Source organism: Ipomoea nil, unplaced genomic scaffold, assembly GCF_001879475.1.
Source record: "Ipomoea nil cultivar Tokyo-kokei standard unplaced genomic scaffold, Asagao_1.1 scaffold0143, whole genome shotgun sequence".
NCBI lineage: Eukaryota > Viridiplantae > Streptophyta > Magnoliopsida > Solanales > Convolvulaceae > Ipomoea > Ipomoea nil.
The window spans coordinates 1,259,373-1,328,548 of record NW_017616571.1 but is presented as its reverse complement, the minus strand read 5'-3'; the positions used below and the strand labels follow the sequence as shown (position 1 = coordinate 1,328,548).

Sequence of the window (69,176 nt, the reverse complement as noted above, 5' to 3'; positions counted from 1 at the left end):
CTTCCCCACCATTCAGGCCAGATTCACAGAACGGTCAACAATGCATTATGGGTGCTGATAAAGTGGGTGTATAGATCGTCGTAAAATCCAAGAAACTTACAAGCTCGCAGAGGTCATGAACGTGGAGTTTATTTTTTTATTTTTTATTTTTTGATAAAGAACGGAAGAACAATGTATTTGTGCAGTTTGCGCATTTTAAGTTTTAATGTCACGTATGTTAGATGTTATTTAAAGCATGTAACTTCTATTCGCTTTAATCATTGACTAAAGTTTTATTATTCTAGCCAACGCGCATACTATTGATCGATTTGGTACGCATATTAAGGCTTAATGTACGGCCACTTAAATATATATATATATATATATATATATATATATATGTATGTATGTATGTATGTATGTATGTATGTATGTATGTATGTATGTATGTATGTATTGTTTTTAAATTTTTGTTTTACAAGCACATTATAATATACGCATATTATATTAAAGGCACATATTATACAATCTGACGCAAATAAAGTTTTTACTATAGGCATATTGCGTTCCCTTTTTAACGCACATAAGGTTTAATGCTGCGCAATTTAAATGGTTTATCAACGCATTTTTTAAGAATCGTGATAATGACCAATTTCACCATAATAAACTTCATATTATATAAACATTAAAAAGTGGACACTTATTAAACATCGTGACAAAATCCATCTTGATTTGAGATGAGAAGGTGTGATGGATTATCCATTCTTTGAATAGACTCTTCAACATATTCCTGGCTTATGAACGGGTGCATGTTACCTGTTCTAAAATTACGTATGGTGCTATATTCAAAAAAATAAAAATAAAAATAACATTACATATGATTCTGAAAACGAGATAGACATATGACTTACCTTTTAAAATAAGTGACAAGTATATTTCGTTGTCAGCAATTTTTTCATTTCCCATAAAGGAAATCTGTTAAAGTTGAATGGTCATTCAACTTATAAAAAAACGTACCCATTAATTTTTTTTATTGGGTCTAAGTCAGTGAGTATACAATCTCATGCACACTAAGAATGAAAGACAGGCAAATTAACGCACATTGTGATATCAATAGACGCATTTTAAATTATTTTGCTCCATATAATAAGTCATACATACACTCACACGCATGTTAAGTATAGATGTAACGCATATTAGAGCAATAAGGTCCGTTAGATATGTACTTGGTATTGGAAATAAGTGACAAGTCAATTTTGATGTCAGTAATTTTTAAATTTCCCATTCGATAAGAATACGAAGTTGCATATGTAAATTATTAAACGTTAAAATATTACTGTTCGCGTATTAAAAACTAACTTCACGCATATTCGTTAAAACAGTACAATTGCACAATGAAGCATTCACACACACACTAGACAGATGTTAAAGTGGTTTGAGACGCACATTATGTTTTTCTCTTACGCACAGGCCATAATGTGCGTTACACTCACACTTTTTAATTTGTGATCAGTTGAAAGGTTATATATATTTTTGGAATACAATAAATAAATGGATGAGTCCATTGGTTAAATGGTAGAAGTCTTTGTACATATCAACTTTGCCTAGGATTGAACCTTCCCCCATTCAAGATTTAAATTTTTTTCTTCGAATAAACAACTTCAGACTATTAACCATAAAGGCAAATTGTCTTTGATCGTTTGTTCGCACACTAAGATCTGACTATACGCATGCTAAATTATTTCTGTGCGCACGTTAGAGACGAAAATCACGCACATTTGTTAAAGTATTAGCGTATGGTCATTGGTGTGTTCATTTACGCATGTCAATGCATCTGGATACGCACATTAAGTTTGTTCGCACACTAACATTTAAATACACTCATTCTAAAGTATTCTTTAGCGTATATTAGAGATTAAATTCACGCAAATTCGTTACGCATGTTAATACATTCGGTGACGCATATTAAGTTTTACATAGACGGACATTATAATATAGTGTTAAAAATCCCTCACGCACATTGAAATATTAACATATGCATTTTAAATCATTTTTTGGTGCACGTTATGGTATTTGGAAGGATAATATTTGATTATATCAATAATTGTATACAACACCAAGTATACGTAAATTAAAAATGGAAAAAAGATATTTTTTATTTTATGAAACGGTTAACACTGAATTTCTCAAATTACTTAATTTAACCTAGTTATTCGCCTATAAAAGGGGAGGAACGCTCATCAATACAGCACACATTGTAATGGCGTTGATTGAGTCTTTCACACCATTAGCACAACCACCGTCAGTTCTTTATCGTCGTATTCTTTACATTCTTCACAATGTATACCCTCCTCATCATACCCGCCCTCCTTCTCCTGTTGTTGTTATTGTAATTGATTTCATTAACAACACATTCTAAACCTGAAAACAAAACACCCCTTTATGCAAATTTCCAACTTGAGATTGTTGGTAAATTTGGGATGTTCTCTGCCACGGCTTCCAGTTTGATAGACGTGGTCTTCTCGCCCATTCAAAGCAGATCCATAGAATGGTCAATAGTGCATTATGGGTGCTGCTAAAGTGGGTATATAGATCGTTGTAAAGCCCAAGAAATTTACAAGCTCGCAGAGGACACGACCGTGGTGTTTTTTTTTTTTTTTGGTTTTTATTTTTTTAAATTTTTTGATAAAGGACAGGGAGAATATTGTATTTGGGCAGTTTCCGCATTTTAAGGTTTAATGTCTCGTATGTTAGATGTTATCTAATGCATGTAACTTCTTTGGATAAATTTAATAATGCAGTAAAGTTTTAATACACAAGCAAACTCGCATACTGTTGATTTATTACGCATATTAAGGCTTAATGTACCGCCATTTAAATATATACATATATATATATATATATATATATATATATATATATATATATATATATATATATATATATATATTATATGTGTATTATATATTTTTTTAATTTTTAGAATACAAGTGTTTATTAACGCACATTATAATATGCGGATAAAGATTTTACTATAGGCATATTGTCTACCCTTTTTAACGCACATAAGGTTTAATGCTGCGCAAGCTAAATGGTGGTTTAATGTTGCCGCAAGTTAAATGGTTTATCAACGCATTTTTAAGCATCGTGAAAATAACAAACTTCACCATAATAAAATTGATATTATAAAAACATTAAACAGTGGACACTTATTACATCAAAACGTAATATTAAGAATGTGCGTCCACCATAACATGCATAATCAAGCTTAACCTTTCCTTTCTTTCTTCACGAAGATTGGCCCATTTTTTGAGTCTACTTCTTCCTCTTCATCAGCCTCTTCATCACCTAGGTGGGCAAGAGCCTCCATTTTCCAAGTGCTGAAAGAGACCTTTGAGCCTGTGTCGCTGCCTGAGACAGCAGGAATACTCTCAACAGGGTAGTTGTCAATAAATGCTTGAAAATGTTCTTCGAAAGTTGGATCATTCAGATCCTTCTTCAGTGATCCTAAATATTCCTTTGGTATTTTGGAAAGGGGTTTTCTGGACTGCTTAGACTGTTTGCCTTACTCAACATTTTTTGTTTTTTTTTTTAGAATCCATCTTGCTTTGAGATGAAAAGGTGTGAGTGATGGACTATCCATTCTTTAAATAGACTCTTCAATATACTCCTAGCTTATGAACAGTTGCATGTTACGTGTACTAAAATTAAATATGGATCTGACAACGAGATAGACATATGACTTACCCTTAAAATAAGTGACAAGTTTATTTCATTGTCAGCAATTTTTTCATTTTCCATAAAGGAAATCTGTACAAGTTGAATGGTCATTCAACTTATAAAAAAACGCATCCATTAAAGTTTTTTATTTTTTATTATTTTTTATTGGGTCTAAGTCAGTTAGTATACAATCTAATGCATATTTAGACTGAAATACATGAATAATAAAGTATAAATGTGCGCATATTAATGAATAAATTGACGCATATCCTTTGAAGAATAGCCCAACGCACATTGTAGTAGTAATAGACACATTTTAAATTATTTTGTTCCATATATTTTAAGTTATACATTCACGCACACACATGTTAAGTGTAGATGTAACGCATATTAGAGCAATAAGCTCTGTTTGATATGTACTTGGCATTGGAAATAAGTGACAAGTCAATTTCGATGTCAGCATTTTTTTCTATTTCCCATAATGGGAATCTGTTAAAGTTGAATGGTCATTCAATCCTTAAGAAAATGCACCCATTAAATTTTTTTTTATTGGGTATAAGTCAGCGAGTGTACAATCTCATGCACACTAAGAATGATAGATACGCATAATAAAGTGTTAACATGCGTATATTAATGAATAAATTGACGCATTTTCATTTAAAAATCCCTCCACGCACATTCAAATATTTATATACGCATTTTAAGTTATATTTGCTGCACATGTTAAGTTATACATACAATCACACGCATGTTAAGTGTAAATGTAACATATATTAGAGCAATAAGATCCGTTAGATATGTACTTGGCATTGGAAATAAGTGACAAGTCAATTTCGATGTCAGCAATTTTTATATTTCCCATAATGGGAATCTTTTAAAGAATTTGCTATTTAAACCTACCATTCTGCTAGACTCAAATTAAAGCTGTCACCCACAAACATAGTTTTGCTTTTATACTGTCCTTTTTACACAGATTTTCAATGTCAGCTGAACTTCACTCTGAGATTGTTGGTAATCAACTTCGTGTAGCACTGCGGTGGAATACCATTAGGGTTCGAGTGCTTCGTGTTGTTCGTCTTCCAGAAACAAAATGTTCTCAAACCATTCAATCTATAGAGTGTGTAGTACATGATGTAAGGTATTTTTTTTAATGTAATATAAATCTTAATATTTTATATTTCTAAAATTTACTGTTGATGCATATGTTTTTTTTTTTTAATAATTTCAGGGAACTTTTTATACATATGCATATTCCACAATTGTATGTACAAAAGTGGTTCAACAAACTTGAAGAAGGCAAAGTTTATCTAATCAATAGATTTGACGTGGTTTATAATGCCTATAAAAATAAAACTTCTACTCTCAGGTATATGTTGATGGTTTGTGATAGAACTGGTGTAATAGTATTGAAAGATGCAGATTTCCCAACACATGTTTATGACCGAGAAGATTATAATTTCGATGAAGAGGTGATCTATTGCTTACTTACATTGTTTTCCTTTTTTTATTTTTTATATATATAACTTTATTGATGTATTTACAGTTTCCTAACTTTCACGATTTGTTGGATCAACAGGTGCCTGACGCTCCGGTTGGAAAATTTTGGCTAATGAGGTTGAAATAATGAAGAGGCTGCTTAAGGATGAATAACAAAGAATATGTCAACATTTTATGTTTATTATGTTATTTGATATTATTTTAGTCCTACAATTTACTTTGAATGAAATTTCTATGTCATCATTTTATGTTTATTATGTTAGTTCTTATTATTTTTAGTCCTACAATTTAGTTATTATTATTATTATTATTATTATTATTATTATTATTATTATTATTATTGTTGTTGTTGTTGTTGTTGTTGTTGTTGTTGTTATTATTATTATTATTATATTATTATTTAGAATAATTTAAATATCTACAATCTAACGCATATAAAGATTTTCATATAGGCATATTGTCTACCCTTTTTAACGCACACAAGGTTTAATGCTGCGCAAGTTAAATGGTTGTTTAATGCTGCGCAAGTTAAATGGTTTATCAACGCATTTTTAAGCATCGTGAAAATTACCAACTTCACCATAATTAACTAGATATTATAAAAACATTAAAGAGTGGACACTTATTACATCAAAACATAATATTAATAACTTGCGTCCATCACAACATGCATAATCACGGTTAACATTTTTTTTTTCTTTCTTCACGAAGATTGGCCCATTTTTTGAGTCGACTTCTTCCTCTTCATCAGCCTCTTCATCAGCTAGGTAGGCAAGAGCCTCCATTTTCCAAGTGTTGAAAGAGACTTTTGAGCCTGTTTCGCTGCCTGAATCATCAGGTGTACTCTCCTCAGGGTAGTTGTCATTAAATGCTTGAAACCGTTCTTCGAAAGTTGGATCATTCAGATCCTTCTTTAGTGATGGTAGATCTTCTTCTGCTATTTTGGAAAGGGGTTTTCGGGCTTTCTTCGACTGTTTGACTTTCTCATCATTTTTTGTTTTGTTTAGAATCCATCTTTCTTTTGAGATGAGAAGGTGTGAGTGATGGATTATCCATTCTTTAAATAGAATCTTCAACATATTACCGGCTTATGAATGGGTGCATGTTAAAGGAAATCTGTTAAAATAAGTGAGAGGTGTATTTCATTGTCAGCAATATTTTCATTTCCCATAAAGGAAATCTATTCAAGTTGAATGGTCATTCAACATATAAAAAACGCATCCATTAAAGTTTTTTATTTTTTATTATTTTTTTTATTGGGTCTAAGTTATTTAGTATACAATGTAATGCATATTTAGACTGAAATACACGAATAATAAAGTATAAATGTGCGCATATTAATGAATAAATTGACGCATATCCTTTTAAGAATACCACAACGCACATTGTAGTAGTAATAGACGCATTTTAAATTATTTTGTTCCATATATTTTAAGTTATACATAAGCACACGCATGTTAAGTGTAGATGTAACGCATGTTAGACCAACAAGGTCCGTTAGATATGTACTTGGGCATTGGAAATAAGTGACAAGTCAATTTCGATGTCAGCATTTTTTTCTATTTCCCATAATGCGAATCTGTTAAAGTTGAATGGTCATTCAATCCTTAAAAAAACGCACCCATTAATTTTTTTTTATTGGGTATAATTCAGCGAGTGTACAATCTCATGCACACTAAGAATGATAGATACGCATAATAAAGTGTTAACATGCGTATATTAATGAATAAATTGACTCATTTTCGTTTAAAAATCCCCTCACGCACATTCAAATAATAATATAAGCATTTTAAATTATATTTGCTGCACATGTTAAGTTATACATACACTCACACGCATGTTAAGTGTAAACGTAACGCATATTAGAGCAATAAGGTCCGTTAGATATGTACTTGGTATTGGTAATAAGTCTATGTTTCCCATAATGGGTATCTTTTAAAGTTGACTGGTCATTCAATACTTAAAATTAAAAAACGCACCCATTGAATTTTTTTTTATTGGGTCTAAGTCAGTGAGTGTACAATCTCATGCACACTAAGAATGATAGATACGCATAATAAAGTGTTAACATGCGCATATTAATCAATAAATTGACACATATTCGTTTAAAATCCCCTCACGCACATTATCATATTAATAGACGCATTTTAAATTATTGTGTTCCATATATTAATTGATACATACATACGCATTCTAACAATGGAAAGGGATTTTAAAATGGAAGAAAAATATTTCAATATATCAAAGATAAATTAAAAATGGAAAAAAATAAAAATTATTTGAATAATAATAGAAAACGGATTCTTCAATGGTTGCGTTTTATTAGGCGTTGAATAACCAATTCATATTTATCTCAACCGCTAAAAAAACGCACTCATTCACATACATTAAAATCTTAACTAACGCACACTAAAGTAAAAACGCACGCACCCTGTACGTTAATTGTGAACGTCAATTTATTTTTAAGTTCACTAAACGGTTAACATTGAATTTCTCCAATCGGTGAATTTTACCAAGTTATTCGCCTATAAAAGTGGAGTATCACCTTACCATACAGCATATATATTGAAACAGTGTCATTTCAGTTTTACAGACCATCATTTATTCCTCGGCATTTTCTTCACATTCATTACGATGTTTACCCATCCTCATCATACTCGCCCTCCTTCTACTTGTTTGTAAATGTAGTTGATTACAATAACAACACATTGTAAATATCCCATGGATCAAATACAATACCTAAACCCTAGAAGTTTATACGAGGATGTAAAGGAACTATTAGCGGAGCCGACCTCATTTGATTAGAGCACATGTTATCATTGTTTTCATCTAAATCAGCACATTTTAAGCCTGAAAAGATCTTCTTCTGTGGATCTAAATGCTAAGTGATTTGGATATTCAATTTAGAGATCAACTTTGTCTGTAAGTTGAATATTACATGTGGGGCAGTCCAATACATCTGGATCAGTTAGATTTTAGATTCATAGAAGTCGATCTTTTCAGGTTTATAATGTGTTGTTTTAGCCCAGACATGCGGCAGGATCCTCTACTCCATTTGGAGATATATCTTTTGGTACCTTAATGTAGGCTTAACCAAAAGGAATATCTCCAAAAGGTATAGACGGATCCTGTCGTTTGCCTAGGGTTTTTTTATTTTTATTTTTATTATTATTTTTAATTTTGTTATTAAAAATAAGCTCTCATGTCCGCTTCATTATTATTACTGTTGTTGTTATTATTATTAGTATTATTATTAATATTATAGTTGTTTTTTATAATGGTTAAATAATCTAGCAAATCCGAGTACTATTAGACTAAAATCAATGGACGTTATGTAATTTGAGATCTTAATAGTTTCGTGTTTACCTGATAATTTAATAGAAAAATTCAAGCACATTAAGACCTTTTTTCAAGGAAATATAAGATATAAAAAAAATAAAAAAAAAACAAAAAAAAAACCCCACATTAAGACCAAATTTTACGCATATTACTATGTCCGGAAAAGAACATCCAAACTCACGTATTTTCTAATGCACATTATGTTACTGTATTGCGCATGTTAATCTTTTTTGCATTTGCCACGGACTATACTTTTAATACATAAAGCAACACACATTTTATTGTCGTATTACGCATCTTAAGCGTACGTATTGCATTTTAAATATATTCTTTTTTTTTTCTTTTTGTTTGTTTTTAATTTTCAGGAATTGTTGTTTAATATTTTTCATATAATCTAAGTAATGGATGAGTACATTGGTGAAATGGTAGAAGTCTTTGATAATACTGATTTTTCTTAGGATCAACCCCCCATAAAGACTTGATTTTTTTATTATATTTTATTTGTTTTTTTAATAAAATATAATAAACGCATCTTAAAGTGATATTTCGCGCACTTTAATTGGTTTCCCTACGCACTTTAAACTTTTGGTTTTTAAAAATCTCTTATTTTGATGCAATTTAATTAAATGTATATTTACACGCATATTGTTCTTGTAGTTCGCGCATGTAACAGAGAAAAGCAAAGCACATTAAGGCTTTTATACCAATCCGTCTTTATGTAATGTTCAAAGATATTTGATGTCAGAACTTTAAGGCATTTGTAGTTGGGGAAACAGATAACATTGTGTTAGGAATAAAGTGTAATGGTTTTGATATGCCAAATTTGTATTTGTAGATCCCCCAATTTTATTTTATAGGTCTAGTAGAGTCTTAGACCAAGATCAGAAAATTATTTAATTATGAAAAGAGAAAAACAGAGGAAGATGGATGAAAATAGAAGAACAAGATATAAAGCCTAAAATCAAGAATTTGTCTGGAGAAAATGACAAATTAAAGAAGAAGATGAATGATATGAAATCACGTCAATGCTACTCAAAGAAGATATCCCAGAAGAATTTTCGTGAAGAAAATTAAGAATGCATGAAATTGACTTGGAGATCAAGCATCAATGGAAAGAAAGGAGTACATCAAATATGATTGGAGATTTAATCAAAAGCTGTACGGACGAAGTGGATGATGCTTGATATATTATGCGAAATGGCTCAAGTTCGAAACTCACCATCAACAATTAATCTGATGGAGTTGGGCGCTAGTTTAAGCTTCGGGCGCGCCGATTACTTGGAGTTGGGCGCTAGTTTAAGCTTCGGGCGCGCCGATTACAAGCAATTGAAACTGGGAGCTAGTTTAAGGCCAATTTCAATACCAGGAGAAGTCTGAGAGCCAATTTCAAAGTTGGGGATCGATTCAAGGTGTCAATTACAAAGGAGAAATTCAAATTGGGTTGGGTGGAAGTTCAAAGCCAGTTTGAAGTCTGAGAACACCCAAGAAGATGAAGATGAACTTACAGTGAAAATATTCTCACAAGGAAACTAGTATGGGATTAAATTGATGAATATTTTTAAATCCCAAAGATACAAAGACCACTTCAGAGCTAATCAGAGAAGCCGTTCTACACCCAGATATTCCCACTCAACGTAAAACCAGAGGAAATATCAGATGAAGTTTGAGAACCCATTTACATGGAGATGAAGCTCTAACAACGGCTAGCTTATCCTTTCTGACATCTTTGCAGAAGATAAGATAAGATCTCTGACAAAAAGATACAAGATTTCAAAAATGAGAGCGTCTCTTTCCAACAGACAGATTCTCATTACCAGCTATAAAATGATGAAGATATGAAGACTTGAAGAACGGCGAAGTGTGAAGAGCAATAGAGCAAGAGCAGAAAATTCGAAACTCATCAAGAGATCGAATAGAGCAATTAAGCTTGAAAAGAGCATAGAGCAAAAATCTCATTTGGTACAGAGCATACCAAAAATCTTCAAGTGAGAAGTGAGAAAAGAAAAAGAACTCAGAGAGCTTTAAAAGAGAAATATTCTGAGAGTTCTTAAACAGAGCAAAGCAGAGCAAAAATATCAAGTGCTTTACTTGATATATTCACAGAGAGAAAACACTCAGAGCTATCAAGAGAAATCATTCCAGAGTGTTTATCTTCATCAAAGAGACCTGCGCATCATTGAAGATCATCTATAGAGTCTCAGAAGTTGGAAGCAAGACAACACTTGTTTTGGAGCAAAACAAGAGAAGGGAGGAAAGTAGCACGGAGCTGTGAAATCCTGGATTGTCACACGGAGCTGTGAGATCCGAAGCAGCAGTGTCGGAGGCACTGGGCGTGATTGGTGTGGGCTTGGTGATCAAAGCACCAGATCACGGGATACGTTTCTACCGGAGTGTGGAAGACGGGGGGAAAGTAACGCGGAGTCGTGAAATCCTGGGATAGTAGCGCGACGACGTGAAACCCGAAGCAGCAGTGTGGTGTCACTGGGCATGATTAGTGCGGGCTTTGTGATCAAAGCACTAGATCACGGAAATTCATTGTATCTTGGAACCAAGGAGTGGTAGATATAGTGAATTGCTCTTGGAGATAAGAGCAAGTGGAGTAGGAGGATTACACCACCTCGCGAACCACTATAATTGTCTTGTGTTCTTTACTGCTTTCTTTACTTACCGCTCTTTACATATTCGCTCTACACGAGATATATTGCTCACACAATCTCACACACACTTTATGTTTATTTATTTCCGCTGTGCACCATACTCTAACAATCTAGTTAAGAGTTTTGGTTTATCTCTGGCTTAGCAATTATTGTGCTGTGCGAAAAAGTTTGAAAGTCTATTCACCCCCCCCCCCTCCCTCTAGACTTTCACCTTACCTCTTTTGGGACCAACACATTGAATGGTCATTCAATGCCTTAAAAAACGCACCCATTAAAGGAAATCTTGAAAAATCTAATGTGTCTGTAAATCACGCGACATTCAAATCTCAAATTAGTGCACGGGACCAAGTTATTCACCTATAAATTAGAAAGAAGAACACACAACTGAGCATCAGGTTATTGAAATGGCTATCTCTCACGTTTCTGCACGTACAGAAGAACTATGTCCTTTTCATTTTCCTCGCCCTCCAGCTTGTAGTGATTGTATCTAACTACAAAAACAACACATTCTAAACCTGAAACATCATTCGCCATTCTCAGCTGCAAGCTCATCATGCTGCAACCAAACATCATCCAAGGCTGAGAGTTTAGCATTGTGGCAGGCTGGCAGCGTGTCGGATGCTGCCGGAACCAGAAGAGATGTCTTCAAAGTACTAGAAGAAATAAATATGTGAAATCGATTATATATGTGCCATTTTATCTGCAAATTATTTCATAATCAAACAAACGCACTTTAAGTTTTGCAATCGCGCATATTTGACTAATTTTTAAAGCATCCTATATTAACTAATAAATAAACGCATATTAGAAAAAGAAAGTGTTAAATGTTGTCTTTGTGCAGATTACGCATATTAAGCATTAATGTCACGCAAGTTAAATGTTAATCGACGCATGTAAAGACTTTGGCATTTACCACGGACCAAAGTTTTTATACATAAACCAACACACATTCTGTTTCCATATTACGCATATTAAGCCTTAGTGTAGCGCACGTTAAAAGTGTAATCAACGCATATTAACTACATGCAGGTAAAGTATTAATGACAAGCAGCTTAAGCTAGTAGCAGTGATTGTTAAACACAAATCAGTGATAAAAACAAAAACTAGTAATTGCTTAACGTTAAATTCAAGTATCTCAACTATAAAAGCGTTCTAAAATGAGTTAACTAAGTATTTGTGTTTCATATTTGCTATTTATTTTCGTTCTCAACTATAAAGGCGTTGTAAAAATAGACTCCTATGCCTTTTTCTTACCCTTTTGCTTGTCCTTATTTTTTGGGTTAAGTGGGCAAGTCCTGGTGTCATGTTGTTCTCCTCTAACACCACAAAAATTGCACCTCCTGCCCTTTTCTTTTTCCATTGCCAACTCCTTGCTGCTTTTGATACGTTTGCCGCTGCCCTTGTTCTTTGCATGTTTCGGTGGAAGTATATTGATCTTTAATTTGAAATCTATGTTGATCCACAAAATGATTCTTTAACAGTCTTCTTGTTGTGCTGAGGGGATAACTTTTCCTTTCCTGACATTAGCAGCTGTTTCTGTTCATTAATCACTTGCGAAAATGCAGCCAATTGCTCCATGTTTGAACCTGCTAGATCAATACAACAGTGTACATTAGACCACAGTTTGTTCAGCAACATCTTCTTTTCATCCTTTGGTCCATTCTGATCATAAATGACACCATCTATTTCAAATGTAGCCTTTAAAGATGCATCCTTAGTCCATCGATTAACCACATACTTCAGAGGTATCTTTTCAAGGTCTCTAAAGACCACAAATATGTGTCTACACAACAGTCCAACCATCTCAAACATCTTGCAACTGCATTTGGCCTTATGGCCATTTACATTGTGCACCACAGTAAATATTTTGTTCTTTCCATCCATAATATCATAGTGTAACATTCCACCGTCTTCTCTAACACTCAACACCATACATTTGAAACAGGAGGCACATATTTCTTCCTGAACTTGATAGAAAACAGTAATGGTGTAGACGATTGAAGCGTGTTTTTCGATCCCCAGAGGCGTCTTCATATCTGGATTGTAGCCTTCATTGTCACCGTTGAGCTTTGCGTTTGTGTTACGTTGTGATTTAAGAGCACTGTCAAAGTTCATCATGAATTCAACTAGGCTAGACTGTGGGCAGTAAAACGGCTGTACGTGTAGTTCTCACTTTCGGAACAAGACGTTGTCCTGAGTAGACCCCCCATAAAGTCATCTCTAAAATAGGCTAGGATCCAATGGTTTCTAGCCTTAAACATAGTTGTAAACCAATTGTGTTCGACTAAGTTGTACTTTTCCATGAGCTCTCTCCACTATTTCTCAAAATCAGGAGGTTCCAAAGATGACGTCCAAACGATTGAGTTCAATTTGTTCTTAAAATCCTCATTCTTGTTCAACGTGGGACCCACCGTTTCCCCATCTTTACACATAATGTGCCATATGCAATAACGATGTCTGGCTTGCTTGAAAACTCTTGGAATCGCAACTTTCATAGCTGGATCTTGATCAGTGACAATTATTCTTGTTTCCATACCCATTGCCTTTTTAAAGTTTTCAAAGAGCCAAACATAAGACTCAATGTCTTCTTTCAACAATAGTCCAGCGCCAAATGTTATACATTTTTTATGGTTATCAACTCCAGTGAAGGGTGTAAAAACCAGATCGTACCTACAAGACAAAAAGCGTCATCACAGTATACAGGTGTCAAACTGGCGCACTTAGAGCATTAGAGTGACGCACATTAACTCTTAAAATCGCAGACATATGTACTTGAAGTCTAATTCTGGATGTTCCACATTAATATGCGCGACATTAGTGTTTAAGATGCGTGGTATAAAGCGACAATGTGCGCTTATTTATATTACAATTCTTTTCAAGTAAACAGTGAACATGTATAAATCTTAACGTGGCTCAACATATTAGGCAATGCTTCATGTGAATTAATTAATGAAACGTACGCAAGAATGTGAATAGAATAATACCTGTTGGTTGAATATGTGGCATTAAAAGAGACAACATCTCCAAATGCAGCAAAATTCTTTTTTGACATTGGATCTGCCCAAAACAGTCTACTCATCTGCTCATCTTCATCAACATCGTAGTTAAAAGCAAATGCAAGGCACATCTCGTGTTTTTTAATAAGATTATGCACGGGTATTTGTGCATCAGCACCCAATATGTATGCTCTAAGATCCCTTCTGACATTTTTAAAGTCAACTACGGTTACCCCAACTTCAGAGTAATCCCCCACAATCTGACTGTATAAACCGTGTGATTTTGATGCTCCAATATTTGCTTTAGCACAATCTAGTATAAACTTGTGATGAACACTGGAGATGTTTCTAATTCCCTTTAGGAACTGCATTGCAAGAACCGAAGACATGCTGTGATTATGTTTTTCAATAAATGTCGCAACCTGGTACCCAGCTACTCCAATGTACTTAAAAATAATCCTAGCTCTGCAACCAGTTCTGTTTGAAACCCTCCGCCGCTTTGGACGCGATGGACCTTCCCCCGCATCTGCATTTGATTTTGAGTGACAATGTTGAGCATCCGTATTCTTAAATCCCTCTCTATTGCAAATGATTTGCTTTAGAGTTTTCGTCCTGTCGCGTGCTCTATCGAGGGAACTAGACCTCGTGTCAAACCCGACTTTGGCAGCATAATTGTTGTAGAATTCAATACCAGCATCCAATGTTTTAAAAATCATGTCAACCGCTGGTTTGATTTCATCTTCACAGTGCGGAGTCCAATACTATGTCATTCCAGGAGATATGGTCAATGTATAACCATTGTTGTTGCTGCTGGGACTCAAACTGGGGTTGTTCAGAGATTGCAAGTCACTGGGAACTGTAACATATAAGCATGAAGTTATTATTGCATTGTTGTAAGCCTCTATGTGCGTAGTGTGAATACTTAATATGCGTTAATTTAATCAGATCATTGTCAATATGTCAGGTTTATAAAATACAAGAGCACGTGCGGCAAGTGAGCACTTAACATGCGTCAGGGTAATAGTTAACGTGCGTATGTTGAGCAGTTAACATGCCTAAGTGTTTTTTAAAACTTATGGTCATTAGTTAACGTGCGTCAGTGAGTCCATTAACATTAACATGCGTCTAGAAAGCACTGAACGTGCGTGTGTTTAACAGATAACATGTGTAAGGGTTGTTTAAAATTTTACGTCGGTAATTAACCGGCATCGGTGAAAACTGTAATATGCGCATTTGTAAAAATTAACATGCGGCTACCTAATCATCTACGTGCGTAAAGAGCTACGTAAGGCTTAGATTCAACCTCATTTTTTACAGGAAGGCCTAAATGCACGCGAGCCCTTCCCTATATATATATATATATATATACATATATATATATATATATATATATATATATATATATATATATACATATATATATATATATATATATATATATATATATATATATATATATATAGCTAGGGTTCTCCATTTCTCTCCATTGCGCAGTCTCGACTCCCTCAGCTCTCATTTCGTCTCACTCTCCACAACTCCAAGTCTCTAGTTCTCTGACTTCTCTCCTTCTTTTAGTTCTTTGTACTCTACTCTATACTAAGCTACTTCGTCTTCTACTCTTCTCTAGTTCTCCAAAGTTCAAATCTCCAAGTCGTCCCTATCTTCGTTTGCTCTCCAAGTCTCAACTAGACGCCGATCACTAGTATAAAAATGACCATAAAAATAAGACAATTTGCATATGGTGTTTAAACACCGTACGGTAAAGTGATGCAATGGTAATTTTGTAATTAAGGGTGTGTTTGATTCGCACATGGGAATCGAAATCGGAATGAGAATCAAATATTTGATAATGATAATGGGTTTTGGTGATAGTATTTTGTATGCTTGGTAGTAGGGCGGAATTGGAATGATTACCAATATTGTTGTTTGGTTATGTATGATCCTATAATGGGAATAAAGATTTTAAAAATACAAGAACAAAAAATCAAGACAATTTAGTCTAATATAAAGACATCCAAAGCACCAATATGAACAAAAAAAATAATTAAAAACAAAAATCTAAAAGCACTAATCCAAACTTAAAAATCAAATTACTAATTAGGAGGGAGAATAATGGAATGAAACCCTTATTTTATTAGGGAATGACTTTATCCCATAGTAGTGCATGTTCTAGAAACTGTCAACGAAACAATAACAATCACTTTGATTCTCATTCCTGATAGCTAAATCCATGAACCAAACACACTCTAAAAGCTCACTGTTAAGTGATTTTTTATTTATTTTTTTTAATATAAATGGACTATCTGCGTCTGTTGCTGAATCATAACTGACGCAGATAGTCATCAACTTTGTTTTTTAATTAATTAAATAAAATCACCGAACGCAGAAAACTAAGGTTTTCAACCCAATACTTAGCAACTCGCTTCGTTCCTTCGTCTCCAATATGCAGATATGCAATAGCCTCCAATACCAAATTTCATTGCCTTCATCGTCTCCATCATCAGTGCCATCATCGTCGGTCGTTACCATCACTGACGTTGCCAGTTGCCATCTTTCGCCATCGAATATGCCCCTTTCGTCATAGTCGCCTCGTTCTCCATTGCAGCAGGGCAAGGTCACCAGTCTTCGCACTGCCAGATGATTGGAACTCCGACTTGCACCGCCAGATGATTCTGAAAGAGAAGATGAAGGGGACGATATCTCATAAAGGCCATCGATGCGAACGCGTGTGGCACCGATCTGTGGAACTAATTGTTGGAAATACATTCAATGTATTAGAACTTCACCACACGTTCATTCTAAAGCTAGAATTGTGGCCCATGTTTTGTTTATTAATTGTGGTCATGTAATTACATAACCACACGTTCCCCCTTATTTAGCTATGAGTTGTGGCTAGAAAGAGGGAGGTTGTTATACTAATAAGTATATAAGCAGCCTTCCTTCCTCTTTTATAGAACACGGTTTCCAAAAAAACCTTTCACTTCTATATGAGGTTTATTTTCTTGGGTTTGAGCAAAGTCAGGTTCGCCTACGCTATAGTTGGTGCGAACTAAGCGTAGTTAGTTTGTGTAGCCTGTCGAAAGCGTGCCAGGGTTCTAACTGCACCGTTACCGGGCAAATAACGCTTTTAAGGTAGTGTTATTATAACACGGCACAGACTTTCTTTCTACCATACATCCGTAGTGTCCGTGCGTCTTAAAAGGCTTCCAGATCGCGCGTTGGCGTTGCAATTTTCCCCAACAGTTAAAAGCGTTATTTTGCAACAGTCAACCTTTAGCATTATGACACCTTCTGTCATACCGGATCTATCAAAGATCACCGCGCTTGATGGGAGAAATTACAACAGATGATGTCAAAGAATGTTTATTCTTTTTGAACAATTAAAGTTGGTTTACGTGCTATTTTCAGTTGCACCTGAACCTACTCCAACAGTGTTATCTCTGTTTGGTGCTACAAAATGTAATCATGAACCTGATTACACTCCGGGTAAAGAATCGAGAGAAAGCAGTCCTGAAATAGATTACATTCCGGGTCAAGAACCGGGTGTAACTCTGACTCAATTCAGAAATGACAATGCGGCAGCCAGAGGATACCTACTGTCACAAATGAATGACGAATTGTTCGACATCTATGTCAAACAAGATTCGGCAAAAGTCATTTGGGAATCACTGTCAGAAAAGTACGGTGCCAATGGAAATGAAAATCAAAGTGTCAGAACCGTCTACAACGAAAGGAGTAGAAAAATCAAGAAGTATAAAGGAAGGTGTTTTGCGTGCAGAAAGCAAGGACACCGAGCACACCAGTGCTACCATCACAAGGGCAAAACCAGCAAAAGTCAATCTGACAGAACAAGATGAGTATTGAGTCTCTTTAAATAAATAGTTATTTTGAGTAACTATTTTTGCTCTGGTTCTAAGGGTTCGCATGAAGTATGGTTATCTTAGTACTGAATTCTAGTTGAGCAGTCTAGATTTTGATTACTTAGTAGTACTTATTTCTTTAGTGTTTTGAATACTAATGACATTGATTGAAATAATTCGTGCATAGATATTGCTCAAATCTTTTACCAAAATTATTTGTATAAAAATAAGAGCATATATCATAGGCTTCAATTGTAATTTAGTGAGAACATAGAAAAGTCATCATTCCTGAACACTCTGTCTAGGAAGATGGTTTTTAAGTAAACTTCGGTTTCACCACTCGACCTGGGAGTTTTTAAGAAGTAGGGTGTTGATCATGCAGGCTAGTTAGAGCGCCACTTGATCTTTACCTGAAATGAGGTTGACTTTCATATGTTGCTAATACAATCAAAGCCTTGCAATAGATGTTGTTGAAGTACTGCAATAGTAATATTGATTTGCATCCTATGAATGCTTTATATGAGTTTTAAATTCCTTAAGTTAAGGAAAAATTGTGCTAGTGGCAACTCTGAAGTCTCATTGTTGAGAGATATTCCGAATAAATATGAACTTAAACATATTCCTTTTGTATGAGATTAATTTCTTATAAGAATATGATGTGAAATTTGTGATTATGTTGTTCAACTTGACGTAGCATGTGGACAACATTATTTCTATGGCTTACTAACAATGAGCATTTGTATATATATTATTTAAACTCTTGGTTGAGTCATATTGAAATACCTATAATTCCTAGTTAAAGGGTAATTGTGATCAATTGAGATAACCAAGTTTGTTGAAATATATTCAACTGTTGAGCATGTATCAGGCAGAGTGCAAAGCTGTTATAATGGTCCACAAAGTAAGTCGGTAAAACTCAGTCTACAAAGGAGCTAAAGTTGGGCACCAAATATCAGTCTGGGTAAGAGATCAAATACGTTTGACAAAATTATTTGTAAGTGTTGCATTGTGGGGGTAATAAACTCCTTATATTTTCATCAAAAGTTTCTCTGTGGTATTGAGAATAATGATGAAAGAGAATGTTTCATGTTAAACATGAAAATCTCAAGGGATTATTTACGAGTAAACGAAGTACTCGTCAAAGTGCATGTAAGTTTGGTCAAGAGAATCAACTTACTTGAGGGCTAATTATGAGGATTAGTCGTTGGCTCATTGGAAGGACTTGAAGTCCAAGTGGTAATGAATTCGTGGTAGATCCCACTTCTGTGGTCAAACGAAGCCATGAAAAGAGTTACAAAATAGTACACTAGTTGGTCATTCCGACAGTGTGTGTACTTGTGAGGTTGAGCTACAGCTCTTAATGAATTCATAACTCTTTGAGAAAGGGTGGTTTTGTTGAGACAAACCTAATGAATTCACCGCATGTGAGGTTGAGCTACAGCTCTTAATGAATTCATAACTCTTTGAGAAAGGGTGATTTTGTTGAGACAAACCTAATGAATTCACCGCATAATGACATGAGTACAAAGTGCTCTTGGTGCCTTATACTCAATTGGGATGGTCTATGTTGAGATAGACCTAAAGAGATCCCTAACTTGAGTGGAAAAGGGCTACCATGGTCTATGTTGAGATAGACCTAAAGAGATCCCTAACTTGAGTAGAAAAGGGCTAACCGCCTCTTATGAAAGATAATGGGGTTATCCCAAGAAGCTGAGTGGCTAAGAAACATGGTGATAACCGTGTAATTGTGGGAGTGTCCAACACCTTCACCACATTGTGATTCACAAACTGTCATTTGTGTTGCGCAAAACGATGTCTACAATGGGAAACGTAGACACATAAGAGTCAGACATGAGTCTGTACGGCAGCTAATAATAAATGGGGTAATCACAATGGTTTTTGTGAGATCTGAAAGGAAAATTGCAGATCATTTCACAAAGGGCCTAAACAGAAAGGCCGTCCTTGACACATCAAGGGAAATGGGTTTGGGACCCATAAATACTCTGTAGCCGATCATGGTGGTCTGCGATGAGGTAGACTTGACAGAGTTGAAGGTCTATCCTAGAATAGACCTAACAGGGGATATCTCAGGGTCGTGAGTATGACCTCATGAGATTCAAGGCGACCAAAGCAAATTAAGTGCGTTGAGTTCAAACTTTGTCTATTCGATGAGTTCAAGATCAAATTCACTCCCGTCTAGAGAAGTACTTAATGTCACTATATGATAGTTCAAGTTTTATACACTGGCGTGAAAATTTGTTTTGATCGTTATCAGGCAATGATAGCATCAGCCTAAATCCCTTTAATGGTGGGGGATAGTTGGGAGCATTTAAAAGTCTGTTTTGTGATAGACTTTGACAGGGTAGAAGTCCATATTTGAGACAGACGTAACACTCTTTAATACTAAGGGTGTTCATAAGAAGTCAAAGAGTTTGACTTTTGTAGAACCTGCTTTTTGAGTTGGTGTGTGCATTCGAGTTCAAAATTTATCTAACCGGTGAGCTCAAGATTAACATCACTCCCGGGAAGAAAATTACTCAGTGTCACTACATGTCAGTTCAAGTTCTCAAACACTGACATTAAGATCAACTCGTTTGTATTGCTCAAACTTTACTTTCTTTCTAGTCTTCTACTTTGAATGTGTGGGGGATTGTTGGAAATACATTCAATGTATTAGAACTTCACCACACGTTCATTCTAAAGCTAGAATTGTGGCCCATGTTTTGTTTATTAATTGTGGTCATGTAATTACATAACCACACGTTCCCCCTTATTTAGCTATGAGTTGTGGCTAGAAAGAGGGAGGTTGTTATACTAATAAGTATATAAGCAGCCTTCCTTCCTCTTTTATAGAACACGGTTTCCAAAAAAACCTTTCACTTCTATATGAGGTTTATTTTCTTGGGTTTGAGCAAAGTCAGGTTCGCCTACGCTATAGTTGGTGCGAACTAAGCATAGTTAGTTTGTGTAGCCTGTCGAAAGCGTGCCAGGGTTCTAACTGCACCGTTACCGGGCAAATAACGCTTTTAAGGTAGTGTTATTATAACACGGCACAGACTTTCTTTCTACCATACATCCGTAGTGTCCGTGCGTCTTAAAAGGCTTCCAGATCGCGCGTTGGCGTTGCAATTTTCCCCAACACTAATTGACTCTGGAAGAATGTATTGGTTATCATTTATCATCGTTCTCAATCAAATACTTACAATTATTCATGTTCAGTGAATGCTTTACCTAAGTATAGTGCGAGATTGCAGGGAGAGTCCTTGGCTACTCCAGCTCCGGGTTACAAGTCTCTTGAAAATTCTAAGTTACCCCTACCACCCTTGGAGCAGTCCATGGAAGTTGTGATTCCACAGACCAGCAACATGAGGGGAACAGGGGGCAAACTTGCAACCCCTCGTAGAGCAGCTGCAGAGGATACTCACATTGCGGTCAGGGGCTCAACTAGAGGAAGAACAATTACCACTTCCACATTGAACCATCGACCTAAGGATCCGGGATTAATGTCTCCACCTTTGTTGAATTCTCATGCTTGTAACACTCCGAGGGAAGATGGGGCGGATTTCTTTGATTGTGTCACTCCAAAGGATGAGGATGGCAGAAGTGGTAGCCAATTCGGCTTGGTTGCGGATTCCCGCTTGCTCAATTGAGCACTTTCTCCCCCTTCTTTTTGTTATGATGAATCTCTTTGTTTGAATTGCCAAGGTGCGGCGTCACAAACGTTTTGCCGCACACTTAAACAATACCTCCGGGACGATAAACCAGTCATTGCATGTCTTTTGGAACATAAGGTTTCAGGCATCCCTGCTAACGACATTTGCTTTAAATTAGAATTTGACGAATGGCATAGAGTTGAATCTGTTGGGTTTTCTAGGGGAATATGGGTGTTTTGGAAGGACACCGTCTCGGTCCATATCCTCCACACCCACCCTCAAATTGTTGTATTGGAAATTTCTGATTTGGATTCTCAGGTTTGGAAGCTGTCTGTGGTCTACGGTAGCCCAGACTGTTCTCTTAGAAAAGAGTTGTTTTCTAGCCTCTGACAGGATGTGTTAAATTTGCAAGGCGCTTGGCTTTCAATGGGCGATTACAATGCGATCACGTGCAGGGATGAGATCTCAAGTGGTTCCAACGTTTTTAGTTCTCGGTGTGCAAGCTTCAATGACTGGCTGTCCAAGGAGGGGTTGATTTGTAACAACCCAAAATTTAATTTCATGAATCCAATTTTAAGAAATTTCGAAATAGCCATTTTTCACTCCGTAAAAATTTTTGCGATGAAATCAGTGTTGAATAAATTATTTTGAGCCACTTTTAGGTAAATTCAACATCGGAAATTATTTTAAATCTAAAATCCTAAATTTTCGGGTACTTCGTGTACCAAGTTTTAAATTGAGAAATCAATCTGAGTGAGACCGGGAGAAATCTGAACCAAGTCTATGTTTGGAAATCTTTTTGGAAAAATACATTTTGACCCCAAGTTATTCAAAAATCATCTTTCTAGACTATGGTTCATGATGCAAGGTGAACCCTACAAGTTTATTTTACATTTCTACCCCCAAAACCCTAACTATAAGAGATAGCATTTCCCCCTTGTTGCACTATTCACTCAAAGAATCAGCAGCTCACCTCTCTCATTTCTCTCATGTCTCTCTCCCTCCCCATCATCTTCTTCATTTTAGAGCTTCCTCTAGCAAAGCCTATGTTCAAGACTTGGTAAGATTTCATCTCTTCTCCTCCATATTCCTTGTTTGCTTGTTTTTAAGATGAGGTTATCTAAGCTAGATGTGTTATTTGGGTGTTGTGGTTGCTTGAGAGTTGGAGATGGTGGCAGAAGATGAAGCTAAGAAGAATAGCTTAGAAATGGTGTTGGCTAGAACAAAGATGCTCAAGGTATAACCCATGGATTCCCAAATCTAATATTTTGCCCTAAGATATGTGTTTTAGTTGTTCAAATGTGTATATATTTATGTGTTTGGAGTGCTTAAAATGATGAAATGTAAGTTGTTTGCTGTTGAAATGATCCGTGTTGTTAAGAGAAGGGAAACAGAGAGTTGCAGAACCCATTCTGGGAGTTCACGGACCATGGGACGGATCTAGGCAAGATCCGCCACAATGGCCCGCTTGTGTCATCGACCATAAGGACCGATCTTGACAAGATTTATCACTATGGTTCGTGGTAGGCTACTGGTTGGAGTGTTGGCATGGGAGGGTTAAGCCTGGGATTGATTTCTAGGGTTGACATTTTTTATGTTAGCTTCGAGAAAACTATTTAAGGTTAGATTTGAACCATTGATCTTTTGTATAATAATCTAAACCTCTTCCACCTGAGCTATTTCAATCTTTGAGTAATTATCATGGAGTATTTATTATATTATTTGGACTTAAAGGAGTATTTATATACAAAAGTATTTTCCTAAGAAAATCATAAGTATGTCGAGAAGGATTTTGATCTACCAAAAGCTATGATTTTTCAAGAAAGCTCTATTTCAAGAATTATATATATGAGTATATATGTTTTGAGGAATGTTATACTTGATTTTGAGAATATATGCATATACAACTATGTATGAAATATATATTTGACCACAAAGATATTTGGAAGTTATTCTATTATTTTCCTAAAAATACTTAGTTAGTAGCATCGTATATTTTGGGAAATCCTATGTATCCCTAGAAAGATTTTACTAAAAAATTTTAATCTATAAAGTGTATAACCCCATGGATTTCTCTTTGAAATTTGGCTCTGTGAAGCCTTGTTTTTGAGTAGAAATGAGTAGAAACTATGAGATTTTGTTGTGTTTATGCTTATAAGTGATCTAGTATTTATTTGTGAGTTGTTGAGAATGTTTTGGACTTGTTTGGATTGAGATTGCAGGTGAGAAAGCATCTGGTGCACACACAGAGTGCACCAGATCAGACCAGCGGCCCTAGCCGCGGCCCATCGGAGGGCCGCCGGCTAGAGCCGTGGTTACACGGGACTAGGGCACGGCCCTAGAGGAGGGCCGCCGCCTAGTCCCGATGGTTTAACGGGGCTCATGGGGCGGACCATGAGGAGTCCCACCCCAAGTCCCTGAGTTTGTTCTGAGAAGGTTTTTGTGTAGTGGCCGGGCCCTTGTGGCTCAGCTACATGTCGTTTCGAGCCGAGTGTTATGGGCTCTTGTGGCTCGGCTCTTCCGGATTGTCTCGACGCACGTTTTGGCTTTGATTTCGTTGAATTTGGATTAGAAACGAGTATGCTATGAAGGTTTTATTGAAGAATTGTTACACAGAGTATATATTTGCTAGTTTACTGTGTATGAAGAATTATTTAACTATGTGATCTGATGATGTTGTTATTGAGTATAGAAGCATGATTCTTTGAGAATATGATTTATTATGAAAGCATGATTAAATTGTGTTATTTGATCAATGAGAATAGAAGCATATTTGTTGAGTGAAATGTATAGAATTTGCTATGTTGCAAACCAAGCATGATACTATATTCTTGAGTACTTCATGTTATTTTATACATGGTTTTAAAAGCATGTTATAGAGCATTTTGATATTTCACATGTGTCATATTTCAAAAATGAATAAGGGGCCAACGTGGGCCCAAGAATACTTTCAAAAACCATAAGCATGTGGTATATCATTCTTTGATGCATTGAGAAGTAGTAGAGTTGTTGCATGCATGATATTGATGCATGAGAGATATATTTATGTATTATCTATATCGGTGAGGTTTTGGAGGATACCGTTTGGACTATGTCCTCTCGGGAAATATTTATGGACATTGCGGTCCCAGTATATGTAACGCGGCATATTCCCACGTTACGTGGTTGGAAACTTCCCGCCAGGCTTGGAATCCTGGTTAGGGGGGTGTGCACATTAATAGTTCGATACCCGATTCCACAGAGTTTGAACCACGAGATTGGTTCCGTAGATGGTAAGAGATATTGGGTCGGATTTATGCTGTTCCCGTTGGGGTAATTCACGCTTCGATGAAACCCTAAGCCGTCTACGAGTATCGAGAAAGAAAGAGAGTCAACAGAGACTCAAGAAAGAGAGTTAATAAAGACTCAAGAGAAAGAAAGAGAGTCGAGAGAGACTCAAGAAAGTAACAAAGAGACCTCTATAGAAAGTACTCTATTTATAAAGATGAGAATTCAAATCTGATTAAGATAATCAACGATAAGGTTACAGGAGAGTATATCTCAGTCTACCTCTAACTACTCCTATCTAATAGGATACAGATAGTAGACTTATTCTAACCATAGAAAACTAACCATAGGTTATACAAATATAAACATATACAAATAATATTAATACTCACACACCCCCTCAAGCACACGATGTTAGAGACACAACGTTGAGCTTGTCTCGGAGAGCTATAAACTTGGGTCCTGGAAGAGGCTTGGTGAAGACATCGGCTAGCTGATCTTTGGTCGAAACCAAATTGACCACAAATTCCCCGCTGGCAACCTTATCACGAACGAAGTGGTAGTTGATTTCAACATGCTTCGTCCTGGCGTGAAAAACTGGATTAGCACATAGATATGTTGCCCCTAAATTATCACACCATAGAGTAGAAGGCTGCCCAGTGTGTAGACCAAGCTCACGGAGGAGAGATACAACCCAAGTAACCTCAGCAGCAACATCAGCTAAGGCTTTATACTCTGCTTTAGTCGAAGAGCGAGCCACTGTCCGTTGTTTCCGCGACAGCCAGAAGATGAGATTGGTCCGAAAAAACACCGCATACCCGCTAGTGCTCTTCCAATCAATCAGACAACCAGCCCAGTCGGAGTTGGAGTAGGCGTGAATAGAAGCAGTAGGAGAGCAGCTGAGACGGAGCCCATAATCCAAGGTGCCTTTGATATACCGTAATACCCGCTTGACCATGGCCCAGTGTTCAACCGTCAGAGTATGCATAAACTGACACGAGCGATTCACTGCGTAGCACAGATCCAGACGAGTAATAGTAAGGTACTGTAAAGCCCCAACAATCCGACGATACTGTGTGGGATTATCGAATGGTTCATCAGACGGAGTAACTGCTTGTGTGGTCGATGCAGGTGTGGCTAGTGGTTTGCAGTCAACCATACCAGCTCGATTCAACAAATCAGACATATATCGGCGCTAGGACAAGACCACGCCATCTGTAGTATCTACTGTCTCAATGCCTAAGAAAAACCCTGGCTTGCCGAGATCCCGGATCTTGAAAGCAGTAGCAAGATGGCTTAACAAAGCGTTGACCAACGTAGCATTGCTCCCCATCATAATTATGTCATCGACGTAAACAAGAAGAAACACCTGATACCCATCTGCATTGTAGTAGAAGAGAAAAACGTTCGTCTTTTATGCATTAAACCCCATGGTAAGAAAGAAGTCATGTAGCCTCTTGAACCATGCCCTCGGAGCCTGTTTCAGACCATAAAGAGATCTTTGCAAGTGACAGACATGATTAGGGTGAGTCGGGTCCTCGTATCCTGGTGGCTGCTTCATATAGACTGTCTCGGCCAGATGCCCATTAAGAAAGGCATTATGCACATCTAGCTGTCGAAGAGTCCACTTGTTGGTGATGGCCAACGAAAACAGGAGCCGAACCGTGGTCGGCTTGACCACCGGACTGAAGGTGTCGAAGAAGTCTTCTCTAGCTACCTGGTTATAACCTTTCGCTACAAGGCGAGCTTTATGCCATTCTACCGAGCCGTCTGCAGTACGTTTGGTGCGAAACACCCACTTACACCCGATGATATTCATGGTGGGATCAGGTGGGACCAGCCGCTAGGTGTTGTTATGCAGTAGAGCATTGAACTCCTGGTCCATAGCATCCCGCCACTATGGGTGGCCAACAGCTTGAGAATAACATGTTGGATCAGCGGTGACTGCAGTTAGAGCTTGTAATTCTTCATTAGTGCCCTCTGTCATACAGCGGAGACGCATAACATGACCTCGCTCCTGAGGTTGTGCCCGACCCCGACACTGGCCCCGTGGCCGACCCTGCCCCCGAGAGGCCGGGACAGCGGGCTCAATGGCCAGTTGTGGCACATCTTAAGTTATTGGCTGGGGATCAGAGTCGTGTGATACAGTAGAGATAGGGTGAACTGCAGGTTCACTATAAACTGGTACGACGGGGCCAGCTGCCCAAGGCACAGGCTGAGGCTCAACAGCGCGTGGTGATGTACCTGTGGCAAAGGGAAAAATAGACTCGTCAAACCGCACATGGCGACAGATATAAGTCTTCCCAGTAGTTAAGTCCATGCATCTGTACCCTCGAAAAGACGGAGGGTACCCCAAGACACGTAGATAAGGCCTTAGATAAGGGTAACAAAAGCACCCGAAGACACGTAGAAACTGGTATGGTGGTAACTTTTTATGAAGACGGTGATATGGACTTTCAAAGTTTAGTGCTGAGGAGGGTAGATAGTTGATTAGACACGTAGCTGTTTCGAAAGCATGATCCCAATATTGTTGTGGGACAGCACTTTGAGCGAGAAGAGCCAAGCCCGTTTCGACAATATGTCTGTTACGACGCTCAACTTTTCCATTTTGCTCATGCGTGTAAGCACATGATTGACGGTGATTAATTCCAAGGGATTGAAAGGTGGTATGAAGTTTGCGGTACTCACCCCTAGATCTGACTGTATAGACTTGATAGAGCGCGAAAATTGTCGCCCTACCAACACACGAAACACATCAAATATTTTATAGATGCCTGATTTTACACTTTATGGATAAAACCAGTAATAACGGGAATGATCATCAACAAATAGAAGAAAGTAACGAAACTCACTAGACGAGATAACTGGTGCAGGCCCCCAGATATCCGTATACAATAGATCTAGTACATTGTTGCTAGAATCTTTTATTCTATCTAATTGAAAACGAGAGGACATGCCGAGGTGGCAAGCCGTACATGACCCAAAACTAGTTTTATTCTGAGTGACTGAACAATGCTGCAGAATTTTATTTTGAACAAAACTATGTGGATGACCGAGCCTGCGATGCCAAATTGCGGGCGTTGCACGAGAACTGACGAACGCAAAATGACTCCTGGACACAGGTAGCTTGTATAGACCTCCAGAAGTCGGGCCTTTAAGAAACACCGCCTTGGTTTTGGAATCCTTCACAATGAAACAACTGTCATGAAATTCAAAAAACACACCATTTTCTTTAGTGAATTTTTGTACAGACAATAAGGGAACAGTTAATTTCGGGACATGTAGCACATTAGATAGAAACAATTGTTTTGACAAGGAGGGGATCGATGCATGGACAACCCGTGAGATTACTAAACCTGTACCATTTCCCACCCGGAGCGTATCCGGGCCATTATACTCATCCGCGGATGTTATCATGCTGGCATCGGGAGTGGCATGAGCCGTGGCGCCCGTGTCAGCCGGTGGTACGGGTGTGCCCGGGGATTCACTGGACACGGCAACATGGGCTTGGGTGGGTGGTTGGGTTGTGTAGTGTTTATAACAGTAGACCGCAGTATGTCCCTGCGACCTGCAAATCTGACAACGCGGTGTACCCTGCTGATTCCGGCCACCGCGGTGATTTCTACCACCACGTCCGCCACGCCCCTGCGACTGCCGACCTACGTCACCACCATTGTGATGACCACTGAAATGCCGTCCACCACTGCCTCGGCTGAGGGCGAACTAGTACTGCCGCCGTCCGGGAAATCATCCGCTAGAATAAAATCAGCAGCTTGCAGGTGATCGGCGAGATGCGGCAGTGACACCGGTGCATGGGTAGTGAGGGAAGCGGCATATGCCCGGTACTCCGGTTGCAGTCCTCGCAGAACGTAGAGGTTCTGTTCCGCCATGGATAACGGCTGCCCGGCCTGCGCAAGTGCCTCAACCAAGAGTTCTGCCCTTCCAAGGTAGTCACCCGGCGTTGCGTTTCCTTGCCGGAGTGCCTGGAATTGGCCTAGTAGACTCAAGCAGTGTGCCTGCGTGTTGGAGTCGAGCGCGGTGCACATGGAGTTCCAGACGTCGGCGGCGGTATTCCGGCCAACCGCGAGATGCAGGACCTCGTCGGACATCGAGGAAATTAGTAGAGATAGGATCGACTGATCCTGGAGTATTCATGTTTTGTAGGCTGGGTTGGGGGTCGTCGTCGAGGTGGTTGCGCCAGTACCGGAGTCGCCTGAGACTGTGGTGAGAGTCGCTACTGGAAACGGGGTGGTTCCGTCCACAAAGCCAATCAAATCTTGGCCTCTAAGAAAGGGTATAAGTTGTGTTCTCCATAATAAAAAATTTCTGGAGGTGAGTTTTATATATATATATATATATATATATATATATATATATATATATATATATATATATATATATATATATAGATATATATAATGTTGCATGAGTTTGCATACGAGCATGAGTATATTATTGCACTAGATTGCATAAGAGTATGATTATAATGTTGCACGAGATTGCATACGAGCATGAGTATATTATTGCACTAGATTGCATAAGAGTATGATTATAATGTTGCACGAGATTGCATACGAGCATGAGTATATTATTGCACTAGATTGCATAAGAGTATGATTATAATGTTGCACGAAATTGCATACGAGCATGAGTATATTTGCATGATCCTATCTGTAAGCATGAATTGCTTGATAAGTTATTTGAGAAGCTTATATGTTGATGAATCTATGTCAACAGTCTCACACATATATGAGCATTCCAGCTGATATTATAGGGTGCAAGCATCTAGAAAGAGTGTGATAAATCTAAAGATGATTTGAGATGAGCTTATTGTTGATAAAGAAATCAAATGTTTTCAAAGTATATGCTAGAATGCTTTACAGGGTTGAGTGTGGTTATACTTAGCTTCGTGCTAACAGGTGTTTTCCTATTTGTCTATGTGTTGCTTGCAAAACCCCTTTTAGGTGGGCCCAGCAGTGTGAAGAAGTCGAGTTAGATTAGTCTCGTAGATAGAGATATCTAAACTCTAGTTTCACTAATGTTTATGTATGGATTTTAGACTTATTGACATTATGTTTTGAGGATGTTGTAGACTATATGGGGTGAAGTATTTCCCCCTTATGTTTTTAGTTTTATGATGGATGCCAAACTTTTACTTTATTTCTAGTTTTACCCCTTTAGCATGTGCGATCACCACGGAGTGGTGGTTGTGGCGGTGACACTCCCACTAATTATCTTTTAGTTTTTCCGCTGCTTAGTGATGTTAATGACTGTTTAGAGTTGTAATTAAGAGTTAGAAAAGTGGGGTGTTACATGATCGATCTTGGTTACTCAGGACCCAAATTCACTTGGTGTAGAGGACTTAATTCGTCATCATTCAAAGCCGCCCGCTTGGATCATGCAGTAACGTTGATTGGAGAATACAATTCCCGGATGCAGAGGTTATTTATTTACCCATAGCAAGTTCGGATCATGCTCTTTTGCTCATACGTACTAGGCCTTCAAAACCACATGTTAAACTGAAGAAGTTTAGATACAACACAGTGTGGGCTTCTCATCCTAATTTCTTACAGTTTGTTGGCGAAAATTGGATTAAGGAAGATGATCTGGGACAAAATAAGGACATGCTGGCTTCTAAACTTCAGGACTGGAATAGGAGCACCTTCGGGAACATTTTCCATCGTAAAAAACGTGTTTTGGCAACATTAGAAGGAGTGCAGCGTAGCTTAGCCATCAAGTTTAGATCAAACCTCATTAAGCTTGACAGAAAATTGCAAAATGAACTAGAAGAGATTCGGTTTCAAGAAGAAATGTTGTGGTTCCAAAAGTCCCGCGAGGATTGGATTAGATTACGTCGGGCAATCGCAATACGAGGTTTTATCACGCTGCTACAGCTGCAAAAAAGGCGGGTTCCAAAATCAATAGACTTAAAAATGATCAAGGGATTTGGTTACTGGATGATGATTTGATTAGGAGCCACATATTCAATCACTTTGTCTTATTATTTACAAATGACAAAACTGATTTGGCACCCCCAGCAGGTTTAGTTCTTTTCCTTCTCTCCTTAACTCAGATTGGGATCTAGTAAACAGGTTTTTCTCACCATTAGAGATCAAACAAGCTCTGTTCGATATGGCTGCATTTAAGGCTCCGGGGCCAAATGGATACCACGCAAATTTTTATCAACAGGCTTGGGCGGTTGTTGGAGACAGTCTGACCAAGTTTGCTCTCAATTTTTTTGAAAACTAGATTGCTCCCGGAAGGATGCAATGATACATTAATTTCCCTCATCCCAAAGTCCCAAGTCCGGAGACAGTCATGCAACTATGGGCCATTAGTCTTTGCAACACTGCTTATAAGCTCATTACGAAAGCAATGGTATCTCGGCTAAAGGGCATTATGCAGAAGCTGGTTGGACCTTTCTAATCTAGTTTCATTCCTGGAAGGCTAATATCAGATAATGTACTAGCATACAAGGAGATTCTCCACTCAATGAGAAGTAAAAAAGGGGCTGGCGGTTGGATGGTTATCAAGGTGGATTTGGAGAAGGCTTACGATCGGCTTCGTTGGAGCTATATCCGTAGCACCTTAAAACCAGCAGGTTTCAATGATTGCTGGGTAAGGAACATGATGGAGTGTGTAACCACATCCTGGTTAGCCATCACTTTAAATGGAGATCAATCTGATTGGTTTTGGCCTACCAGAGGTATTCGCCAAGGAGACCCAATGAATCTGCTTCTTTTCGTTCTTTGCATTGAACAATTCAGCCACTTGGTAAGCAGAAGGTGTCAACTGGGGAATGGAAAAGTATATGTATCTCCAGAAATAGACCTCTTGCTTCACACATGATGTTTGCAGATGATTTGGTTTTGTTTGGAGAAGCGTCGGAGCAACAAGCTAGGATCATTAAATCATGCTTAGATCAGTTCTGTAGTGACTCCGGCCAGAAGTCCTCCATCTTAGTTTCAAGAAATACCAACCAGCACAACCAACAAGCAATCATTAACATACTGGGGATCCCTTCTTCTGAAGATCTTGATAAATATCTGGGCATTCTTTCACTAAATGGTACACTGAAAAAGGAAACATTTGGAAAAAGGGCTCTTAGAGAGTGTTCAAATTAAAACAAATTATTGGGCTGGCGAAGAAACACATTATCTCTTTTAGGGATGTGAACATTGGCTCAATCCGTGCTATCAGCGATGCCCATGTACACAATGCAGACTACCCTGCTCCCTTTAGGCGTAATCAAAGCCTTAGAGAAATCCATTTGCAACTTCTTTTTGGGAGGAACTGGGATGAAAGGAAATGTAGTTTAGTGGCCTGGGATACAGTCGCCAAGAGTAAGGACCAAGGGGGTTTGGCATCCGAAATCTTGAAGCCATGAACCTGGCATTACTCACCAAGCTAGGTTGGAGGCTGCGAACTGGCGATGAATGCCTTTGGATTAATTTGATGAAAGCTAAATATTCGGTTCTTAGTTCTGATCCTACTACCTGGGCCCCTAAGTCTTCTTCTTCAAACTCTTGGAAAGGTATCTTAAAATCAACCTCTACTCTTATAAAGGGCACACGGAAGTTAATTAGAAGTGGCAGGTCCTCCTTTTTCTGGTTGGACTTATGGCTGGGCCACTGCCCGCTTAGGGACTTATTGCCAGGTACTCTGCCACTACCAGAGCTTTACAAGAGCATTGTAGACTATTGGGATGGAATTGGTCATCTCCTATTGCACTGTTACCTCAAGACATAAAAGACCAATTAGCTGCAGTAAAGTTATTTGATGGGCCCGCAGGAGGATTCGCTTAGCTAGGGTGATGGTAAGGCTAACAAGTTTACTGCGGCATCAACTTACTCTCTAATCACGAACAACGCAGGAAACAATGCTCCGAGAACATGGAGTAATATCTGGAAACTTAAAGTTCCTAGCCGGATACATACATTTCTCTGGTTAGTAAGGCATAACAGGATTATGTCCAATGATAATAGAGCAATGAGAGGCGTTACTGATTGCAATTTGTGTGTGTGTATATATATATATATATATATATATATATATATATATATATATATATATATATATATATATATATATATATATATATATGTGTGGAAGGGATCAGGTGTGGGTGGGGTTTCCCGTGCAGTTGTGCGAGTGGACGCACGTTAAGCATTAATCTGACGCACTTAAAGTACAAAATACACGCACATTAAGCACACAAACAAAACACCTTTAAAACACAATCCCACGCACGTTAAGCACAAGTCTCACGCATGTTAAGCACAAGCGTCACGCATGTTAAGCACAAAGCTCACGCACCTTAAGCACAAAAACACGCGGACCTTAAGTTTTAACAATAACTCACATTAAGTACACAGTCATGCACATTATTTACAAAACTCACGCACCTTAAGCACAAGACTCACTGCACGCACCTTAAGCACAAAACTCACGCACCTTAAAGTTTCAACAACAACTCACATTAAATACACACTCACGCACATTAAGCACAAAACTCACTCACCTTAAGCACAAGACTCACACACCTTAAGTACAAAAATCACGCACATTAAGCATAAAACTCAGTACACATTCACGCACATTAAGCACAAACCTCACGCACCTTAAGCACAAGACTCACGCACCTTAACTACAAAACAAACGCACGTTAATCACCCGCACAATCGCACGGGAGACACTTACCCGCACTGGAACTTAATTCTATATAAATTTAAATAGAATAATTATTTATTGAAAAAAATAATTACTTAAAATAAAAAATTTAAAAACAATTAAAAATAATAATAATAATAATAATAATAATAATAATAATAATAATAATAATAATAATAATAATAATAAACGCTGCTTGCGTGCTGCGAAATTGCCCGTAGCCAGCTGTGCAGTGAATTTATTATTTGCTGCACAGATTTGTACAGCAAAACAGTTCCCATGATTTTTTTTTTTTTGTAAGTAATGATTCTGAGGAAAGCATGCAGCACGCACGTTGTCTGATCTCCCGTAATCATAATGGAATTTATTATTACCTTAGAATTCTGGAAATACAAAAAGTTGTATTTTGCATGTGTATGTATGTATATATTATAATTAGTATTCCGTTGACTCAGTATATAGTTCCAATAAGATATGCAGATACCAATCATTGGAGAACACTATAAAAGGACCTCCTCCATTGGGGCTTAAACACCCAAAAAAACCAATCTTTATACTTAGCTAAAATTCACAACCTTAAACACAGTATTATCATCTAATTGGTTTAGCCAAAACCCTAGAAAATGAGCAGTGATAAGGTTCCCAAAGTAGCAGTGGCGGTTTTCATACTGAAAGGGGAGAAGGTGTTGGTCGGAAAGCGCCTCGCCGGTGCTGGCACTTCTTGTTTTTCCGTTCCCAGCGGCCACCTCGAATTTGGTACGTTCCTTAACATATTCATGGTTTTGAGTGACGAATTGAATGAAACCCGCAGGTAATTCATAACTTTTGGTCCTAGTTGTCAAAACGACCACAAGGATATAAATCAACCTATACTAGTACAAAAAGTCCCATTTGCATCATTAGTAGACAACAAAATGTGTCTAAACTATTACACGTGTGCGGAGAGTGTTAACTTTACGCGTCTATACTATTAATTTATTAATTTAATTACATAAGTGTAAAGTTGTTTAAAAATTACAAAATTATCACTGCACCATTTTTTATGAATTTAGTATTTTTACTTTTAACTAAAGATGTCTGTTGTTACATGTCTATTAGTACTAAGTTGTTTATAACTTATGCCTCAAATTAATCAAGAATATTTATAAGTCAGTTACGTTGAGACTCGAACATGTAACCAGTCCATGCTATCCATGCATGTATTTATTTGCAGGGGAGGTTTTTGAAGAATGTGCAGCGAGAGAGGTGAAGGAAGAAGCAGGGTTAGAGCTGAAGAACATAAAGACTTTGAAGGTGATAAACCATGTGTTTCACAACGAAGCTAAACCATCCCACTACGTAGTACTCTTGATCCGAGCAGAACTGAGCGATCCTGATCAGATCCCAGAGAACGTTGAACCAGACAGGTGCGAGGGTTGGGATTGGTATGAATGGAACCATATGCCAAAGCCTCTTACTCCTCCACTTGAAGTCATTCTCAAATCTGGGTTCAATCCCTTCTCCGCCGACGTCCAGAATTAATGTTGAAGATAGCTTGCAGCCAACAATGGCGGTTGCCGGCCGGCAACGTGACGTCATTTAAAATTTAATTTAATTTCCGAAATTTAAATATTATTAGCTAGATTGAATGGTTTAAATAAATCGTAGCATTATTATTGCTGTTGTAAAATAAAATGATGGTATGATTTATATAATGTGATGGACTTAATTTCCAAAATGGTCCTCCGACTGTAGTCTTTTTTTAAATTGGTTCCTTGACTTTTAATTGTACTTAAAGTGGTCCTCCGATTATTGAATTTTAAGTCAAAATAGTCCTCCGTTAACTTTGGTGTTAAGTGGGTGTTAAAATGAAGAGCAAAATGGACAATTTATATTGTTTGTTATTTAGACCTTTGACCAGCCCATTAAAAAAATAAAAACAAAAAAAAATTAAAAGATTAAAAAATTAAAAAAACTTGACCAACCAATTTCTTCCCCGCGAAACAATTATCCCAAATCTCTAAATTAAACAATAAACCTATTTTCCCCTTCTTCCCAGCGAAATGATTCTACCAAATTGCGACCAGCACGAAAAAAAATTAATAAACAGGGAAGTTTTAAAAAGGGGAAAATAGGTTTATTGTTTCATGTTGATTGCAGTTTGGTAGAATCGTTTCGCTGGGAAGAATGGGAAAATAGGTTTATTGTTTAATTTGGGGATTTGGGGTAATTGTTTCGCTGGGAAGAAATCGGGTGGTCAAGTTTTTTTATTTTTGTTTTTGTTTTTGTTTTTTTTATGCTACTGACTCTATTACATTGGCCAAGTTTTTTTTTTTTTTTTTTAATGAGCTGGTCAAAGGTCTAAACAACAAACAATATAAATTGTCCCTTTTGCCCTTAACATCCACTTAACACCAAAACTAATAGAGGACCATTTTGGCTTAAAATTCAATAGTCAGAGGACCACTTTGGGTATAATTAAAAATTAAAGAACTAATTTAAGAAAAGGTCATAGTCGGAGGACAATTTTGAAAATTAACTCTAATTTGTTGTGTTAGAAATCATGTATTATTAGTGAACACATTGCGATGTCAAAGGGGATATGAGTAGTAAGCTCATTTGTTTAGTATTATCATGATCTATATATGACGAATTCTTAATCCCACTTATATTAATATATACACAGGCAGCTGAATATCTCAAATAATATCATATGATTCCACACAAAATATACAAAGGGTGTGTTTGGTGAATGGTTGTTAGCGGATTGGGTTAGTGAATTTGACTAGTTGGATAGCATTAATTGATTGTAAAAAAGTGTTTGGTAAATTAACTGTTAGCTGTTAGCTAATTACATAAAAAATTACTTTCTCAAAAAGCTGAGCAAAAAAGCTACTTTGAGTAACTTTTTGAATTTTAGTATTTTGGAGCAATAAGTTATTACAAAAAGCTTATTAATCAAACACTCATATTGATTGTTTAACCAAGTCAAACAACAAATAGTGGTCAAATAAGCTAAAATTGGCAGGCTAACTATTTTATCAAACAGGACCAAAATATTAATGTTCAAAATCCCGATACAGTATGTATATTCTCATAGTTCCTATGTCAATTATCCGATCAACTTGGATATGATTTAGCATCTAACTTAGAAAATGCTAAATTATGCTTTCTAGTAAGAAAAACACATCGATTATTTAGCCTTCTTCATTTAGTAATCTCTTTAACTTAATAACATTTGTCGGGAATATTAGAAAAATTGCTATTTTGGATGGTCAACATTTTGTGGTATAAATATTATTTATGGGTCAATTTTTAGTTTGTTTCGAATCAAAGTAGATTCGAATTAGAGTAAATACTCAAAATGGTCCTTCGACTATAGCTAAATTCACAAATTGGTCCTCAACTATTGATTTCAACCAATTAAGTCCTTGACTTTTCAATTTTGACCCAATTAAGTCCTCCGTCTATTCGACCGTTTGTTGACCGTTATATCTGGGGATATATATGTAATTGCAAAGCTCCGTGTTGAGCCCCCGCTTTTCCCTCTGCAGTTAGTGCTCTTCCCCGGCGCAATCCTTCTGCTTCAGATCTTCGAGTTCCGGTACCGAATCATGATGCACACTCTGCTGCAGACAGATCTCTGATTCGGGGTCATTTACTCCGATAGCGCCACCGAGGTGGGTTGCGTCGTGGAAGTGGTGAAGCACGGGCGCCTCGTCGAAGACCGCTTCTTCCTAATCTGCAAAGGCCAGGAGCGGTTCCAGGTCACGAAGTTGGTCCAGACCAAGCCGTACTTGGTGGCGGAGGTCATGTGGCTCGAGGACCAACCACATGACCGGGAGGAGGATCTCGAATCGCTCGCCTCCAAAGTCGAAACGTATATGAAAGACGTGATCCGATTATCTAATATGCTTAACGGCAAGCCGGAAAAGGAGGCGCAAGATCTGCGGCGGAACCTTTTTCCGACGCCGTTCTCGTTCTTCGTTAGAAGCGTGTTCGAAGGCGTGCCCAGAGAATAGCAGACGTTGCTGGAGCTGGAAGACACGGCTATGCGGCTAAAAAGGGAGAAGGAGCTTTGCAATTACATAAATATCCTCAGATATAACGGTCAACAAATGGTCAAATAGACGAAGGACTTAATTGGGTCAAAATTGAAAAGTTAAGGACTTAATTGGTTGAAATCAATAGTTGAGGACCAATTTGTGAATTTAGCTATAGTCAAGGGACCATTTTGGCTATTTACTCTTCGAATTATTCTAAATAAGACAAAAAAATTAATATATTGTATTTTTAAAATTAATAACTGAAAAAACAATAAATTGATTCTCAAAGTGTAACTATGCAATTAGAAAATTGGAGTTGGAAAGACGGGTAAATAAGCCATTGTCCTACCTTAAGGGTCCGTTTGGAAAGGAGGAAAATGACTTCTGGAAAATGTTTTCTGGAAAATGAGTCATTTTCCGGAAAACATTTTCCTTTCCAGTGTTTGGTTGCATTCTGGAAAACTGTTTTTTTGTGTTTGGTTCATTTTCTGGAAAATGAGTAGAATTGTATAATTAAACATTTTAATTATTTTATTTAGAATATTACAACATGTATAATAATATAATTTTAAATATAATAAAAATAACTAATAATATATCAAAAATATTATGGTGGTGGTGGTGGTGTAGTAGTGGTGTTATTTGTTATAATAATAATAATAATAATAATAATAATAATAATAATAATAATAATAATAATAATAATAATAACTGGTGGTGGTATGACGGTGATAGCAGTGGTGGTGGTGGTGGCGGCGGCGATGGTTGCGGTGGTGGCGGCGGTGGTATGGTCGTGGTGGTGGCGGCGTCGGTGGTGTGGTGGTGGTGGCGGTGGTATGGTGGTGGTGGCGGTGGCGGCGGTGGTGGTATGGTGGTGGTGGTGGCGGCGGCGATGGTAGTGGTGGTGGTGGTGGTGGCGGCGGCGATGGTAGTGGTGGTGGTGTGGTGGCGGCGGCGGTGGTGTGATGGTGGTGGTGGTTGCGGTGGTATGGTGGTGGTGGTTGCGGTGGTATGGTGGTGGTGGCGGCGGCGACGGTAGTGGTGGTGGTGGTGGCGGCGACGGTGGTTGCGATGGTATGGTGGTGGTAGTGGCGACGACGGTGGTGGTGGTGGTGGTGGTGGTATGATGGTGGTGGTGGTGTGATGGTGGTGGTGTGGTGGCGGTGGTATGGTGGTGGTGGCGGTGGTGTGATGGTGGCGGTGGTATGGTGGTGGCGGTGGCGGTGGTTGCGGTGGTATGGTGGTGGTGGCGGCGGTATGGTGGTGGTGGTGGCGACGACGGTGATTGAGGTGTTATAGTGGTGGCGGCGGCGGCGGCGATGGTGGTAGTGGCGGCGACGGTGGTTGCGGTGGTATGGTGGTGGTAGTGGCGGCGACAGTGGTGGTGTGGTGACGGTGGTATGGTGGTGGTGGCAGCGACGATGGTTGCGGTGGTACGGTGGTGGTGGTGGTGGCAGCGATGGTGTTGGTGGTGGTGGTATGGTGTTGGTGGTGGTAGTGGTTGCGGTGGTACGGTGTTGGTGGTGGTAGTGGTGGTGGTGTGGTGGCGGTGGTATAGTGGTGGTGGCGACGGCAGTAGTGGTGGTGATGGTGGTAGTGAGGTGGTGGTGGTATGGTGTTGATGATGTTGGTGGTGGTGTGATGTTGGTGTAAAAGTTGGAAAATGACTTCCCCCCAAAAAAAAGGGAAGTCATTTTCCTCCAAAACAAGCTTATTTTCCAAAGTCAACGGAAAATGATTTTCGTTGACTTGATTTTCCATGCACATCCAAACAATGAAAACTTGGAAAATGATTTCCAGAACTCATTTTCCAGGTTTCCAAACACACCCTAAAAAGAAATGTGGCATTTACACTAGTATGTATACCATTCCAATTTTTAAAAGAATTTAAATTCTATAACATAGAGATTCTTACACATAGAATGATGCAAATCAAATCTCAAAGATGAACATCAAAAGGGTTGACATCAGAAGTTGAAGTACTCTTCAGACATTGCGGTCCATCCAAATAATAATAATAATAATAATAATAATAATAATAATAATAATAATAAGAAGAAGAAGAAGAAGAAGAAGAAGAAGAAGAAGAAGAAGAAGAAGAAGAAGAAGAAGAAGAAATTAAGTAATGATAAGTTAAGAGCGGATACAATTCAGAGAAGATATGTTATTTTTTTAATTTAATTCAATTTTTTTTATCACTTTAAAAAGTTGTATAATTTAGCTCGAAAAGTTCAAAGTATGATCGAGTGAATAGAATATGATTATCGTATTTGAAGGTTAAGAATTTAATTTTTAGCAACACTCTTTTTGTCGAGTCTCGAAAATTGTACGAGTACTAATTAAGTTAATTATATTACTCACACCTTTAACTAGTGGAGGCAAAGTGTCTGCAAACGTAGTTTAATTTGTATGTTCGTAGATATTTTTTTATTCCCAATTAAATTGTGTATTAACGTTTTTGTTATGTTAAAATATTTTTAAATCATATTTTTGAAATTAAATAGGAGTAAATTTTCAGAAAATGGCAGAAGAAAATGCCAAAAACAGCAGCATAAGTTAATATTGTTCCTTCATTAAAAAAATCGAACAGTCCATCCAGTCAATATTCCTCCATTGCATATGACCTAATAAAGTGGGGCCACGCCGCCGTTCAAGAAGGCCCACCACCGTGGCACCGTCAACAACCAATCTTCAGGCAACTTCGAAATCTCTAACATCACCTGGTCCACCTGGAACTCCATGGCTGATGGCTTTACTGTTGACCGCAAATTATACCATGTATCAAGTCTACTTTATATTGCGGATCCTAATTTAAAATAATCTTCGGATTATGTATTTGCAGTTGATATATTTGTATACATAATTAATAATTTATGTGCATGTAAATAACTTGAACGGAAATAATATGTTAATTAATTACAGACACATAAAATGATAATTACAATGGGCCGTTCCAATAAAAATTAGGGCCCTGGGCAATATCTTAATTTGAGACCATTTTTTTTCATGTAATTTCTATATATAAATAATAGATGTTCAAAAAATTGTATCAAAATATAAATATTGTATAAAAAATACATCTGAAATTTCATTTAAAAAGTGACACAAGCCGTGCACATTTAGACGCAAAATCATCCACCAAACTTTTAATATCAACTTCTTCCAAAAACTCATTTTCAATGGAGATTAAAGCTATTCCATTGAGTCTCTCTTGCAACACACTCAATCATAATTAAGATTTCAACAATTTCAATGTTCAAAAATTCCTTTCTGCAGAGGCAACAATAATTGGGATAGTCAATAATATTCGATATGAAATAGTAGCATTTGGAAAACAACACATATGTTTCAATGACTTCAATATACTCACGGTCCCTATCTTTTCTTTCGATAAAATCTCTCTAAGCAATTTTAGCTCAATATACAATTCATTTCCATCAATATCACCACACTATTCATCTCTCTTAAGAGCTGCTAATTGATATTTAGGAATCGAATTAAAAAATAAAAAAAAAAAACGATAATTGCTAATTAGCAGAAGGTCCCGGTCGAAGATGCTTAATTGTTATTTGACATTTTGAATTGAGAATTGTCATTCTTAATTAACAATGGTACTTGTCAAATGAGATTTAGGAATTGGGAACCGCCAAAAGTAGGGAACGGAATCAAACGATTAGGATTTTTTTTTTTTTTTTTGGATTTTTAAAGCAATTGCCAATTGAGCTCAATTTCACCTTATCACAAATTGGTTCAATCTTCTTGCACTTAGTCTGAAATCATGTACACTATATATACATATAATTTATTTTTTTTTTAAATATGGGGCCCCCAAAAATTCGGGGCCCTATGCACTCACACATGTTAGACATGTTCAGAACCGGCCTGATTACAAACACATAAACTATTAACTACCGGTACAAAATAGGTTAACGCCAAATACATAATAATATGTTAACAATATATTATTGTTTTTCTGAGAGAGGGGGAGGCTGTGACCTGCGGCCCAAAGCAACTAGATGCCTTCCTTGCGGTTGGCCATCGTCACTCTATCGATCTCCAACTTGTCTGTAATATTTACCGGGGAGCATGAAACTCTATCCAATTGCATTATCTCCTGACAACAATCTTGGCAAGCCAGTCCGCAATAGCATTCAGCTCACGAGGAGTATGATCAATCTTGACCTCCCAGTCCTTACCTTGAGGATCCACTTTGGTTCTCGACTATTAAAAATTTAAATTTTTTATTTTTAATCTAATAATTTTTAAATCATTGTCACATTTGGTATACGACTATTAAAATTTTTAGATTTGGTCCCACAACTTTAAATTAAATCCTTTTCATATTTAGTCCCGTCTATTAAAATTTTTAGATTTGGTTCCATGACATTTAAATCATTGCCACATTTAGTCCATCCAACCTACATAATTCTAAATTAATGAAATGCATATTTATTATTTTTTGTTGTAACTACTAAATTATTATTTTTAATTTAATAAGAGTAAAATAGAGTACTAATTATGCCAACTTTAATTTTGATTGGAATGGGGTTCGAACCTAAGACCTTTCTTATTGAAATCAATGAGTAAGTTAACGGTGAACTAACAAAAATTAAAGGAGAAAGATAATATTTAACGGATAATCATATAATTAAGGATATATTTACTAATTATACTAAGTTTGATTGGAATGAGGTTCGAACCTAAGACCTTTCTTATTGAAATCAATGAGTAAGTTAACGGTGAACTAACAGAAATTAACGGAGAAAGATAATATTTAACGGAAAAGTTAACGGATAATCATATAATTAAGGATAAATTAGAAAATCTCAAAGAAAAATTAAAATCTGATCAATCTGAGCCATTCATTTGATTAAAAAATTTGATCGTCATTTTTTCTACCCATTATACGCCTAACTCTCTTGGGCTCTTATCAGTATAGTAGAAATGAGAATGTAATACATATAATAAAAATACAATACTAATAAGAGATAAACTAATTATTACTTATAAGAAAAAATATAATATTTACGGGAATACTATGATAGTTTTGAGAAAATTTTAATAGTTTAAATAAAAATGTAATACTTAGGGTTTGAAGAGTTGATTATGAGAAAAAGTGTAATATTAATTGGGATACTTGATTGGTTGATTATATTAATTATAAGAAATTATAAGAAAGAGTGTAATACTAATTACTAATAATGGATAAATTAATTGCTCGTGTAATACTCATGATGAAAATGTGATACTTTTGATGAAATTATAATATTTTTAAATTAAAATGCAACATTTAGGATTTGAAGAAGCTATTTATGAACAAAAATGTAATACTTATAAGTCACAACCAATATCACAGATGAAGAGGATCCGTGAGACTGTGAGTTTTTGCCTTCATTATTATTAATACATAATAAAAATAGAAAAAGATAAATTAAATATTATATATATAAACCCACTACAAAACATTCATTTGAATACAATAATATATAATAACTCACTCTTGTCTTGCAAATTTTGTAAAAGAGATAAATAACGGGATATTTTGGCTCATGGACTCCAAATACTTGTAAACTATGTGGTATTACTAAACGGGAAGCAGTATGTTCATAAGCTCTCGTAATCATAATGTAATTCTTACCTTAAAAGTTCTAGAAATACAAACAGTTATAGTACATACTTTAATCTGTCTTTCACTGACTTCATATATACTTTAATCACCATATCTAATGAGTAATACGAATGTAGTTGCTTTGGAGAAATGAAAGCTTTCACTTTATACACAGCGCAGTCTGAACACTTTCCCATGACTCAATGTTAGGACCAATGTTATATATATATATATATATATATATATATATATATATATATATATATCTATTTTTCTGGTGCGAACCATTATTAACATGTGAACTTGTGGAACAATACGGTGCGCTGATGTACTAGATCCTAAGGCTCAAGATGACTTGCGCACATCAACCCCCTACACCACGTAACATGGGATACACCAGAGTCAAATTCAACCACACTTCTTCCTCCCATTCCACGGGCATTTGAATAGAGTTTGACATTGCACAAACAGGTACGGTGCTGCAATTTGATTCTCAATCTCCGTTGTTTTAATTGGTGTTTGTACTGACCTCCCGGTAATTATGTGAGTTGATATACAAACACACTAGCGACTAAATGCATAGGTTTATACAATAATATGCACTGCACACAAATTGGTATAGCCCATTGTCAACTATATAGCTTACGTTAGTGGTGTTGTTTTCCCAAATCTAATTTTGAATAGCAGGCAGTAATTATCATAAACTACTATTAACTAATTAAATAGAATACTTTATAATTTGTAATCCAAATTATATAAAATAAAGTATTAACTAACCGCCTTGGAGGTTAGTTAATCTTTATACCAATATAGCCAGGAGATTTGGCTCTCATTTTCCCGCTCCGCTGAATGGGGTATTTTAGACTTTTCATGTTGTGTGTTTTTTGGTTTCCGAATTCGTGATCAAAAGATTAAATGAAACATGCCAGTTGAAACTTGGTTTCCAAGTTTTGAATCAATTTCCAATGTTTCTTCTCTTGGTTTTAAATATTGCAATTAATAGTGAGTAAAAACACTTAGGTTATTGTGTATAATTGTGTTTTCTAGACGTTTATCGGCCCATGTGTGAAAATGAAATCATGAGTTTTTTAATTTATATCTAATTTAATTTACATTTGCCCTATATAAATAGGCAGTGGCTGTAGTCCTCCTTCAGTATTCGAATTATCTTGCATCTCTTCATCTACATTGTTGTCTTCTTTTTCACCATGGTTGGGCAATTCATGCTTGGTTCTGAAATTCGTCAAGGGCAAACAAAGAAGGCTATGTGTGCAAGGCTGGTTTGTAGTTACCTGGTGAATCAAGGAAAACATAATGAGATTGTTACAAGCTTTGAATCTTATGAAAGTTTCAGTATTCAATTTCTCTGGTGTAAGACATGTCTTTCACGTCATTGCTCAAAGAAGTTTGTTTCTTTTAGGAGAAGGTATATCTCTCTTTATATTTGTTGTGTTTCTTATTGTTGTTTGTTATTTTTACTGATGTTCTTCCTTTCCAGTGTTGTTACTGAGCATACACCTCAAAGGTCTATAGATCTTGCTTTAAGAATTGGTGTAGGTTGTTTTGTGCCTAGACAACTTAGTGATATGTTGATGATAAGTAAGGTGGAGGAAGTGATTACACAATATTGTAATGTTTTAGTTAATCATAGTCCTTTGACTATGCTTTCACCAGGTTTTGATTCCCAGGTAGAAGACAATCCACCTACAGAGGTATTTATATCTACTACTCTCACTTACTGTTCTCTTTTTTGGTCTTTAACTGGTACTTTTTCTTTCTTTGATTCTTATAGGATTTGTTTGGGTGTAATGATGGTGGTTGTATTGGGCTGGATGAGATTGTTAAAGAGGATGTTCAGCATTGCAATGCATCGTTTGAAGCAGCACCTGTGAAGAGGCAATTTTCTGATGATTTTCCAACTGGTTTCAGTTGCAAAAAATCTAAGATTGTTTGTGTTGATAAGGAAAACTGAAGTGAATCTGTGTGTGGCTTTAGATGTATTTGGACAATGATTTTCCTATTTCTAATATTTCCCTAATGTTTTATGATTTATCAACTATCAGACTATGTTCATGTTTCTGTTATCAATAGAGATCTGAATAAATTTTTACCTGGCATTTGCTTCCCAATACATGTGTTCTTCTTTAACTTACAGCTTTTCCATTTGGTATGAGTGGGCTTCAATTGTCATTCGTCCTGCTTGGCCAGATTCCTGTAAAAGTGATAAAAATTAGTGATGTTGGTCTAGATTCATACATCTGAATGGAGTGGATGTACAGCAAAACTACATTCTGTAAACAAAAAAAAAATGAGTGTTTTGTATTTTTGGTGTAAAAAATTCATAACAATGATGGCATGTGCAGTATTGCAGTAGGAAACTCTTCAATGTCATATACTACATCATTGGGAATAAGTAGATACAGAAAAAATCACATGGTAGTCCACAAACCAAATGAACATGTTTCATATTACAGATTTTGAAGGACAGAGTGCTAAGCTCATTAATTACATCTGTTTCAACTGTGGAATTCAGGTCTAAATATTCAGATTTAATTACTTTGTTTTTTGTTGTACTACTGATTTTATTGATATGTTTAAGATTGTGTAATATTTATTTTTGGGTGGTTGATTCTGTTCCGGTTGAGCTTCAACGCTTAACTGGAAAGGTTATGTTGTTCAGAGCAACTGTTGGGAAAGAGCAACTCCAAAGTATGCAGTCTCCCTTCACAGTACTTAGTGTTTCTACTGATTAAGTGCTTTCACAGTACTGTTCTAATCTGTTGGGTGACAATCCATTGAGTATGCTTACTCAATGCGTAAACAGATTTTAGTAAGAATATGACAAAAGGTTCCAGATCTAAGCTGGAGTGATGACATGGAGTATTCCAGGTTAGACAAAAGGTTCTAAGTTAGTTTTTTAGTACACTAATAACCATGAGTTACAAATCTAAGCTGGAGTGATGAAATTCTAACTTAGTGTTGTATTAAAAGTATCTGTTGAACCTCTGATAATGTTTATTTAACCAAGCTTAGTACATGTGTTATACATTCAAACTCAAAAAATTATGTAAAAAAAAAAAAGTTTTAATACCAACCATCTGAACTGTAAACATCCATATTCCTAACAGCCAATGTTAGGGATTATATAATTTTTAGGCTCATTTTTCCCCAAAAAATATGCTTTGATCAATGTAATCAATGAAATAAAATTTTGAAATTAAAAACTAACATTGTAAATTAGTGTGGAAAAAGCTAACACTGTATATAGATATATGAATACATAAACATATACGAATAGATGCATCTAATAATCCTAAAATCTATTAGTACATGTGTTATACATTCAAACTCAAAAAGTATGTAAAAAAAAAAAGTTTTAATACCAACCATCTGAACTGTCAACATCCATAATCCTAACAGCCAATGTTAGGGATTATATAATTTGTATGCTCATTTGCCCCAAAAAAATATGCTTTGATCAATGTTATCAATGAAGTAAAATTTTGAAATTAAAAACTAAGTGAATGGATACATGTACATATTGTTAGCTAGATACAGAATTATATATATATATATATATATATATATATATATATATATATATATATATATATATATATATATATATAGAAAAAATAAAATCTGAAAAGGAGTTGTATTCCCAAGGAAATATAGGTAATGAGTACAATGTAACCTATTGAGTACAACAGATAAAATTTTCAGAGGAATTGTATTCCCAAGAAACTAGCCATTGCTTTTTACTACAAATCTAATTATCACTAATCATCCTATTACAAATACCAATGGTCTTTCTTTTCTATAAATTGGCTTCATTCACTTGTGTTACAAAATCATTCATCAATTTCGCTTTCAGTCTTCAAATGTAGATACTAAGCAGCACATTAAAGAGATATGAGGAAGTTACACAATTCCATGAGGATTTAAACAAAAAGGTATGGATTACTAGCTATCAATTTTTATAATTTAAAAACAAAAATTGAATACAGGCTAATTTTTTTAGTCATAAATCATTAATAAGAGAAATTAGAGTACTTATCTTTGTTTTTATTTTACTAATTGTGAATAATGTTATTATTTAATATGTTATTTTCTATAATGTAATAGGATTAGTTTATGTGGTGCTAGTTGTTTGACTTAGACTAGCCTAGTATGTAGGAGAACTTTAAGTTATCTCTACATCTTTAGTATTGTAATCCTATTAGATGAATACAGTTTGAATTTCATCTTTTCATCTGGTATCAGTTAGCCTTACGTTAGATCCTCCTTTTTTCCCTCCCACCTCCTAAAATGTCTACCAACTCATCGGAAATAACCGTAACCACCACCACCCCTTCCTCGGCCACCACCTCCAACCCCCTCTCGTCGGCACACCACTTTGTGTCGATCAAGCTTACGTCCCGGAATTTCTTATTCTGGCGTACGTAGTTGGTCCCCTTTTTACGTGGTCAGGAGCTCCTTGGGTTCGTCACCGTGCCCGCCGGCCACCATCTCCGGCACGTCGTCCGGTTCCGTCTCCGGCGATGCAGCGGCGGTTTCTGCTCCAAATCCGGAGTTCCGGTCATGGGTAAAGCAGGATGCGTCGATCCTGTCTCTCCTCGTCTCCTCCATGGCTGACGAGGTTCTTCATCTAGCCGTTGGCAGGAACACATCGAAAGAAGTATGGGACTCCATCACTGCCGCACTCGGGTCCAGCACGAGGGCTCGCTGCCTCAACCTGCTCGGACAGCTCCAGTCTTTGCGACAGGGTGATCTATCTCCGGCGGATTACATTGGCCAGGCGCAGTTGATAGTGGAGGCTCTCTCCCTCGCCGGTCGGCCTCTCTCTCTCGACGAGCAGAACCTCTGGGTGTTCTGGGGTCTCCGCCCGGAGTTCCGAAGCATGGCCTCCTCCCTCACCGTCTCCGGCAATCCGGTATCTTTCCCTCAATTGGCAGATTTTTTGCAGGCCCAGGAGTTTATTTACTCCGATGATGTTCCGGCTGGTCTCAGCAGTGCTTCCAGTAGCTCTCTGGCGGCGCTCCACATCAACAGAGGCGGCAACCAGTCCGGAGGCCGCTCAGGTGGCCGTCGCGGCAATTCCGGCCAGGGGCGAGGAAACCGTGGCGGTCGGTGGCGCGGAGGACGCGACAGTGGGCGTGGTGGCGGACAGCCACGCTGTCAAATCTGTCGTGCTCATGGCCATTCCGCCATCTACTGCAACAAGCGCTACTCAACTCAGCCGCCGCAAGCCAATTTGACGGTCACCGGCGAAGAAACGGCGTCCTCGGCCGGTTCATGGTTCCCGGACACCGGTGCGTCTGCCCACGCGACACCGGATGCGTCCATGCTGTCCCAATCCTCGGAGTATAATGGTGGTGATGTTCTTCGTGTCGGAAATGGTTCAGGTTTGCTTATTTCACATGTTGGGTCCGCGTCTATTCCTTCTGTGTCGAAAATATTAAAATTGTCCGATGTGTTACATGTGCCTAGCCTATCTTTGCCATTATTATCTGTCCAGAAGTTCGCTAATGAAAATAATGTATGTTTCGAGTTTCATAAACACTGTTTCTTTGTGAAGGATTCGACCACTCGGGCAATCCTGCTTAAAGGGCCTGCATCGGGAGGGCTATACAGGCTTCCGCTACAAAATTCACATTTCGCGTTTCTAAGTTCCCGCACAACTCCGGTCATGTGGCATCGTCGTTTGGGCCACCCTCATAGTCAACTCCTACATAAAGTCTTGAAAGAGTGTCCTGTCACAAGCAATAAAATCGAGTCCATGAAGCCGTGTGCAGCATGTCATTTGGGAAAATCGTCCTGATTTCCATTAGAAAGAGTAGCTAATTCTAGCAAACATGTATTAGATTTACTATTTACGGACATATGGGGTCCGGCACCGGTTTTTTCAAGCACTGGCTTTAAATATTTTGTGCTTTTCGTTGATGATTGTACTCGTTTCTGCTGGTTTTATCCCTTACGGGTAAAATCAGACATCTATAAAGTATTTGAGTCGTTTCGGGTCATGGTAGAACGCCAGTTTGAGCGTTCTATCAAGTCTATTCAATCGGACTTAGGAAAGGAATATCAAAAGTTACACAAAACCTTTGAATCCCTCGGGATTAATAACAGGCAGTCGTGTGCATACACACACGAGCAAAATGGCAAGGTTGAGCGCCGGAACAGACACATAGTCGAAACCGGTTTAGCCTTGTTAGCCGAGGGGTCGGTCCCTATGCAATACTGGGACTACGCGTTTGAAACAGCGACGTGTCTTATTAATTATCTACCCTCCCCGGCTTTACAATTTGAAAGCCCATATTATCGTCTCTACAAAGTGTCACCCCCATACACGTTTCTTCGAGTTTTCGGCTGTCGGTGTTATCCTCATCTTCGGCCTTATAACAGGCACAAGATTGAATACCGCTCCAGTCCATGTGTATTCTTAGGTTATCCACCGTCATTTAGGGGTTACAGATGTCTGGACCTAACTAGTGGAAAAGTATATATCTGTCGCCATGTCCGGTTTGACGAAGCTACATTTCCTTTTTCAGACTTACAGGTTCAGGACTCCCCGAGCCAGTCCAGTTCACCTGTACCTTGGGCAGTTGGGCCCTTGATTACTCCTGCGGCCCCGGCTGTGCCGATAGCTATTGCACCGCCCATACCGAGCCCTACATCAGGTCCCACAGAACCCGTGCCACTAGCCATTGAAGGGCCTACTACGGCTGCCCCGGCTAGAAAACGAGCTCGACGGGCTCCACGGACAGAGGGTCATACTCATGTTATGCGTCTTCGCACCATGACTCGGAGGCAGGGGGAGCAGTTTCATGCTCTCACGACCACTGTTGATCCAACGTGTTATTCAAAGGCCGTAGCGCACTCGGAGTGGCGTGATGCCATGGATCAGGAGTTCAATGCCCTCTTACATAACAATACTTGGCGCCTAGTACCACCGCAGCCCGGCATGAATATTATAGGGTGCAAGTGGGTCTTCCGTACCAAACGCACCGCAGACGGGTCAATAGAACGCTACAAGGCACGCCTCGTAGCCAAAGGCTTCAACCAGGTAGCTGGTGAAGATTTCTTTGACACCTTCAGTCCTGTGGTCAAGCCAACCACGGTACGGCTATTATTTTCTCTAGCAGTATCCAACGGTTGGATCTTGCGACAGCTGGACGTGCACAATGCGTTTCTTAATGGCCACTTAGCCGAAACTGTGTACATGAAACAGCCACCGGGGTACGAGGAGCCCACACATCCTGATTATGTTTGTCATCTACAGTGCTCACTCTATGGTCTCAAACAGGCTCCTCGAGCTTGGTTCAAGAGACTTCATGATTTTCTACTGTCTACAGGGTTTCTACCGTCCAAAACGGATGTATCCCTGTTTCACTATACAGCAGGATCATCCCGTGTGTTTTTGCTGGTCTATGTTGATGACATCATTATGATGGGAACTCATGCAGCACTCATAGATACAATGCTACAGCGGCTTTCAGCAGCGTTTAAAATTCGGGATCTCGGTACTCCAGGGTTCTTCCTCGGCATAGAAACATTAATCCACAATGATGGGTTCTTTCTCTCACAGAAGCGCTACATGGGGGATATTCTCACTCGGGCAGGAATGGTTGATTGTAAGCCACTAGCCACACCAGCAGCCGTCTCCAAGTCTTCATCGTCTGTCACTACGCGTTTTTTCGACAATCCCACTCAGTATCGACGCATTGTTGGCGCCTTACAGTATCTCACTATTACTCGACCGGATCTATCTTTTTCTGTCAATCGGTTGTGTCAGTTCATGCATGCCCCGACAGATGATCATTGGGGTTTAGTCAAGCGGGTCCTACGTTACGTGAAGGGAACCCTAGACTATGGCTTGCGTCTATCACCGTCTACGTCCTCGGCTATTCATGCCTACTCTGACTCGGACTGGGCTGGGTGTCCCATTGATAGAAAAAGCACCAGTGGTTATGCGGTTTACTTGGGGAATAATCTTGTCTCCTGGCTTTCTAAGAAACAGCGGACAGTTGCACGGTCCTCAACGGAAGCCGAGTACAAAGCCCTAGCTGATGTATCTGCGGAAGTCACTTGGATAGTCTCTCTTCTTCGCGAACTAGGGCTGCACACCGGTGATCCGTACACTCTATGGTGTGACAATCTCGGCGCCACCTACCTGTGTGCCAATCCCGTTTTTCATGCCAGGACAAAACATGTAGAGATTGACAACCACTTCGTCCGTGACAAGGTTGCCTCCGGCGAGTTCATAGTCAACTTCGTGTCCACTAAAGATCAAGTTGCATATGTGTTTACCAAGCCACTACCGGGTCCACGCTACGCGGCTCTTCGGGACAAGCTCAATGTTGTTGCTCACCCACCTTGAGCTTGTGGGGGAGTGTGAATAATGTTATTATTTAATATGTTATTTTCTATAATGTAATAGGATTAGTTTATGTGGTGCTAGTTGTTTGACTTAGACTAGCCTAGTATGTAGGAGAACTTTACGTTATCTCTGCCTCTTTAGTATTGTAATCCTATCTGATGAATACAGTTTGAATTTCCTCTTCTCATCCTAATGAACTTCAAAATTCTCTACAATTTGGTGCTCGATGGTATCCAGATGAGTTTAGATCTGACCTGCGAATAAAATAGTTAGGGTTTGTGGTTAATTAGAAGAACACATATTTCAAAATGACATAATTTAAGTACAACTAACAAAATATGAAGAAAAATACTGAAATATTTAAGTGAGAATTAATTTTTTACAGGTAGAGAAAAATTTATATTTTTTAGAGCTCAAATCCTCTTTGTTTTCGTTTTCCAGATTCGAAATTGATTTGCATGCGTATAAATTGGTTAGGGTTTGCGGTTAATTAGAAAATATATATATACATAAATGACATAAAATAGAGAAAAAAATATCGTGTATTGTATAATCTTCCCTCCATATTGTTTGAATATGATATCTACAAATCGATCGTGATTTGGGTCGAACAGTGTGGGTAAAAATATATAGAAAACTGAAATCGATCGTGATTTGGGTCGAACAATGTGGGTAAAAATATATAGAAAACTGAAATTGGTTAGGATTCATATTTAATTAGATAATAATATATAGATAACTGAAAGAAATTAGAAATAAATTACCATGTATTGTAGATTCTTGCCTCCATATTGTTCGAAAATGTATCTGAAAATCGAATCAAATTTGTGTAGAACAGTGTGAGTAAATTCTCTAATGGTTTTGGGATGATGAAATGAAGGATTTTTAAAGTGATTTTCGTAGTATGGAAGTCGGATTGTAGTTTCGAGTTGATATTTTTTTCCTGGTTTCCTTCTTCGTCGACGGATGTAGGCTTAGGGCAGAGCTGCGAGAGAGACGGCGAGGAAATGGGGCAGTAGGGTTGGACTGACTCAGGTTTGGGGGGTTTTATATGGTGGGCTATGTTTGGGTCGGGTTTTGGCTGATCTGTAGAGCCAGTGTTTTGGGTATAATATATCTATCTAATAATATATATTCAGTTAGATTGGCCCAGTTATATAAAATAATTTTTTTAATAAAATATAGTTTAAATATAAATTTATATATATTAACTTTTTAATTTGTTTAATTGTGGATATTTATATAATTTGGAGTATAAAATTTGAACCGGTTTATTGAATTTTTAGCACATTAATCTTTATTGATTTTTTACATTCTATGTGTATGTAATTTTGTTTATAAAGTTCAGGTAAAATTACGAAGAGAGGTACGGAATTGTGATCATTCTCTCCATTAGGAAAGGGTGTCGGTGAATTCTACAATAATGTCTTCGTTAAATTCTAGATCGTTTTCTGCATCTTCATCCAAAGTTACTATGCGTAATTTCAATTTGCAATATGAGTCTGCTTTGTATTGCAAATGTGGGTTGAAATCTCCGTTATGCGTCGGTCGTGATAGTGGACGGAAATTCTTTGGTTGTCAACTGTGGAAGGTTAGATTACAAATCTTTATATAAAAATCATTTGGGTATGTGGTTAATTTATATGAGTATTTTAATATCACAGGAAAATGGTTGTAGATTTTTGGTATTTATTGATGATATTATGAAGAATGCTCAAGTTCAAGAAATCTCGGGCAATATTGATTATGAGGCAACACCTAAATGTACTAAGAGACTTGAGTTCTATTTGTCAATAACTAAGAGATGATATGTCATTTGTGCCAAGAGAGTCGTCGAGAGTCAAAATGTCAATGAGTGGTGCCAATCAAGTTGAAAAGGAAAGTTGGTCCAAGATGCTTACTGCTATTGTTGTGGTAAGTGTGATTTTATTAGCAATGTTGCTCTGCTTTGGTACAAAAAAGAGTAATAATCTTAGTTTGCATATTTTGTAATGTTGTTTAAAAAAATTAGTGTTGTAATGGCAAAATTAAGCTAATGAAGACATACTTTGTTTGTTGTAGTTAGTTTGTGGTTCTACATCTTTTAAAGATATACCAACCATTAAATATTTATTTATTTTCTTAAGATGTGTATTACTAATTCAATATTTAATTACAATATAATTTAATTTTCATCCCGTGCATCGCACGGGTGCAATACTAGTATGATGCAATGGCAAGGCAGTACTGATATGCGCAATGACGTTAATGGAAATTCTTATTTTTTAGTTGTTTTTTTTTTCTTTTTTTGGGATAGAAATTTCACCCCTATCGCCACTGTATATATGAACCTGTTGTGTTTTGATTTTTGGGCACGTCACACATCACTTTCAATTGTGCAGGTACAGCATGGTGTTCGTGTCGTTCACTGGCGTGGACAACCATAAACGATACATCACTTTCGGGGCCGGTCTGTTGACTAAAGAAGATGCTGACTCATACAGCTGGTTGTTGGAGCAATTTATATGTGCAATGGGCAAGAGGCCAGCGTGTGTTGTGACCAACCAAGACCCCGCTATGCGAATTGCTATCGAACGAGTATTACCAGAGCGTCGCCATCGCTACTGTATGTGGCACATCATGACAAAGGTTAATGAAAGCTCGGTAGTGAGTTAGCTAAGAACAATGAGTTCCGCAAGAAACTAAATGCTATCGTTTGGAACGAGACAATCGACCGTGTGGAGTTTGAGGCCCAATGGCAACTACTAATGGATGAATACAATCTATCCACCCACCGATCGTTTTGCAAAATGTATGCGGAACGAGAGAGTTGGATCCCGTTTTTTTTTTTTTTCAGATTTGCCCATGAGTGGGTTGTTGCGTACCACATCACGGTCAGAAGCACAGAATGGCGTATACGGTAAATTCACACGCCCACATTCTAGTTTGGTAGAGTTCTACATGCAATTCGAGAGCGTGTTGGGAACACAGTGCTATCGGCAAGATAAATTGAACGCACAGTGCGAGGGATACCTACCAGAGTTTAAAACACCTTTAGCACTCGAGCGACATATTGCACAGCTGTTCACGATCACTATTTTTTACGAGTTTCAGAAAGAAATAGAAGCTGCTTGTTTTTATTGTTCTGTGGTCGGTGTACGACACGATGGGACAACACTTATTACGACATTGATGGTGAGTGCTCCATTATTTCAACCGTGCACTACAAGGTAGGTGGTCTTGGAATGTCATGTAGCTGCAACTTGTTCCGAAGAATGGGCCTAGTCTGTCGACATATGTTTGTGGTTTTCAGGGGTGCCCAGTTGGAACAATTACCGCCCGAATACATTGTGAGCCGTTGGTGCAAACACCTAAACTATGGTGCATGCAGGGGCCTCCCATCTGATGGTGATAAACCAACACCCGCAGCAACCCAACTATGGACTGAGATAAACACGTGCGTTGGGTTAGTAGGTAATAGCATCGAGCGGCAAACACGGATGGTGGCGGTACTTCAGGGTCTTACCGTAGAATTTGCTAGTGACGGTATATCTGTGAACCCGGTTAAGGGTAACCGTGCTGCAATCCAGGCATTATGTGGCGTGGAGCCACCACAATCCATAACAATCCAAGCCCCTGCCCAAGCAAAAAAAAGGCACCGGGAAGCGCATTAAAAGCAGTAGGGAGTTAGCCATCGAGAAAAATGTGAAACCCGGCCGAAAGTGCGGGATTTGTGGCAAATACGCCCGCCATAACGCTCGTAGTTGTCCCTCAAAGTAGCTTGCTGGCAAATTTGGAGTCTGTTTACATTTTTTTTATTCCGTTTTAGATTAGCTACAAAGTTCTGTATGTAATTCGTTTACCTCATTTAAATAGCATTGGTATTTTTAACCCCTTACAGTTTTGGTCCAATTTCGTAGCAGGGGTGATGTGTTTTACGTTTTCCTTTTTTTGTTAGTTTTTTTTACCCCAGCAAATATTTGTGATTTTTGATGAAGCATTGAACGCTGCTAAATTCAGTTGTATGTAGCTGAATTGTTAGTAGGGGTTGTTTAGTATAGTGCATTCGTGGGGCTGATGGTGCACAAAGAATAGTAGTACCCATGATAAAAAGGCATTTGAATGAATGGCAGTGCATAATAGTGTCCATCTCAGGTTGGCCCCCTGGAATGATACATATATAGAGAGGAGTTGATGACAAAAAAGCAATTTGCACAAACAAATATGTACACAGAAGATCGAGCAGTGATGAGTATTAGCATGGCAGTGAAATGATGGTAATTTTCATGCTACATAATAATTGGAAGCCTTACCAACTTTTGTACTTACTGCTTTTGTCTTTCCTATTTAACTGAAGGAAATTTTCAAAATTGAGCAAATTATATAATATATACAATGAAACATTCTAGGCAGAGCAACATCAAACTTATCTTTCATGAGAATGCTACGAAGAGGATTTAGTTTGGCTATGCTAACAAATAATCAGGAATTATGTAATTATATATGTAAACAAGCGAGCGAGTTTATTGGTGGTGCACCTCTGGTTTGTTAGGGGTGCGCTGCCATTGGTTTATGACCAGATCACTATATAACAAAGAGCAACAAGGAATTGATAATTACTGGGAAAATCACCTTAATTCTCAAAAAATTCAATCAAAAAATTATTGATCACTGATGCACTGCCCCAACCGTACTACTAGACTAAGTATTCAAAGTCTACCACCGACTACGATAATTTAATCAAAACATCCAAGCATACCCTGCCTGCGATACTAAATACCTGTTGTACCCAAAAAAAAGAAAAAACCCACCCAGATTGGAGGTGTACCTACTAGCAAAAATGTATTTATTCTAGCACCTCGTAACGATCACCGATGCATCTCTGCCAACCTTTTACCTTCAAATGCCGCGACGCGTGCTGCAATGTTGTTTGTACAAGTGTTTACCAACTGAGCAGGATATTATGCATGTAGCGCTTCCGTAAATTTAGTAGTTGCATAGCATTCCCCCGCTCCAGGCCAGAATCCCAGCTCGCACAACCCTGCCCGGCGTATGACTCCATGTGCCGCATCGTGAAGAACCCCGACTCCGACGTTGACGTGGTATCCCTCTACGACATCTGCATCCTCTTCAGTTTCATCATTTGGAGGCGTGCACTGCGAAGTCCCTGCAGCTTAGAGTCCAGGTACGCACCCAGGCACATGATCTGCACCACACTGATCATTAGTAACGATGATAGTAATTTAAATTAAGGAGGGCATAAACCATCCCATTAATATGTAATTAGGCATATAATTAGACACATGACTAATTACATTGGACTCTAAAAAATATTAGAAATGTGAGTGCAAACTGTTGGCCCAAAATGTTAAACTACATACGCAGAATATGTGTCTCTATAATATGCAAAAGTAAATATGCAGAATATGAGAAACATTAATAGGCAGAATGTTAATGTTACCAACACTCATCATACTCCCACTACCCCCTAAATTCCACTCCCTTTCTTCCTCACCCCAAGACCACCGTTATTGGCATAAACCTGGAGCTTCAAATCAGCCTTATGCCCCCTTAGTACTGGTTATTCTGACCTGATTTACGGCTGTTTTTAACAGTTCTACTAACCTATAAGTAAAGCTAACACCCATAGACATTGTACCCCCGTTACTGCTTTAGGTTCACTACTGCAACCTCAAAATTGCACAACATGACAACATACTAAAAAGCACAAAGCCACATACCAGATCCTCCGGTGCCCCCCCATACATCTCTTTGTTAGTCTTCGTCGCAGACGAACTGTTAATGATGTCAAATCGGGGATGCTTGAAATTGATAGCCATCATGTAATAGGTGGTGCCCTTGTTGAAAATTGGAAAAACAAACTGCATTGGGAATAAAAAAAGGAGGATTAGTGGATTGAGGTTATGTGTTGTTGCAATTATATTAGCGACCAGGGTACATCACCAAATCCACATCGTCAGTCTGCCCGCGGCCCATCCTCCCCAACTCCACATCCATGCGCCTCTCAAACCAAGCGATCCTCGCATCCTCGCTGGCTGATGTTGAATCAACGGTCCCAATCTGCATATTACAAACGCTAATTAGAAGGGCTTAGAGCTCGCAATGCACCACACCCGTTCACCTAGTGCACAGGCATAAGATATGGTATACAGGCAAAGAATATGGTATATTACCATACCGTCGTGCTAGTGGGTAGAAACAGCCGGGTCACGGCGCCAGTTGTGCTCACCTTCTCCCGGGCATTCATGACATAGCACCAGGCATCAACAATAGTCCTGGACACATTCGACCCCTCCTTTAGGGTTTGGAATTGTGCCCACTTTACAGTCCACTCAGCATATTGGAACAGCACCTCATCGCTACGGGATCAAAACAATAATCAGAATAGAACCCAATCATAATTACTATACGACCAAAACCTCGAACTCAACTACATTAATGCTACTTACCGTCCACCCTAGGGGAACCTAAATACCCACCCCCACAGAACATGCACGTGCGGCAGCAGAGAAGATGGGTAACCAAACGTGGTGCTGAAGTAAATCCCCGGCGACCGGCCCTGCTGAACAAGTGGCTCCTGCACGTGGTGCCGAGCTACTGCCCCCGAAACTGTGCGCTCTGCCACAGGATGAGATGCACCACTCGCGGTGATAGGTTCCTGCAATTGTTAGCCCAAAATTTAACCTCTAAAAATTTCAGAAACAGCGCCTATATGCATTAGTATACCAATGGAGGTGGTGCAGTGGTGACCGGCTGTTGACCCGTGTTGCCCATCTGGTTGTGTGTCGCAAAATCTTGCATCAACCCCAAGCTAAAACTTGGCACATCGGACACACCATAAGTCCCGGTTGCCCCAGAAACTGTGCGCTCTGCCGCATGATGAGATACAACACTTGCGGTGACAAGTTCCTGCAACTGTTAGCCTAAAATTTAGCCTCTAAAAATTTCAAAAGCAGAGCCTATTATGCATTAGTATACCTGTGGAGGTGGTGCAGTGGTGACCGGCTGTTGGGCCGTGTTGTTCATCTGGTTGTGTGTTGCAAACTCTTGCGTCAACCCCAAGCTAAAACTTGGCACATCGGACACACCATAAGTCCCGGTTGCAGCCAACTCAGCCTGGTCCAACTCTAAGTCTGCGTCATTGACTAACGGTCCTTCATCAAGGCAAGGCGATAGGGCGGGCGGCTGAGGAGCTGGCTCAGTTACCTTGGATGGCAACTTTACAATATCCCCCAACTGTTTGATTAAGTCCACCACCCTCTGGAAATTGCAATCTTCCTGCGCTTCATCCGGGTGCTTAGAAACCAAGTCACCAACACGTGTGGTTAACGAACGCAACTCAGCACTGATCACTGCGACCTCCTGCCTAAACCCCTGCACAACACCGAAATGTTAACATGTAGATTCCAAAAAAATGTTTGACAAATATGGCTCCATCGAAGAGCATACCACGTTCTCAACGCGAGCATGCCTGTGCGGTGGTCCCCCCCGACCACTGGTAACGATGCACCGGCCTGGAACGCACACAGAGAAACATCAATCAGACCCCTGCCAAATCCCCCAGAATCAAGCTCACTCTGCACGCGTGCCTTGATGAAATCCGCGGTCCACCCCACCACCACCAGGATCGCCCTTGGGACCTCCCGCACCCCCACCACGACCCTATCTAAATACAAGAGCTGTAATAGAGACATACACAACATTATTAGCTAAGATAAAACACATAGATGATACAGAGCCAAAACCAATATTCATTTACAGTTAGAAATAGGAGTGGGCCAGTGAATTTGCGAGAGGAAGCCTCAGTCCAACTCTGATGGGTAGTAACCAACGAGCGGAGCAAGTACCCACACCAGTCGAGGTCCTTAATCGTATCCACACTACTCAAGACGTGAACAGTTTTCTGGTTTGCATATCCATTAGGTGTGCTCGCAACGAGGAGGGTCATCACTACGACACTAAAATGAATTTAGAACCACGGACCACCATCGGTCAATTCCCGCATCCGCGCACATAACGCCCTAACTGTAACCCTCCCCCTCCGTTGCTTCACCACGTCCCTCCAGTCCCGCAACTCTGGCTAACCACCTGGCTATTCCGTTCAGAGATCGATATTGGCCCACACGGTAGGCCAAAAACGGCGGAGACATCCTCCTTGGTGACAGGAATGTACCGACCATTCCCCAAGTCAATTCGCATCTCAGCCGGGTAAAAATTAGTGACCAGCCAATGCCCCAACCGCAAAGGTACCTCAGTAATCTTAAACCCTAACAACTCACCAAGGCCAATTGCTATAACATCCTCCCTTGGCCTCGGGGTTAGAGCTCCCACAAGGTTTGCAAGGTACTTCGGCGTCCCCCGTGTGTTGATTTGGCCTGTGGTTGAATGCTGCACACGCGGTGCCTCCATCTCCACATCGTCATCCAACACCAACGGCGGAGTCTGGAAAACGTCATCCTCCCCACTGTCACCGTCACTTAGGTGGACTGGGTGCTGGTCATTATAGCCTGTGCACAGCAATGAGAGCACGTGAGCACGAAATAGATTATATAAAATCCAAAATATAAGAAATAGTGTATAAGACAATATTTTATCTATTCTAGACACATTTTCTGGGGCTGAATTGCCCGTATAATACACAAAAAATATATGCAATTAAGCTCTAGTAAATATAAATTTATAACATAAGTGCACTTAAGCTCAACGTATTCAATTAAGCTCATGACAATGTACTTTGAATACATGAAAATAAAATCAAACTAAATTTGAAATGCACTTATTACAACTAAATAAAACTAAATCAAATTGGAATTGAACTATTACTATGATTCAGATTACAGAACTAAATTTGAAGTGCACTTATTACAACTAAATCAAACTAAATTTGAAATTTATAACTAAATCAAATTACAACTAAATTTGATATTTATAACATAAGTGCACTTAAGCTCAATGTATTCAATTAAGCTCATGACAATGTACTTAGAATACATGAAAATACAATCAAACTTAATTTGAAGTGCACTTATTACAACTAAATCAAATTGAAATTCAACTATTACTATCAAACCAAATTACAACTAAATCAAACTAAAGAAGTGCAGTCTTAGTACATAACTATTACAACATTGTTGTACTATATACTATGATTCAAATTGAAAACAGTAGACAAAAAGTACAGAAACTTTGGCTTTTCTACAGATATCAGGCTACTTTGAAATGCCATTTCCAGTTGTCTTTTTAATGATTTAATTGACTCATTTAGGAGGGAAACTATAAAAGGGTTGACTAAGGCTTTAAATTTTTAACTAAATGGCATGAACAGATAGGCATCCATTAGGTCCATTTTTTTAACTGATACATTGCCTGAACAGATAAAGTTTGATGGTTAAGTGGCAGTTCTTATTAGACAGGATATGACTTACCTAGCCATGTACGCCCTTCTATGATGTTTGGACTTTATATTCTATTACAAGTTTACAACAATGTTCTTATTGCACAACATGGACATCTATGTACGAAAACGTAATTATTTGTATAAAAAGAATTTGCACACTAGTAAAAAATGAAGTTATGAACATTAATGTTATACAATGCAATCTAATCGACATTGGTGTGGCATACCTAGCTAATTGGACTTACAAAATTATTCTACTAACAGTAGGTTGCTTAGTTATGAACATTAATGTTATACAATGCAATCTAGTCCCTAGCTTACTTACTAAGTGGACTTACAAATTTATTATACTAACAGTAGGTTGCTCTGTTTTCTTACATTCCTTTGACTATGGCTTCTTCTGCGTTTTCACCACTAGACAACCCCCCCCCCCCCACACTATAATTGATGCAAGAAAAAAAAAACAAACTTCTGTACATTCCTGTCACCAGATTAACACCAACCCCCCACCCCCCCCCCCCAAGACACCGTCGAAGCCTCCCAACTGGAAAAATTTTAAAAGACTAACCTTTCTGCCCCAATCGTCGCGCCACTCTCCTCCGTGCCGACACCCTAGACGCTACCCCCGACGCCGCCCAGTCGTACCCACCGTGATGACCGTCATTCGGACGGGAGCTGGAACTCCGGTGACGGGTCTGCCATTTGAATGATCGCGAGGCTGCCGGAGGGGTCAACGACGGCAACTGATGGCCGGACCTTCTACGCTTCGTCCGGCGACTACACCCACTAGACCGGGCCATTCAAGCTGTTCCAACTGCCTGGGCGCTAGAATTTCGATGGGGTTCAGATGTGAGCTCGAAGTTCGTCGCGGGTTGAGAAGAGGTCTGAGCGATTGAGTCGAAGAGGAACTAAATCACCTGTGGTCATATTGTTAGGTGTGGTCATGTTGCGGAATATCAAAATACACCAATAGTTAAGTAAGATATACACCATCAACGTCAGGAAATGCACCACAAAAAACGCACACAAATTAGGTACGCATCACCAACAACACACCATTAGGTGTGAGTAAAAACACCATACAGTGTTCTGAAATACATCATTGGAGTTGGTGAATTATATGGTGTATTTTTTGGGTCTGTTGTGTATTTTTTGGTATTTTTTTTGCATTTCATTGAGGTGTGTTTCCCTTACACTGTTGGTGCATGTTGTTAACACTGTTAGTGTATTATGAAATTCCGCCACACGACCACACCTAACAACATGACCACATATGAGCATTATTCTCTCTCTCTCTCTCTCTCTCTCTCTATATATATATATATATATATATATATATAATAGCGCTCAAATGTGGCAGTGTAGTTAGGTGTGACAGTGTGGTTATATCTGAACCATTGGATCAAGGCAATCTAATGGCAGAGGCTTATTTTTTTAAAATAAGGAAGAATTATTCGCGATTTGGTAAGTGGGGGTAGTTATGTAATTTTATTTAGCTGGTTACGTGAATGTATATAAGGTAATTTGTATTCTATATGTTTCAGCTCAGAGAGAATCGGCAACTTAGAGAAGAGAAGATCAAGATCGCGATCGCATCGCAATTGCGAGAAGATCAAGGTCGCAATTGCATCGCAAGTGGGAGAAGGTCGCCGGAGATCAATCGAGAGTGCAATTTGAGTATACCGTGCAATTTGAGATATCGCAATAAGGGATTTTTTGGAGTTGTGCGATGGAGCATGGTATGTGTTGATTTATTGATGTTTGTAGTTTTAATTTGTTCATAATAATATGCGTTGGTTATGTCATGGATGTTTTTATATCGTTTTTTATCTGGTTTGATATTTTTCTGGGGGGTGAGAAAAGTCTCTGTTGTTGTTATGGTGTTGTGTGTTATTGTGTGATAATAGTGCGAAATTTGCATGATCGCGGTGCATATTAAGTTAGTATAGTATTGTGTGTGTTTTGTAGTTATCAGATGTTATGCATGGGTTATTTAGTGCGTTATTATATATATATATATAAAATAACGCACTAAATAACCCATGCATAACATCTGATAACTACAAAACACACACAATACTATACTAATATATATATATATATATATATATATATATATATATATATATATATGTGTGTGTGTGTGTGTGTGTGTGTGTGTGTGTGTGTGTGTGTGTGTGTATACATATATGTGTGGTGTGCAGCTGTTAATTTGGACTCTGTGGGTTTCGTTTGTGATAAAGATACGCCCATTGATGTTGCTGTAGAAGGCAGTGGTGGCGTCTGTAATACAGAGCATTCCACTGATGGTGGGGTAGATGGCAATGGTGGTGTTTGTGATGAAGGTGATCATATTGATGGTTGTGTAGAGGGAAGTGGTGGTCGGTGTGATGAAGGTAATTCAACCGATGTTGTTGTAGGGGCTAGTGGTAAGGGCTCCAATGAAGACTGTTCGACCGATGTTGGGGTAGAAGACAATGCATGTGATTGGAAATTTCTCCTGGGTTGACTAAGTATTGGCGTCCAGTTTGTGCTGATAGTTTGGAGCCTATTGTTGGGCAAACATTTGATTCCTTGGATGGTGCTATTGTTTTTTATAAACAGTATGCTGGGTCTGTTGGTTTTGATTGTAGGCCGGGTACAATTCGGAAGAGGAGGGATGGTGTTGTTGTGGAGAGACAAGTATTTTGTAGTCAAGAGGGGTTTAAGCAGATCTACGTGTGTTGGTGATGGTAAACCCATTGTTGTGAAGAGACGGAGGGTGACAAATAGGGTTGGGTGTAAGGCTAAGGTGGTGTTTAAGCTTAAGTCTAATGGATTGTATGTTGTGCATCTTTTGGAGGAACGACACACTCATGTGATGTGTTCAATCATTGCTAAGCAATTTTTAAAGGTGAATCGTAGTCTTGATGCTGGCCACCAAATGTTCATTGCAAGTTGTGTTCGGGCAAATATTGGTTATGTTCGATCGTATAAGCTGTTTAGGGAGATTGTTGGTGAGTATTCCAATGTTGGTGCTACTGGGGTGGATTTTAAGAATTTCAAGCGTGATTTGATGGCATACATATTGAATGGTGATGCTCAACTATTCATAGATACGCTTTTTAAAAGGCGTGAATTGTGCGAGGCTTTTGAGTTTGAATATGATGTTGATGACGTTGATCAACTTACAAGGGTTTTTTGGGCAGATGCAGTATCGAGGAAGAATTTTGCATTGTTTGGTGATGTTGTTTCATTCGGTGCTGTTAGTCATATTATATTATTGGTATAATTGGTATAATTAATGTAACACTAGACTAAGTCTTATAGTGTTTGATTGATTGTTACATAGATAGATAAGAGATAGAGAACTAATCTAACTAACCCTGTACAATAGCTAAAGGTTACAAGACTAAATCAAACACTATAAGACTAAGTCTAGTGTTACATTAATTGTACCAATAATATAATATGACTAACAGGTGCTAGATACCGCTCTAACAGGTTAGTAATTTATAGTTAATGTGTATTCTGTATAATATTCTGGTGCATATTTCAATGTCATATAATGTGTTTTTGTTATACTTAGGGTATTCAGTAGTTGTTGTGTGTGCATTCTGTAGGTATAATTTGGTGTTTGTTCCATTTACTTGAATCAATAACCATAAGAGATCCATCACATTTGGTGCTGGTTTACTTACGAGGGAAGACGTAGACTCATATGTGTGGCTTTTTGGAGAGATTTAAGACAACCATGCGTCATGAACCTATTTGTGTTGCTACTGACCAAGATCCAGCTGTCAAGATTGCAGTTGCTCGTGTGTTTGGTACATCAAAACATAGATTCTGCATGTGTCATATAATGTGCAAGGTTGGACCGGTTTTAGCTAAAGACGAGGCGTTTAGGAGGAAGTTGAATGACATTGTTTGGAACAAATCTATAGATTCCAAAGCTTTTGAGGATTTATGGAGTGTCGTATTATGGAGGAATACGGTTTGGTTGATAATGGTTGGTTTCGTTACTTGTTTGAGTCTCGTACATTTTGGGCATCTCCATACTTTCATGATGAGTTTATGTCAGGATTGGTTAGGACAACGTCTCGATCAGAGTTTCAAAATATTTTTTTTGGTAGTTTCTCTAATGGTCATTCCAGTTTGGTTGAGTTTTTGGTGCATTTTGATAGTGCTATTAGTGCACAACGACTTGCACAAGCAAAATTGACTGCTGACTCTGAATCTTGTTTTCCTATTCTGAAGACACCATTGCGTTGGAGAAGCATGCAATGGATGTATATACCATTTCTGTATTTTATGATGTGCAAGTAGAGATTTGTGAAGGTTGCTTTTCTTGTCGAGTGGTGTCTTTGTGTGGTTGTGATGGTAAGGTGTGTTATGGGATAAAAGATGGTGACAAGAAGGCATGGTGTGTGGAGTTTTTGTTGGCTGGCTCTACTGCTACTTGTTCATACACGATGTTTGAGCTGATGGGGTTGGTGTGTAGGCATATTTTTTTGTGTTTAAAGATCGTGGACTTGAGAGAATTCCTTCTATGTATTTGGTGTCTCGGTGGACAAATGGTGCTTGTTTGAAGCCAATATTTGATATTGATGATACGGTTGTTGATCAATCGGCTAAAGTGGATAATGTTAGGGTGCTTACTAATCTAATGTGGTCTGAAATATATGCTTGCGTGGGATTGGCTTATGGTAATGTAGAACAGTTGGAACAACTAAGACGTGCTATTTGTGAGCAAAGGCAGTTTTTTTCTCAAAGATGGGTGTGAGGATGACAATGGGGTGGCTGGTAGCAGCAATGAAAGTGTGATTAAATCATTTTGTGGTGATGTGTTTCAGGGGTCAACAGTGGAGGAGCGTGATCCAATTAAAGCTAAGAACAAGGGCAGCGGGAAGCGGATGAAGAGTGCAAGGGAGAAAGTTGCGAATAAGTGTGTAAAGCAATCAAGGAAATGCCATACTTGTGATGAATATGGTCATAATAGTAGGACGTGCCCATTAAATGGCTAGAGTTGTGTTTGTTTTCTTAGTTGGTCTTTATTGTAGAATTTAATGTTTTTACAGTTGTGTAGACGTTTTATAACACATAGAATCAAGACTTTTTTAAACATTTTTGGATTTGTGCGTTTTATAATAGATCATGGTGCGTTTCGACACACATCGTGGTGTATTTTTACATACTATTGCTGTATTTTTAGTGTATTTCACCTTGCATTCATGGTCTTCAATATAGTGTATATTTCATTCAGAAATTGTGTATTCTGAATTACATCACTTGAATACAGTAAATAACATTGGTTTGTGTTTTGTTTGTGTGATTGGTGTATTTTACAGGTGTGTAGACGTTTCATAATCGAGAATCAGGATTTTGAAATATGTTTGGACTTGTGCATTTTATAATAGATCATGGTGCGTTTTCAAAAACGTTGTGGTGCGTTATATTACGCATTTTTTTTTACCTAGTGTTGTTGTATTTTAGTGTATTTTACCCTGCATTCATGGTGTTGAATATAGTGTATATTTCATTCAGAATGGTGTATTCTGAATTATGTCACTTGAATATAATAAATAACATTGGTTTGTGTTTTATTTGTGTGGTTGGTGTATTTTACAGGTGTGTAGACGTTTTATAAAACAGAAATATTTGTACATTTTATAATAGATCATGGTGCGTTTTACTATATCATAGGGTGCATTGTTATAGCTCAAAAAGTAGATATAAAGAGGTCACATTATCTGTCCGACATCACAAAAATGACTACTAGTCATCACAAACCACACAAAAATTTGTCAAGTCAGCCATTCACATTGTCTTTCTTCCACATTAACTTTCTGCTCAAACCCGGAACTCTGCTGCTTGCTGAATGTTCCTCTGTTTGTGTTCATTTAAGTCTGACATGATTAGGGCAGCCATGTATCGCACTCGTAGCTTGTTCAACTGCTCTTTGTTGTTCTTCTGAAGTCCACACTGCCACTGCTCTTGTGTTTGCCCTTGGAAATTCACCAAATGGCGCATGAGAAAGATGCCACAATCCACTTTGTTGTGCATCTCTCCAAGGCATTTTTATTATCTTAGATTTCACATTATTTACTTTCTCAGCCTTGTATGAGGATTTCATGTCAGTCAAGAATCGTGATAAGAACTTTTGCTGCATCAAGTAATACAAAGCTGAGTATTTTTGTTGTAGTTGTGCATTAAATATATGTAATCAGTCAGGGTTTAGTGTGTTACCATATTTGCAAGCACAGTCCCATACTTGTTATCTTTCTTTACATTGACGGAAGAGTTGTCAATAATGTTAAATCTTTCTATTATTGGGCTAATGGAAAGCAGGTAGTAGTGGTTGGATGACACAATTGGAAACAAAAACTGTTATAGCAAAAAGATATGTTTTAGGGGTGTTAGTATGAATCTAAGGATGGTTAGTAATGCACCACAAATAGCTAAATAATAGAATGCACCAAATGTCTAAAGTCAAAATTCAACTAGTATGAAAATATAAAGCACTTAATATGTATATTAATATCTTACGTATAGAATTTTGTTCCACCTAACATCGGCTGCAATGGATTTGTCTTCGAGGTACTTTGATCTGAATCTTGCAAATCTAACATCCTCATCTCCTTGTGGGTCCACAACTGTGTACAGCTGCTAATTGTAATGGTATTTTTGTTAGAACTTTAAGCTTGTTAAAGTTGAAGCTAGGTTTATATTTTCCACTCACAGTTGTCCGTCCACAATGAAGCAATGAACTTTGTACATCCCCTTTCTGACTCACGAATGTTGATTATGGCTGACCAAGCATCAATTATAGAGACTGGGATCTCCGCATCTGGCCTCATTGACAGCATATCTTTCCAGTAGATTACCCTTCCTACATACTTGAATAGTTCTTGGGTCCTATTGACACCAAAGAAATATGTTAGGTACAAAACACAACCAGTCACCAAATCATTTAGTATAAACACACCAACATTTAACATATTATACACTAATATCACATTGAATAACACACCAGTGTACATAGGATATTTATTCACCAACATCATTATATAATGCACCAAATATATATAAATAGCACACCATATTTTTAGAGTGTGTTGTGCTTACAGATCCGGGTTAGGGTTTTTCAATACCCACTGCCTGATAGCATCCTCTGTTGCAGATAATGGTATGTCAATGTCAAGCACGTATGAGATGGGTCTTCGTCCAATTGGGCTATGCACGCTAGTTGGGCCTTTTCATTTGTCTGCTGGTTGGGGTAGGGGGGGGAGGGGGGGTGAACTTGACGCAAGGGCTGGCTGCCCTTGGCATTCTGGTGTGATCTGTAACATTCAAAGTTGAGAGTATCAGATTTTATAGTGTGTTACTTTTTTTTTTTTTGTGATGTTGGATTTATTATAGTTCATTACCTCATTATTGGTGTCATCTTCTCGAGTATCATGCATAACCTGTTGATTTTGGTCAGATAGAGGTTCTTGTTAATCTGTCTCAGTGCATTCTTGAGCTCTGTCTACTGCTTGACCCTCATCCACACCCAACTGAATTTCGGCAGGTTCATCAGCTTCGTTAACATCCTGGTAGTCACGTGCAATATCACTCACATCTGTCCAGCCGCTGTTTGGTTCATCTTGTGACAATCCTAGGCTGAAAGATGGTATATCATTTAGGAAATTTCTCTTGTTTACCGCACGTACAATTTCATCAACTACTTTCAGAAACTCAGGGTCACTCTAGTAGGCGTCTTCTCCTTGGGTAAATGTCAATTGCCCATCTTCCTGTGCTTTGAATCCTAGCATCTGTCTAGCAGACTCAAACATTTGCTTGAATGTATCATGTTCCAAAACTGCTGCAGGTGCATTTTCAATCAGTCTTGATATTCTCAGTAAACTTGTTGCAATTGTCCTTGTGTTGCTAGTAATCTCATCAACAAACTCCTGTGTATGCACCAGAAGGATATAATATAAGCACACCAATGTATATCAAAATATGCACTAAATACTTCTAAAAAGCACACCATTAGGGTACCTCATTTAATCACATAAACTGATTAGGGTTCCCCATTGTAAGATGCACAACAGTCTATAGGTATAAAAACAGTAAAAGAGATATAAGGAGTACACCATGAATATGC

The 69,176-nt window shown here is 38.2% G+C and overlaps 4 protein-coding genes across 5 annotated transcripts; 1 reads left to right on the top strand and 3 right to left on the bottom strand.

Annotated features, from left to right (window-relative positions):
* Positions 1-12,641: 12,641 nt before the first annotated feature.
* On the bottom strand, positions 12,642-13,310 carry LOC109172201 (protein FAR1-RELATED SEQUENCE 5-like). Its single transcript, XM_019321352.1, has one exon. It carries the CDS (start codon positions 13,308-13,310, stop codon positions 12,642-12,644), a length of 669 nt encoding a protein of 222 aa, XP_019176897.1.
* Positions 13,311-13,507: 197 nt separating this feature from the next.
* On the bottom strand, positions 13,508-14,904 carry LOC109172192 (protein FAR1-RELATED SEQUENCE 5-like). Its single transcript, XM_019321343.1, has 2 exons — positions 14,177-14,904; positions 13,508-13,862 (listed from the first exon to the last, which is right to left on the bottom strand). The coding sequence occupies exons 1-2, from the start codon at positions 14,902-14,904 to the stop codon at positions 13,508-13,510; spliced, it is 1,083 nt and encodes a 360-aa protein (XP_019176888.1).
* Positions 14,905-22,177: 7,273 nt separating this feature from the next.
* On the top strand, positions 22,178-35,307 carry LOC109172414 (nudix hydrolase 1-like). Of its 2 annotated transcripts, XM_019321576.1 has the most exons (4): positions 22,178-22,188; positions 26,592-26,599; positions 34,236-34,394; positions 34,852-35,307. In XM_019321576.1, exons 3-4 carry the CDS (start codon positions 34,262-34,264, stop codon positions 35,157-35,159), a joined length of 441 nt encoding a protein of 146 aa, XP_019177121.1. In that variant the 5' UTR covers positions 22,178-22,188; positions 26,592-26,599; positions 34,236-34,261; the 3' UTR covers positions 35,160-35,307. The 2 variants fall into 2 exon arrangements, with proteins under 2 accessions (XP_019177121.1, XP_019177118.1); XM_019321573.1 differs by lacking the exons at positions 22,178-22,188; positions 26,592-26,599 and having other exon boundaries at positions 34,172-34,394.
* LOC109172183 (uncharacterized mitochondrial protein AtMg00810-like) lies at positions 25,369-26,154 on the bottom strand. The gene has a single exon (XM_019321335.1). It carries the CDS (start codon positions 26,152-26,154, stop codon positions 25,369-25,371), a length of 786 nt encoding a protein of 261 aa, XP_019176880.1.
* Positions 35,308-69,176: the final 33,869 nt, after the last annotated feature.

Coding starts and splice junctions, on each gene's coding strand:
- LOC109172201 (XM_019321352.1), bottom strand. CDS start 13,310: ATGATGAACTTTGACAGTGCTCTTAAATCACAACGTAACACAAACGCA.
- LOC109172192 (XM_019321343.1), bottom strand. CDS start 14,904: ATGATTTTTAAAACATTGGATGCTGGTATTGAATTCTACAACAATTAT. Junction 13,863..14,176: donor GCCACATATTCAACCAACAG/GTATTATTCTAT, acceptor TTTGTCTTGTAG/GTACGATCTGGTTTTTACAC.
- LOC109172183 (XM_019321335.1), bottom strand. CDS start 26,154: ATGTCTGATTTGTTGAATCGAGCTGGTATGGTTGACTGCAAACCACTA.
- LOC109172414 (XM_019321576.1), top strand. CDS start 34,262: ATGAGCAGTGATAAGGTTCCCAAAGTAGCAGTGGCGGTTTTCATACTG. Junction 34,395..34,851: donor CAGCGGCCACCTCGAATTTG/GTACGTTCCTTA, acceptor ATTTATTTGCAG/GGGAGGTTTTTGAAGAATGT.